A 72,089-nucleotide genomic window follows, 5' to 3' on the forward strand; every position below is an offset into this window, starting at 1 on the left:
TCATCTTTTTCCTAAGGATAATAAAAAGCTATTAAAAGATTTCAAGGATATATGTGTTGAGGAGTGTGGGAAAAGGAGGGGGAAGAAAGTAGAATAATCAGACATGCATGGTGAAAAGATCAATCTGGCTGCAGTGCAGAGAAAGGACTGGAGGGAGGAAAAAAAAGTAGTGGACATAAATAGTTTAGAGGGCTGTTCTTCGAGTCCAGGGGAGAGATGGTGGTAGCTGCATCTGGAGCTGGGGGAAAGGAGGAGGAAGCAGAGAACAGTGGATGGGTTCAAAGGTATTTAGAAAATAAACTCGACAAATTTGTCACTGAACTGGATCTAGGGAATGAGGGGTATCAAGGATAATTCCTAGGTTTCAGGCTTGAATAGAGTGATTGATGAAGGTACCTTTCACTGAGATATGAAACACTACAAGAATGTCATGTTTAGGAGAGAAAATAAAGAATTCCAATGTGAGGTGTTGATTTTGAGGAGTGTTTGAGTCATCTAAGAGGAGATGAGAAGTAGGCAGTTAGTTGGGAGGGAGATCTAAGCTAGAGATATAAATTTGGGGTCCAACAGTATAGAGATGGAAATTGAAGGCTTGGGCTTCTATGAGATTACCAGAGAGAGTAGAAAGTGAGACAGAGAGGGACTAGGGCCAAGCTCTGAGTGACTCCAACATTTACCACCAGGTAGAAGTGGTGAGCCAGCAAACATTACTGATCAGGAATGGGCAAGGAGGGAAGATGTTAGAATCTTAAAGCCCAAAGAAGATTGTATTTTAAGAAAGTGGAACTGGTCACCTGTGCCAAATGCCACTAAGAAGTGGGAGAGTCTGATGCCAGAAAGCTTTCTGATGGATTCAGTAGCACGGAGGTCATAAGTGACCTTAGTGAGAGGTGTCTGATGGCATGATGAGGCCAGAGGCAGATTCAGGAGAGATGGGGGAAGAGGAAGTAGAGAGAGCAGGTACCAAAAATGTAGAGGGGGCTTTGTAGGAATTTGGTGGTGAAAGAGAGTGGAGAGATAGAGCAGAATCTGGAGGAGGGAATGTGTTGTTGCTATTTCTGAAAGGAATAGGTCTGGACATGTTTAAAAACCAACAGAAAGGATCCAGTTGAAAGAGGTTGAATATATCACAAAAGAAGGTATTACTAATAGTAAGAAATTCTGGAGCAAGCAGGAGAGGATGGGCTCAAAGTCTAGGTGGAGGGACTTGCTTTAAATGGGAGGAGGAACTGTTCCTTCTGTTCTAAGATGAGGAAAGGTGCATAGGATGGGCACAGACATGATTAAGTCTATAATCTTGGTACACCTGGCAGCTATTATTCATTTACTTATTTTAGTGGTGGGAGGATTAGACTAGGGAGTGGAAGACCTTGACCCTATCCTAGGGTCTACCCCCAAATACACTCACAACCTTGGGGAAGTTATTTCTCATTCTTAGCCCATTTGTTAAATAAGGGTGCTCTAATATTAGATGATCATTAAGGTTACTTACAGCTTTGCTATTAAGCCAAAGTCAACCAAGAGAAAATAAAGTCAAAAATGGTAGAAAACTAACAACTTAGAGTGTTCACTTTTATTATGTTTTCAAATTCAAGTGCCCAGTTCCAGTTCAAGGTGATGGACCAAGTCAATGTATTTAATCTCATCTTTTTTCCAAAATCCCATTAAAATGCCAAAAGAAATATAAAAATAAGGGAAAAAAATCCAGAGCAGTTCTAGAAAGCCAGAAAAGGCTTTCTGGCAGACCAGAAAAACATAATGGCTAATAATATTTATTCAGGGTTTTTAATGGGCCTGGCACTGTTCTAAACATTTTGCAGGTGTTAAACCATTTAAATAATTCTACAAGGAAGGTACTATTGTTATCCAATTTTTAAAAAATGAGTAAATGAAGGCACAGAGAGGTTACATAGCTTATTCAAGCCAGGCAGGCTGGCTCCAGAGTCTGCACGCTAAGCCACTGTTATATGACCTTTCAGAAACAGTAAGAAATTTTTGAAAATTTTAATGTGGAACCCACACCTGAAACAGGAATAGAAGAAGGATATTGGAGAAATGGTTATCAATCTTCCAAAACAGAGCCCCCAGAAAAAAGCTCAAGTTAGGAGGGAATAGGAGCTAGAGTGAGTCATGAAGCAGAAAGGAGAGAAGTTAGCTGAAGGCCTGCCAGAGCAACTGGGCCACTCTCCAACTCTGCGCACAGTGGCTTGCTGTAGTGCTCACCCCTGGCTATAGTCGGTGAGAACAGCTTTCTAAATAAAACTCTTGTTGTGCCTGGGGAGGGAGCCTGGCATGGATTTGTGGTTGGAGAGAAAAGTGGGGAGTGCCCAGGTAATTCGGGGGCCACCATAAGGACATGAAGACGTAAAAGAGAGAAAAGCATCTTGGCACAGCAGTTAAATCCCCTAAAGCACCATATATCCAGTAAGGCAATTTTTCAACCTCTGAACTACTAGCTACCCAGACTTCAAGCCTGTTTCCTATCTAGGCTTCATCAACAGAACCGTCTTGTTAGCACACACACAGCCGTTCACTTACACAGCTCTGACATATGCAGAGAGGAAGCACTGTCCAACGAATAGTGGCCTTCAGAACTGCTGAGGACCCCACAAACCAGTTACCTAAATGGATCAATCTAATCCTCCACACGAATGGACAATCACCAGACATTTAATGAAAACCAACAGTATAATAGAGAAACACTAAGATGAACAAATGAAACCACTTTTGAGGGAAAAGTTAATGCAGCAAATAGAAGAGAACTTAAAAATTTTTTCTAATTAGTATCTTGAGAGAAATCCAAGAGAACATTGCATCCATAGAACAAGACTAGTCTGCTATGAAAAAGAAATAAAGAACAAGGCAGAGTTCTAAAACATTGAAAAGATAACTACCGAAATAAAATAGCTCAACAAAAGGGGTAAATAGCAAATTGATATAACTTGGAAACTGCCTTAGTGGTTTGGAAGCCCAAGTCATGGACAATCGGTGAAACAGACTATAGAGTACAGATGTACATGGAAATTTAATGTATTGAAATATTATATTGCAAATCAGCAGGGAACAACAGATGGGTTGGTTATTCCATTGCTGGTATTGAGATAATTGGCTATGCATTTGAAAACGAATAAAGTTAGAGCCCTATTCTAAGCCTCAGTTACCCCCTTTCTCTTTTGCTTCAAGTTCCTCCATCTCTTCTGGATCATTGCCCTCAGCATTCAGATACGCCCGTGTATCGCCCATTTCTAACAACCACAATGCCACCTTCATTTCCATTTCTTGGATTCCCTTCTCAGCAAAACTTATTGAATGTATCCATAGTTGGTCACTATCTCTACTTCTGATCTTTCCATTCATTCCTGAACCCACTCCAGTAGGGCTTCCATTTTCACCACTCCAGCATATCTTCATTTGCCAAGGTCACTAGCCACTTCAGTGTTACTAAATCCAATGACACCTGTTTTCATCTTATCCTCTCAGAGGCATTTAACAGGGCTGATCATTCCCTTTTATTCTTCAAACATGCTCTTCTCTTGGCTTTCATGATACTACCCTCTCCTGTTTTACTCTGACTTCATTGCCACTTTCTTCTCAATCTTCTTTGCTTGACTTCTAAATCTTGGATTGCTTTAGGGATTGATTGGTTCTGGGATCTCCCCTCTGATCCCATAATCTCTCCTTTGATTTTTGTTTTTGTTAGTTACCATCGAGTCAATTCCAACTCATGGCGACCCCATGTGTACAGAGTAGAACTGCTCCATAGGGTTTTCAGGGCTTTGACCTTTCTTTCGGAAGCAGATCACCAGGCCTGTCTTTTGAGATGCCTCTGGGTGGGTTCAAACTGCCAACCTTTCAGCTAGTAGTTGAATGCTTAACCATGTGCGCCACTCAGGAGGCATCTCAAACTTAATATATCTAAAACTGAGCTCTGAATTCCCCCCCACTTCAACTTGTTTCTCACACCATATACAAAAGCAAATACCATAAAGGTTAAAGATACAAACATAAAAATTAAACTATTAGAAGAATGTATAGAAAAATGTATATAATGTATGGGAGCTATAATACAATAAATATAACACTGAGGTGAAGAAGGTCTTTCTAAGCATGACATGAAGCTCAGGAGTCATAAGTAGAAAGGTTACCAACTAAAGCCAACAGAAAGTTACCAGATGAAGGACAGACTGAGAGAAACTACTTGCAGCACTTAGAAAAAAAAAATTTAGAATCAACCGTTATTATCCATAGTATCAGAAGAGCTTTTAGAAATCATTAGAAGAAAGAAAACAACACAATAGAAAACGCAGCAAAGGCTATGAACAACCAAAGAGAAAAAAATGCAGTCAGCAAACATTTGAAATGATGCTTAACCTCCCTAATTATCAGGGAAAGACAAATGAAAAAGAGATATCATTTTCAACCATCAGATTGGCAAACATTTAAAAGGTCAATAACATCTAGCAATAACAAAAATATGGGGAAACCAGACACTCTCGTACACTGTTGGTGTGAGCCTAAATTAGTTCAACATTCCTGGAGGGCAATTTGGCAAAATCTATCAAAATTTAATGTATTTTTATAGTATTTCTTCAAAATAGATTTCATTAAAAAAAAAAAAAAACCTGCATCTAACGAAAACAAATTTCTGATTTACAAAGATAACCTCAAGTCAACTGCGACATTTCAACAGGAACACTGTGCATCTATGTAAACCTCCGGAGGTCGATAACACTGTTGGTCTTTGCTGAATTTTAAACTAAAGAATGTCAATCTATAGAGAGCTACAGTAACAGTCCTTCTTCATCTGATGGGTAGAGCCTGAGGTTGGTAAATAAGCAAAATTTTTCTATAAAAAACCCCCAGGGAATATTTATCTGAAATATTTGTTAAAAATCCATTAGATTTGATGGTAGGAAACCAAATACACCCTTGTCCCTCCTCTTTTGCTTTATAAATGGATTAGGACACACAAGATCTAAAATCACAGTATAGAGATAGCCAAACCTCATTCAAATCTTTTCTCGTCATATTTATTTAGTAAAGTTAACACATTCATTAAGATTGCATTACCTCAAATTAGCACTTTCATGCAATGGTCTGCAGCAAAGCAAATGTGTTCATTACAGTTTGTTAAGGATCATTGATTGCCACATGATGAATTTAGCTTAAACTGCTGCCAAAGGAACAAATAAATGTTCTTCCTCTCCTCTCGTTGTTGGCCTGACCAAAACTTGTGCATCTTTGCAATTCACATACCTTTCCTATGAAGATTTCCTGACGTCCCCATTGAGAAGGGCGCAGTCCTTTCTTTGTGCCCCCACTGCTCCCCAGCCACATTTCTATCACATCACCTGTACCAGGAGTCCTCAAAGTGTGGTCTCTGGATTAGCAGCATCAGCCGAACCTGGGAGCTCGTTAGACACGCAGAATCTCAGACCTCACCCCAGAATCAAAATCTCCGGGTGTGGGACCCGCTGTTTTAACTAGCCCTGCAGGTAAGCCTTTTGCATGCTCACGTTTGAGAAGCTCTGACCTACTTGACCCAAGCCTCAGCAGTCTCTGGGTACAAACCAGGTCACATTCACATCGATCCCCGAATCCCACTAGGCCCCTTGCTCACTTACATTTGCAGGACACCCAAGTCCTTTCAAGGGTTGTTCCCTTCCACCTAAAGTATTTCTGGGCATCCCTGGAGCCTGTCATACATGCTCCTGAACTGATTGGGGCTGTGGCTCATCTCTGCTGCTCAACAGACCACTTTTAAGCAGATTGTTGCTCTTAGTTGCCATGGAGTTGGCTCGGACTCCTGGTGACCTTATGTATAACAGAATGAAATGTTACCCAGTCCTGCGCCACCTTCGTGATTGTTAGTTCTGCACAACTTCACTCACAATCTAGTCCAGCCCTCCAGATGAGCAAAAGTACAAAATGCACGATAGCCCGGTGGAGTGGAAAGCAGAGACTGCTGGACACAGGACCTTAGCTGCCCTGCAACTTGCATTGGTCAACTGAATTGCCCAAAAGCAACTTTATTGCATCTCTCCAACTGAAATAGCCTAATCAAGGGTTTCAACCCTGGAGTCATCCTCTCCTCCCCTGAGCATCCGTTACTCCCTTCTATAGTATCCCGTCGTTGTACAACTTGACTTAATATGACCTATTCAAAAAATTCTTTTTCTTAACCTCACATTCCCCTCCAGAATACGCCCCATTCTCTGTTCTCCTTCACAGCAAAACTCCTCAAAACAGGTGCCTGTAGTTCCTGTCTCCACATTCTCACCTGCCATTCTCTTCTCAACCCTCTCCACTTGGGGTGAATCCCCAGCACCTTGATGAAATCCTACAAGGCTGGCTAGCAACCCCCAACTTGCCCTATCCAATGTCCAATCCTGTCCTTGTCTTCCTCCACCTCTCGGCAGCATTTGGCAAAGTTGACCACTCCTTCCTTCTTGAAATTTTTTTTTTTATTTCTGTTTGCTTCCAGAAACTGATAATCTCCTCTCTCCCCTTGTATCATTAACCACTCTTTTGTTCACCATCTCCTTTTCTGGCTCCTCCTTCTCTGACCCACTTCCAATGCCCACGCGCCTGAGGTGTTGGTCTGATCCTGTCCTCTTCGCTTTCCCTACACGCGCTCCAGAGGGCACCTTATCCAACCCCCTGGCTTTCAGTATCATCTATATGCTGATGTCGCCCAAGTTTATATCTCTAGCTCGGACCTCGTCCCTGAGATTTAGACTCAAATCTCCTGTTACTGATTTGACATCTCCCCTTGGATGTCAAATAGATATCTCAAATTTAAAATAGTCGAGATAGATGGAACCCTTCTTCATTTCCTCCCCAGTCTTCCTTACCACAGCTAATAGCACCGTCCATCACTCAGTTGCTCAGGGTGATAACCTAGAAGTTATCCTGATTCTTCTCCTTCACTCAAGCCCCACGTCCAACCCAGAAGCAAATGCTCTTCACCTACCCTTGAAATATATACCCAGAATGAATCCAATCATTTCTCACTCTCTCCTGCTACCACCTTAGCCCGAGTTACTGTTGCCTTTCACCTTGACTACTGCACCAGTCTCTGCGGTTGCCCTTTTCCACCAACCCTCCATTGTTTGTCCCCCTGTCAGCAAAGTGATCTTTCGGAAGCATGATCAGATTACATTGCTCAGCTTAAAAGCTCCAAAGGCTGTCCTTTGTTCAGTTTGTTTTGCTACAGTCTGTTTCTTTGTTGGCAATTACTTAATTAGCAATAGGAGAATAATGTTGCTGTGATAGAAATTGTGTTGGTTCACATGCAATTTTTCTAGCATGTTAATGTTTTGAAGCATTCAGTGGCAAACCTTCTCATGATTAAAAAGAAAACCTTAAGTAAAAAGCAATCTACAGAGGTTGATTTAGTGGTTTCAAGGTCCCTGGGTGGTGAAAAGCGTTTGCTCTTGGCTACTAATCAAAAGGTTGATGGTTCAAATCCACCCGTCGGTGCTGGAGAAGGAAGTCCTGGCAATCTACTTCAGTAAGGTTGTTGTTGTGTGCTGTTGAGTTGATCCCAACTCATAAAAATTCTACAGGGCTGAGTAGAACAGCCCCACAGGGTTTCCAAGGCTGTAATCTCTACAGAAGCAGACTGTCACATCTTCCTCTCATGGAGCGACTGATGGGTTCAAACTGCGAACCTTTCAGTTAGCAGCCAAGCACTTAACCACTGCGCCACCAGGGTTCCTTTCAGTAAGATTACAGCCATCGCAAATCCTACGGAGTTCAGTTCTACTCTGAAACACATGGGGTTGCCACGAGTTGGAATTGACTAGATGGCAATGGGCTTGGGTTTTTTATTCTTTGGTTTTAGTGGTTTCAAAAATTGCTGTGCTTTTTTTCTACAGTAATCTGTCTGGTAAACCTGTGAGTACAGATGAAGGAGCTGCGAAGGCATTTCTCCCATGTTAAAACAAAGATTTAATGAAAAATGCTATGTTGCAGATCATATTTTGATTTTATTTTGATGAAGATGGTCTTTATTGGAGGCGAATGCCCTCCAGGGCCCTCCTCTTGGAGGAGGAAGGAGGCCCAGGGTTTAAGGCTGCAAAGGATTAACTAGCTGGATACTGGACACAAACACCATCAGAGAGACCACTCTACCAGATTAGCATTGGCCTTTGTGCTGCTCTTGTTAACGCCCTGGTGACAAAGTTCCATGGGTTTTGAGTGGTTCATCCTAATCTTACATTTCCCATAAGACCTATAATTTTTAGTGCACACTTTTGCAGAATGTAAAGGTTTTCATAGGCATTGTTATAATCAAAACATTTGCACTTATTATGAAATCCAAACTTCTTAACAACCTTATGCCCCCACTTTATATTTTCCTCAAAATATGCCCTGGATTCAGTCACTTCTCACCACTTCTCCAGTCACACCCTACTCCAAACCGCCAGCTATCCTGGCCTGGACTACTCAAATAGCCACCTTTCTAGTCGCCTCCTTTGAATTCTCTAAAAAAGAAAAGCTGCCATTGAGTGGATTTCAACTCACGGTGACCCCATGTAAGAATAGAACTGTGCTCCGTAGCATTTTCAGTGGCTGATTTTTCAGATGTTGATTGTCAGGCCTTTATTCCAAGACACACTGGATGGACTTGAACCTCCAACCTTTCGGTTGGCAGCCGAGCACATTAACCTTTTACACCATCCAGTGACTCCTCTAATTCATTAGAGCCCTTTGAAACAGAAATCAGGTTGCATCAGTGTTCTGTTTAAAAATCAACTCCTGAAAGGCTTCCCATTACACTCAGAATAAGACCTAATTCCCTTTCCATGGCTCTCAAGCCCTTCTCCTCCCTGGTCTGGCCCCTATGTCCCTCCGGACCTCATCTTCAACCTCTCTCTTCAGTGCTTATTCCTGCCTCAGGGTCTTTTCATTTGCTGTTCCCTCTGCCTGGAAAAATCTTTTGCCCAGCAGGTTTTTTCTTATCATCCAGATATTAGCTTAAATGTCACCTCCTCAGAGATCTTCCCTCTTTGCCACCCTAGCTGAAGAGTTCTCCCCCTCTAGCACATCATTCTGATTTGATTTGTTCCCAGTGCCTACCATCTGAATTTATTTTTAAAAAATATGTTTACTGTCTCTCTCTCTCCCCCAACCCCCATTATTAATTCCTGTATCCCCAGGCCTAAACCAATGCCTGGCCCATAGTCTGTACTCACTGAAAGAATGAGCAGCCTAACTAGTACTTCTGAAAGTTTTATAAGCAAACTCCCAGTTTCACGGGACTCAGCTATAAAAAGTTCTACTACTTGCAGGCCTGTTCTGGTATTTTTCCACACTTCCACTCATTCATCTGAAGAGTTCCATTGACTTCACTACTACCCAGTCATCATTCTTGGTGATTTCCGTGAAGCTCGGTGCCTTGCTATTAAGAAGACAGTGAGTTTGTAACAGAGAGATCAGGAAATATCTAAAAGAAATATAGTCTTAATTGTCAACTGGCCCAAATCCCTACTTCCCTGAAGTAATATTAACTTTTGCTTTTGAGTCTGGCTCTCATTATTCACTGTAATCAAAGAAGGAGATAGTTCTAATGGTTAGAGATAATATGCATAGTCAGGCTGAAAAGGACCCAAACACATTTGTAAAGACACAGAATTGTGGTAAAATTTCTGGTTGGCCACAGAGCAGTCAAATGACAGGGAAGAAGAGGGTAGGAAAGCCACAGACTCAAATTATAAATCAAATCGAGGGGTTTTCCAAAGGAAATTTTACATAGTCCATTTAATAAAGATGTTTTATATCTGGTAAGATTTCCAGAACTGAGAATTCCATAAGCTCCCCTGGTGATGAACTGTCAGAAAGCGTAACATATTTCCACCAAGACCTTTTGCTACAATTCAAATACAGTTCCCTATGAAGAACAAGAACATAACAAAACTATAATAATATAATGTCCTCAAATAGTGACTAACTCCACCTGGGAGCCTTACGTTTTCAAAATTGTCTCAATTGTTTCATATTCCAGTTAACTGTTGTTGCTCCCCGACCCTTGACCTACTCAAAGTTCTTCACATTTCTCTAAAAACATGGAGCTCCTAACAGAACACAACACTTTCCTGATGATTATTCCCAACTCACTGAAAAAATATTTGCTTGTCTGTTGTGGGCCAGTTACTGTTCTGGGCACTTGAAAAAATACAGCAGAGAACAAGACAAAGTCCTGGCTGTTAGGGAGCTTGCCTTCTGCTAGGGGTGGTAGGATAAGAAATGGGGGAAGGCAAGTAAACAAACAAGATAATCTTAGAGGGTAATAGTTGCTCTGCAGAAGGTTAAAGAGTAATAGCATCAAGGGAGTGGTGGGTAGGAGAGGGGTGGATTGTCATGGATAGGATGGTTGGGATTTCTGAGTAAGTGATACTTACACAAGGCCTCAAAGTTGAGAGCCGACTTGGCTGGGGGAAAGAACATCCCAGGCAGAGGCATCCCAGAGCAAGTGCAAAGGTCCTGAGATGGGAATGAGGAAACAAGATAATGCCGTGTGACTAAAGAGTGGTAAGCTAGGGAGAATTCTGAGATGAGATCTGGAGAGGCAGGCAGGGGCATGATCATTCAGGGCCTTGTCAGCAGGCCACAGTAAGAAGTTTGGATTTTATTCAAGTCCTCTTGGAGCATTTTAATAGGAAGCTGTTAGGACATTCTAAGCAGTTTTTTTTTTTTTTAATCGTGTTACTGGGAAGGGCACAAGAGTGTAAGGGTGGGAGGCAACTTGCAAGTTCTTTTGGGTGAGCAGGTGAAAGGTGATGGTGGTTTGCACTGGGGGTGGAAGTGGAAATGGGAAGAAGTATTCAGATTCTGGATATATTTGGAGGTAGAGTCAACAGGGCTTCGATGTGGGGGGTGAAAGAGAGAGAAATAATAGCTGATCCCTAGATCTTTGGCTTAAACAGTCGGCTGCTGAGGTGGGAACATTGAGAAAGGAACAGGATCATTTCCTTGGATACTAGAAGATCAGGAACGGTGACAGGATAGTGGTAAAGTCTACTCTTCAAATGAGTGAGTGGGAATGTGTGAGTATATCCATAAAAAAATAAAAAAAATACATTAATTCACCCAACAAATATTGAGCCCACACAGTTAAGCGCTGGACTGCTAGCCAAAAGATTGGAGGTTCCAATCCACCCAGAGGCACCTTGAAGACAAGGCCTGGGGATCTACTTCAGAAAGGTCACAGCCTTGAAACCCTATGGAGCAACTCTACTCTGCACACAAGGGGTTGCCATCAGTAGGAATTGACATGACTGTAATTAACAACAATGACGTGCCAGCCACTGTTGTAGGCTCTAGAAGTGGTATTGCTGGATCAATGTCACATTTTGCTGTTGTGGCCTCAACATAGGTTACAACTGCCATTTGAGAATGGTCCATGCTTAATACTACCTTTATCCCCACTGCTCCAACTCATATAGAATATTATTGAGCACAGACTAGCCCAATACATACTTGCTAATTGACTGAACCAAGTTATATTGACTAGATGTTACCAAAAACCAAAACCAAACCCATTGTTGTTGAGTTGAATCCAACTCATAGCAACTTGTATAGGACAGAGTAGAACTGGCCTGTAGGGTTTCCAAGGAGCAGCTAGTGGATTCAAGCTGCCGATCTTTCGGTTAGCAGCCAAGCTCTGAACCACTGCACCACCAGGGCTCCAACAAATCAATAGTCTAACATTACTAATATCTCAATGTGGTAATCTGTATATTCCTAGCAAAAGTAAGGTGGTATCAAAGCATGGAAGTGGTAGACATATTTTTACTAACTTCATCTATAATTTCCTAAGAATCACCTAAAAAGCAAATCTTAGGTTATTTTAAAGGTAGTCTAAAAATACTTTTAAGGAAAAAAAAAAGGTCAAGCTATCACATCTTTAAAATTTAAAATACAGTTTAGAAATTTTACATGAAGATGTTTCAGGTTCATCATTATTCAAATCTAATTTCTATGATTTTTAATCTAATTGCTATGAAAAAGCCTGGGAAATGACTAGTCACAAACGGCTTTATTCTTGGAGCTTTCCTTTTTCTAATATTATCGTGACTATTTCAGCAGAAACACTAAGAGGTGGTGCAAAAAGTAGTAAGAATATTGACAGTGAAAAGCCACCTTTGTGCTTCTGCTGTTCTAAGCTGTCTTCTACAGCCTAGCATAACCAGTCCATCTTAACTTCGCAATCTTTAAGTTCCACAGATAACTGAAAGACAAAAATAGGTCAACCTACTTAAGCTTTCTATTTGAGTGTAATGCATCGGACATACCATCACATCAGTATCTTCTTGGTTCCAAATGGAAAGTAAAACACACCTCAGAATTCCTAGAAGAAAACTTTGAAGTACTTTTCTCAAGCATTGTTCTCTGTGGTAACTGGTGTCCAGGAATTTAGGAAATTTGAAACAGCAATTTGTGATTTTAGAAAGGAGTTAACTTTAATATTTTCTATCAGTGAAGGAGTTTACGTGGAGTGATAGAAACAGAGCGGGCCATGTAAGTGAACTGTGGTAAGAGGTCAAAATCATTTGAGCAATTGATTGTCCAAAAAAGAGCATTCAGTTTGTGTCTGAAACTCAATAAGTGAAAAACAGTATCTTGGTGCTAACAATCTAAGTAAATGTTAAATATTCATAAAGGGTAAATTTGATAAGCCACCTTCCACTGTTCTCCATTAGGGCTTTGTTCAAACTGGTTTACTTTTAAAAACTATATTTACATTATTATTTGTGAAAGGTATAATCAGAATATTTACTAATTCCTTCCTTCTCTCCAAGCCCCAGAAATCATCAAATAACTTACACCAGGTGAACAGATTCCACTCTGAAAAGGAAGAGGCCGTGGCTTCCAAATGGACAGGACCTGGTTGCTCACGGCTTCAGGATAAGCCCGGGCTTATCACTTCTTTGTAGGAAGCAGTAACGATTCCAAAGATTTTACCGATGTTGGCAGGACCAGTGATATTTTAATTTTCTAACATGTTTCACGTTTGTTCCAATGCAAGATGCTTGTAGACTTATTGAGAGCAGGTCATTTAAGCATCAAAAGACATCCCAGAAGCCACTTCCAGTTCATGCATTCAGAGCTGAAGACATACTTTCTGCAAATTGTTGAGGCTTAAATTACCTAAATCTTAGAAATTCTGTCAGCTCATTGTTGAGCATGGCTGTGCTTAAAAATCCACCCCTAAACTTTTCTTCGAATAATATGTTGTTGCCTCACAATAAATTCCATTTACAGGACCAATAAAACCTGATAACTTAGCATACGTGTGTGGAGTGCTTCATGACTTCATCAATTCCCATTATTTATCAGTACCACCCCATAAATTATTTACCACCTTACAAATACTTGTGACTTTCACTTCCAGTGAAAAGAGCACGAGTTATTTGATACCCATCAAATTAGTGAGCAGGGGAAAGATGGGGCAGCACCCCTCAGAGCTGAAACTCGCCAGAGCCGCACCCATGGACACTCAGAGAAGCCACGGGCCCGCCTGCCAGTGTCGGCAACACTTCGTTGCTTTAGACAACGGCAGCCTAAAAAATAGGGAAAATTTACTACGTTCTTACAAGCTTCCTATCCCCAAACGATAGTAAGGTAATGGCTTACTAGGCAATGGCTAGTATCTGAAACAATAGACTAAGTTGTATATTGTCTTTTGACAGTTTCTGGATTTTCAAAATTACCCATTTCAATGTAAATAATGCAACTGGTCCCCTTCGGATAGTCCTGGAGCTAATTCGAATCTGTAGCATTGTCTGTCCCAACAGCTGGGTGCAGGAGGTAGGCATTCTTTCCCTTCATTTAGAAAACCAATTCTCTAATAAATGCTGCTGGCTTATCCTTAAAGGGAACATTATTTTGGTTTGCAATCTTTCTGCACGTAACTTTCTTCATCTCCGACACTTAATCATTCCTGGTGGGAATTCTGAAGATTTTCAGAAATCCCAGTGATCAGCCAAAAATTTCTCAGAAAACCTGCTTGAAGCAACAGGAACTCTCTTCTGTCCAAAGAGGGTAATGATTACACTTAGACACTGTAATGAAAAGCAGCAGTGCAGTTTATTTTAACACTTCTAATTTAGGAGACTAACGTCTGAATTCTACATCAGAAGTAAATTCACCAATACTGAATTTGGAAAGCACAGATCAAGACCCCAAATTCTACTGGGACTACACAATTTAGCGCTGTGATTCTAAAACAAAAGCAGAAAACTGAAGTCAGCATTACAAAAGTTCTTAAACTTCAGGGGACCCATGAACCTTAGACTGTACATAGGAAGTTGTGTAATACGTGTGTGTATATACATTTTTTTCTGGGGAAAGGTTCCATAATTAATCAAATACTAAAGGGGCCCCCAAAAGGTTAAGAAACAGTACACAATAGAATTCTAATTTCCCTCTACATCTTGAACAATAATGGAAACTGTGGACCTCCGGAAATTCACTTTTGTGCATCTAAGAGTAAATTTTAACGGAAAGAGGTAGAAAAGAAAAGAAATAAAACTAACTTACAAGTACTGGGTGGGGGAAAAACTCCAAAGTGTTGTTTATGAGTTTAGTAAGGTTCTGGTTTAGAGAAGGGAAGTAAGAGCGTAAGCGGTAACATAAACTGGAAGCAGGGAGATTCTTAAGGGATTTGCAAGTCCTTAGAAACACCAAACTTTAATATGAATAAAGCGAGGGCATGATTTTACAATGCAATGTAACTCAAGTCCAATTTTGTTTCTACATATTATCAACTTTTTATTTCTGAATATCACAAACTTCAGTCAGAATACTTTAAAAAATATTATTCTGCATGCATTTAACAAATCTGACAAAAGGACAAGAATCCAGTTTACCTGCATTATGACTATGAACTTTTAAATGAACCAATTAACACATATTTAAAATCATCAGGTACAGTAACAGTGAAAACATCAACGCGTTAACCTGACGGCATCCTACCACTACGCACACGTTCATGTAACACTACTACTAATTACTCGGAAGCAGAGGCAAATGTAGACTGAGGAATCTCCCGAAAAAGCAAGTTGAAGGGATTAAATGTCATCGTCATCATCATCACTACTGAGGACAAAGCTGCTGCCTGTGGACAGGGGCTCTTCTTCTTGAGGGTTCTCAAAACAACCCACAGGGCCTCTCTCATTAGGCTCGAACAACTTGTCACTGGTATCCTCATCAAACAACTTGTCATCTTCAAACAACTTTTCAACTATATCTCCCTTTCTGTCTGCATCCTCAAACAACTTTTCCTCTGCCTCGTCTTCCTCCTTTTCCTCAGCATCGTCCAGCCCCTTGTCATCCGCATTTTCTTCATCCTCTTTTTCATCTGACTCATCATCAAACACTTTTTCACATGCATCTTCCTCTTCTTCCTTTTCATCTGAATCTTCTTCAAATTCTCTCTCGGAACCTTCCTCATCACACGCTTTCTCAGAGCCGTCGTCTTCACATTCGGACTTTTCAGAGTCTTCTAACTCTTTTTCAAGAATGTTTTCAAACTCTTTTTCAGAGTCGTCCTCATCGATTTCTTTTTCAAGGCCATTTTCTTCAAATTCTTTTTCAGAGCCATCTTCACACTGTTTTTCAGAGCCGTCTTCTCCAGATTCTCCTTCTGAGTCATCTTCAGAATCCTTTTCAAGGCTGTCTTCTTTAGACTCTTTTTCAAGGCCATTCTTTTCAGAATCTTTTTTGAGTGTCTTCTGTTCAGGTTCTCTTTCAGAGCCATTCTCTTCAGACTCTTTTCCAGGACTGTCTTCTTCAGACCCTCTTTCAGGGCAGCCTTCCTCAGACGCCCTTTCAGGGCGGCCTTCTTCAGACCCTCTTTCACGGCAGCCTTCCTCGGACCCTCTTTCAGGGCAGCCTTCTTCGGACCCCCTTTCAGGGCAGCCTTCCTCAGACCCTCTTTCACGGCAGCCTTCCTCAGACCCTCTTTCACGGCAGCCTTCCTCGGACCCTCTTTCAGGGCAGCCTTCCTCGGACCCTCTTTCACGGCAGCCTTCCTCGGACCCTCTTTCACGGCAGCCTTCTTCAGACCCTCTTTCACGGCAGCCTTCCTCAGACCCTCTTTCACGGCAGCCTTCTTCAGACCCTCTTTCACGGCATCCTTCCTCAGACCTTCTTTCAGGATGGCCTTCTTCAGACTCTTCGTCGCGCCCACCTTCATCAGCATCTTTTTCAGAAGCCTCTTCTTCAAATTTTCCCCCATCTTCTGGTTTTTCAAACTTCCTTTTGTCTACAGGTGCTCCAAATATCATTTCAGCTGCGGCTTCTGGAGCATTCATTCGCGATGTACTGGGGTGCTCTGAAAAATGCCTTACTCTCGAAGGCCCTGCTCTTTCTGAAGCACTGGCAAGATTTGAACGCCGAAAGCCTCTGTTGGCCTCGGGCTCATTGAGGAAAGCCTCCCATCCTCTCAGCCTTTCCTCTCTTTCTCTCGTGGTCTCCTCCACCTGTGCATAAATGAACACTGCCATTAAAACCAGTTTCAGGCAAAAAGAAATTAACAACTGTTCCTGAACATTTCTAATATTGAGGATAGTATCCTGATTTTATAATGGATCTCTTCTTAGAAAATCAAAACCATTCTCTATCTTTAGTTTTCAAAACTTTACATCTTGACTTACTGGAGTTGACCTAAGATCACTTAAACACCAATCACCACAGAACTACAAAAACATCTCATTTCTTAAGTCAATAACTGAGCTCTGTTTGTATTTTACAACACAGAAAAGAAGATAAATGTTCTGGTTCGATACATTCTTTTCTTATCACTAATGTGAACAAGCCTCAAAGTTTCAAATATATGAACTGAAAGATTGAAACATTTTTCTTTCTAGCCTCTGAATACCAGGAATTATCTAAGTATTATTACACGGAACAGATTAAACCAAACCAAAAACTGAACTCTGAAGGCCTGTCAGATCAGTATTCACTGGTAACGAAATAACTCGGCTGTCCGTGGCAGTTACAGAATTTACCTGGTAGTCTGTAGTCCCGTCCCATGCTTCGGCAGTGATCTGACGGCCACCAAACCACCTTCCATCAAGGGTGTGAATGCAATAATCAGCCTCCTCTGGATCCCTGAAGGACACAGAGGCCACACCATCTGGATGTCTCTAGAAAGACAAGGGAGAAAAAAAAATATGGGGATAAATGTTAAGATTAAAAATAAAACACACACATTTGAAAAAGCAGATAGTCACGTTCTTTCTAATAATTTGAGCGAAAAGGCTTTAAATATGAAGTCTTTTCTGCCTTTTACCCCAGACACACAGCTAGCTAGCTGCTTCTTTAACTTAATCTTGCCCAGCAAGAACCAAGCAAAATGTCCTTGGAAATGTTTCTGCTGACAACACTGAGAGGCAAAGCAATATAATTGTAAAGAGTGTGGACTCTGAAGTCAGAAAGCCTTGGGATGAAATCCTGGCTCTGCCATTTACCAGCTGAATGATACTGGGCAAGGTGCTCATCTCTGAGGTTTCCGTTTCTTCATCTGTAAAATACGTATAACGGTACCTACCTGCCTCAAAGGTTATGAAGATTAAACAAGATAACATGTAAAATAGCTTACAGCATCCAACCAATAAATGTGGGCTCTTTTCATTAATATGTGCCAATTTCAGAAGTAAAAAAAAGAGTGAGAAGGAGAATATACAGAATATTCTTCCTGATAGTCTCCAAATATGGAGGAGAACAATTCACAAAAGATGGGAAAACGTGGGCAAACAGGGAACTGTAAATCGCCTGTTTTTCTTGTACTTTCTTCTACCTGGTCAAGTACTCTCAAGGGCGGATTATTTAACAGGCAAGGTAAACACCATGTTTACCCTGCGTATCAGATCTGTACTGAAATTGTTCACTACAGATTAGTAAGTAAGCACAAGTAAGCTCGTGTTTACTTTGCTTACTGGGTCATCTGCCCTTGTCAGGGATTGTAAATTTGAAAAGAGGCTGTGATGCTATAGGAAGGTGCTGTGGGGTTGGGAGAGAGACAGATATCAGCCATACCTAGAAGCAGTCTTTTATGTGGTGAAAAAATGCGAAATTATTCACTACAGATGATCTGGTAAGCAAGGTAAGCACCATGCTTACCTTGCCGACTGGCTAATCTGCCCCTGAGTGCTCTACAGTGACAATGAAGGAAAATCATCAAAGCATACCAAGTCCTTCATGATTGTCTAATTATTGCTAACAGGTGATTACCACTAGAGAGCAGACCTACTATATAATAACATCAATTTAAAATTTGGGGACACACTAACGAACGTCTGTCAATAACTTATTAAGCCAAAAGAATGATTGCTTTAGGATTAATCTGTCCAAGTCATGAACTTACATCAAAGAGAATGAGCTTCTTAATTTGGCCAAACTTTGAACACTCTACTCGAAGGTCTTCTCTGATTTCATTTAACACCAATGGATCGTCCTGCAAAAATACACATGATTAAAATGGGCTTGCCCCTCCCTTTCAGTGTAAGTCCCAAAGAATCAATTTTCTTGCTTTGACATACCAACAAACCCAAAAGGTTTCACTTAAAGTTAGTCATGCTTGTCAGCAGTGAACAAGATAAAAGAAAAATTTCAAAATCAAATGGAATTATACTACCCAGGCTGCTGCTTACGACTGCAGGTCTGCCCTGCTTTTAAGACAGAGGAACTAGACAGCTATGACAGGCAGCAGCAGGAGTCTGCAGTGGCAAAGGAGAAGGGAGGGAAGCATGAGTGGAAATCCCAAATAACAGCAGCTGTGAGGGCAGGAAAAGTCCTGGGGCATATCCAAGTCAGAGCCTGCTTAGTCCTGTGATCTCTGCAGGAATCATGACCATGCTGAGGAGAGCCCTTTGCTTTGTGTTTTGGATAGACATTTAAAGAAATGTAACAGGCAGGGTTGTCTCCCTTTCACTGACTGTGTGTTCTAAGATTTTTTTCATGCTTCTAAGATATTATTTAATTCATAGGGTTCTTGTCTCCTACCTCATCACAACAGAACCACACAGATAAGGGGCTGCTAAAGTACTTTTTTTTTAAAGTACACAAGAAAATACGTTCTTAGGTGCTACCTTCTCAAAAGTATGAGCGTATTAAGAGTACTCAAACACTGCTGCTTCTGGTGGTCTTAATTTCAGGTAGGCCCCCAGCCCCTCCCCTCCAACCACAACAAAAGGATTCAAAATTTCCTGTGGGGATTAGCAAGCAAACCTTTCTCCAAGTCCCAGTTTACGAAAGGGGCTCCTAAAAAGTTATATTATCGACTTGAATTTCAACTACATACAAAAAGAAATGAGGTTATCCAATCTCTGGATTTCTACTGAAGTGGACTTAACACTTTCTAGGAGACATTTAAATTTATCTGCCTTTCTCGCAGGCTTTTTTTCCCCTCTCTCACCAACCAAAGGAGAAACTACAACAAAGGAGTTTCCTCCCCTAAAGTTCTTGGCAAAACAGTTACTGAAACCAAAACATAAAAACAAACATATAAAATCTCATCATTTGCATAAATCTGAGGCTTCTAAAACTATAGCTAGCAGGACTCTGGATTTTCCCCACTTAAAATTAAAATCTAATTTTGGAGAAGACGTCAATTTGCTTTGTGCAGAATTATCAGACAAGAGGGGAATGGAGAATGGAGCCTAAAAGTCATTTTTGGGGGGGGTGGGGGGGGTGCTTTCAGAAGGCAGGAACCTTGTTTTACTGAGTTTCATATACCTCCCAGAACATGGCACAGTCTTTCCCACATAGCAAAGAGTCAATAAAAGCTTTTTCAGTTTGATAAACTATTGCTAATACTTCTATTTTAGTCACCAAAGGAAATCATGATTGTATTAAAAACAAAAATTATTTCCAAAAATTTAAGAAATTTCAAATTTAAGCATGAGTCCACTGGGGGACATCTCCCTCATTTCTCTACCAAGGTATCAGAGCTTTTCCTACAAGAATATCAAACCTTAGCCAAAGTCTTCCCAGACCTCCATTTTCATTTATGCCAGCTTGAAAAACGAAGACATCGTCACTGCTGTATAAAGACTTGATGCTCAAAGCTAAGGTAGTAAACCCCTCCTTCCTGGAGACTCTGACCTAGCTCAGCACAGAACTTTTCTAAAGGCACAACTTTGCAAACAGACCTGGGACAAAGAGCAGACGCCCTGAGTGAACATTTGTTTCACCGATGCGCTGAAATCCTCTGCTCGTCATTTTTCCTTCCCAGGGTGGTGCCTTGTTTGTTGTCCCTGAAGGAAAAGAACCCTCTCTCTCATTCTTTTCAATCGAAACCTGCACTGTCCAATACAGTGGCTACTAGCCACCTGTGGCTATTGAGTACTTGGAGTATGGCTAGCCCAAACTGAGGTGTGCTCACAGATTTCAAAGACTTTGCACAAGAAAAAAAAAAAGATAAAACATTTCCTTAGTATTTTTATACTGATGACATGTTGAAATGGTCATGTGGGATATGATGGGTTAAATAAAATTCACTGAAATTAATTTCACCTGTTTCACGTCACACTCGTGACTGTGGCTACCAGAACATTTTAAATTGCACATGTGGCTTACATTATATTACTACCAAACGGCACTGGTACACACAATGAGTCACCTACCTTTTCACCTGAGTTTGGATTCTTCATCCCTTAGTATTCAAATTCACCACATTTGCCATTTAAAAATATGGCCCCAAATTAAACACCAAAGAATCCTCTTGAAACTACATTAAAAACATTAGCCTTCGCTGTTCACCCTGATACCAAAAAGCGTTCTTAGGTATGTTGCTTCTAATGCTAGTCAACTGTTTGGAATAAAAATATACCCTACCCCCCAAAACCTGATTTCTTTCTGATATCCCCAGGTAACCTTACAATTCACTTTTTATTTGTTTTCCACTAATAATCTCTTATGGGGTCTTCAATCAAATTAAACACTCTCCAAAAATGTCCAGTAAAAGTAGATATTCCTGTTGAATACTTCTATGGTACGTTACCTAATGTCTAGTCTGTACCAGCACTGTCCAAAAGAACTTTCTGTGATGATAGAAATGCTGTGTATCTGTATTATCCAATATGGTAGCCACTATAATTAACATAACATTTAAATCACCATACATGGCTGGGGGCTACCATATTGGACAGCACACTTTCAGCATACTGATACACTCTGAGGCTGAAGCCACAAAGACACTGAAAAAATAAGACTGTAGTCCCTCTTGGTAACAGTACTCTCATCAAGCTAACTGGACCACATGAGACCGGGCAGATGGGCAAATGAGGATAGTACCACCGATGATTTCTTTGGCTGTAAATTCTCAAACTCATTACTGCCAAACAGAGCACCCTCCCATCCTTTGTGGCCTCAGTGTATAAAAAATAAAAAAACAATTTTCCTTCTTTTGCAAAGATGCCAAAGAGAAAATGTTTTATCCACTTGGTGGATGAAGTTTGGCTTGTGAGTAGCAGGGCTTTCATTCAACCATTCTGTCACTTTTTCTTAATATTAAATATTGAGGGTCTGTTAATAAATATACATCAAGAGACTACTATGGGCCAGGCACAGTTCTAAGCACTGGGAATACAGCAGTAATCAAGGTAGACAAAGTGCTTGCTCTCATGAAGCTCACGTTCTAATAGTGATAAAATTATTTCCGATAATAATAAACACTATGAAGAAAATAAAACTGGGTAATATAAAGACTCTATAGCCTTGAAATAAAGTTTATATGAAATCAATAAAGGTTTTCTGTTGTTGTTGTTTGTTTTAAACAGCTGGGAATTTGCAAGTGTGAAAATTCTATCCTCAAAAATATTCACTGGAGGGAACTTGTAGGGGTAAATGTAGAATAAATGTGGCTTTTGGGGGGCCAGAATATTTGTTAAACTAGGAGAAGCTAAGCCTGTCCAGGGTAATTACAAAAAAAACCCACTGCTGCTGAGTCACTCATAGTGATCCCACAGGGTTTCCAAGGCTGTGAATTTCTACGGAAGCAGACTGCCACATCTTTCTTCCACAGAGCCACTGGTGGCTCTGAATCACCGACCTTTTGTTTAGCAGTTGATCGCTTTAACCACTGCACCACCAGGGCGCTAGCTAGACTCAAACGAGGTTGCGGTGGTGTATCTAGGGTACTGCACTGTCCCTGGGCACGAGGCACCACTGACCAGTTTCTATTAACCTGATATGGCCCAACATCCTTCCTCAAGCATGGTGATGTGTTAATTCAAAGATTAACAAACTTGACTTGAATTTTTAAGCTGATATTATGGTAAAGGTATCCAGAAGAGGAATGTTAGGTGTTTGGACAAGTGCACAATTTCAGTGCTTGCCACAGGCGCCATTTTCCACAGATATGCTGCTGGCGGCACCGGGTTAATAGAAATTGCTCAGTGGCGCCAGGGCCTACGGCCAGTCCAATACCTACCATACCTGCCATACTCTAGTTACACCTCTAAGTATGTCAATGACAAGTCAGGAGGTAGAAACAAAAATAGCTATAATGACACAGCAGACTTCTATCTGCACAGGTCCAGATGCTTTGAATAAGGTTTGCATTTATATTCATGTTCAAGTGTTAAGAAGAGTATGGAATGCATGAATTAAGGACCTCAAGTCACAGCAGTATGTCACCTGATAAACAAACCACTTATTTACCAAAATGTGATAAATCACAGGAAACCCTGGGGTTGTACCTGATAGACTATATATCACCACCCATCTACACACTCCTATTAAGAGCAAGGACCAAACCTGTTGCCAGTCGAGTTGATTCCAACTCATAGCGACCCTGTAAGACAGAGGAGAACTGCCCCACAGTTTCCAAGGAATGCCTGGTGCATTCAAACTACCAATCTTTTGGTTAGCAGTAGCTTTTAGCCACTATGCCACCAGGGCTTCCAATAGCAAGTACAGTGTTTCAAAAATCAAATAGTGTGCATGTGTATGTGTGTGTCTTAAACATGCTTCATCATCACTGTGAGTCTAAAACAGCTGTTCAAGATTCTTCAGGCTTTCTGGCCAGAAGACACACCAAGCACCTTATAAACAGACCACATCTATCTTCTCGATGACTTCAAAAGATGCCCAGACCCAGAGGTGCACAGTAAACCTTATCGTGTCCCTATTCACCAGGATGGAGCTCAACAGGCCATTCTGGGGCCCTCCCTTGCTGCTGTGAGTTGCCATCGAGTCGGCTTTAACTCATGCAACCTCATGTGTAATAGAATGAAACACTGCTTGGTCCTGTGCCACCTCCACGATCTTCGATGTTTCAGCCCATTGTTGAGGCTACTGTGTCAATCCATCTCAGTGAGAGTTTCCCTCATCTTCGCTGACCCTCTACTTTGCCAAATATGTCTTCTCTAGTGACTGGTCTTTCCTGATGACGTGTCCAAAGTAAGTAAGATGGAGTCGCACCACCCTCGCTTCTAAGGAGCATTCCAATTGTATTTTTTCTAAGACTGACTTGTTCCCTCTCTAAGGGGGCTAAAATAATATTGCCATTTTGACCCCGTTTATGTGCACAAAACGAACAAGAATGGGCTTTGGTTGTAACCAGATCATTTGTAAACCTGGAATTTTACATCATGAATATTTTTTTGGCATTATATAACTTGCTATCATTAAATTTCAAATGCAGGCAGGAAATAAAAAGTTGTTTTCCTACTAATGACTGTATCAGTCTACGTCAGGACAGATAAGAAAGAGAGAGCATAATGCAATTACCTTAATGGAAATTAATATCCCTTAAGCCTCTCTACTAGCAGCTCTTCATTTATTTACTGTTCTTGGGAATTTTTATATGGACATTAAATATTATAAAAATCCTCCTGACAGCCACTAAAGATTGTTATAAAAATTATGTCCTGAAAAACCACCCCCACTATGTAAACATCAGTGGCTGTATTTCATTAAACTAAGGCTTTTAATAGATCAAGCCTTTAGCACAGTTTTCATTTGCAAGTACAAGGTTGATATTCTCCACCAAAATCAGCCCGTACTTGTTGAATTGCACTCATAATCCGCAAGCAACTCCCACGCGTCTTTTAATGATGGCTTTAAAAAAAATGATTTCCCATACCAGGTAGCTGCTGTTTGGGGCCACAGCATGGGTACTGAACAGTTTTACCTGGGATGCAATGAAAAGAGCACTACACTGGGGTACACAAAAGCAAATCCATTTTCCTGCATCGACTACTACAGAGACATGTAGGATGCAACACCAGGAAGATGGGGTGAGGCAAGCTTTGGGCTCCCTTAAAAGAAAGCATCTCTGTGTTTCCACTGGTGAGAATATAGCTTCCTACCTCAAAATCCATAGGATGAAACATATTTTTGATGATGACAACTCGCTCATGGCGCATTCGGGACGGTCCAGCTTTCCTCTCAGGTCTCCAATCCAACTGCCTAGTGCAAGAAAGCAATAACAAGAAATGGTGACTTTCGTTTCCTATTGCAGGTACTTACCGGAAAGAGAAAAAAATGAGCTGTTAATGTAATTCTCTATTAAGTATTTAATATGATAATGGATCCTGTATCTGAAATTCTCAGAACATACTGTTCTCAGAGCAACTGCTGGCTGGTTACAATCATTCCAATGAGACCCCTGAAAGACAGATAATTACGTGGTATTTACAACGATTTAGGGAGATGTACTTTGAGGCTAAAAAAAGGATTTTTAAATTATATTGGGTTTTAGGCATTTTATGTGGTTATAAAGAACAAACCACACTGATATACATGTGAAATCTGAAAACACTCTTTGTTACAATCTTCAATTTTACTGATACTGCTGACAAAATTTGGAGGTATCTATTTTAAGTACCCATGTAAAAACTAAGGGGCATCACGACACTTTACCATCAGTCTAAGCATACCGTTAGATGTGTCATTAGAGCTCATGCTGATACAAGTCCTTACTGTTTTGACTAATTTCTTAAAACTAGCATATTCAAAGCTTATTAGACAAATCTATTCATAACAAAGATGACTACCCTATGCAAATACTATACACAACTACATAGAAACTATAATGTAAAACCTATCATTTCTAATTTCTACTTCCTACTAACAAACTTGTGTACAGAAGTTTAGCTGCTAATGTAGCTGATTTCAGTCTGCAATGAAAACGAACTAATGGATCTCTGTATACAAGACTAAACTTTCTTATTTAATCTGATGTCCGGCATTTTCCCAAGAGATGACTTCTCTGAAGTCCCTGTTATGTTACGAACAGCCTAGAAAATGAAAACCACCACCACTGCCAAGCCGCATGACTTCAGTATACATTACTGCAGGCTCCGGATGATCTAATAAAACTCTTTTAAGATAACCTGTGGGCATATTTGATGGAGTGAAATTCGGTGGCTATTACCAAAAATATACTCCAGGACATTTTTACGAAACCTTTCAAAGAGGACAAAAAACAATACCCACTTTTGCTGCATAGACAGCTTCTTCTTGTAGTCTTTGCACTTCTTCTTCTTTTTTGAGGCATCATATTCCCCCTTCAGCTGAAACTTTGCCACCTCGACATGTAATTTGTAGCCTCTAATTTCATCTTCATCCAAAAGTTTTAATGCAAGCTCCACGGATTCTCTCTTTATAAAGGTAAAACAAAATACAGTCAATAAACCATACACCACAATGAAACTTCAGGAGCTTTTTAGATGAATCATGGCCATACATACAATAAAGATTTAAATACGACTACCTACTTTGGGATAAAGAACTCTCAAATAAGTATCAGGAAACCTGCATCTGAAACACAGCTATCCCTAACCAGCTGTGTGAACTTGGGCAAGTTCCTCACGCTCCCTGAGCCTCAATTTCCTCATTTGTAAAATGGGAAGGGTAAGGCCTTCATTACAGTGTTCTTGAGAGGACTGAATGGAATAATGCAGGCAGATGATAAACCAAACCAAAAAACCAAACCCATTGCTGTCAGGTTGGTTCTGACTCATAGCAACTCTACAGGACAGAGCAGAACTTCCCCATAGGGTTTCCAAGGAGTGGGTGGTGGATTCGGACTGTCGACCTTTTGGTTAGCAGCTGAACTCTTAACCACCACACCACCAGGTAAAGGACTGTGACTGGCATATGATAGGTGCTCAGTAAAATATACTATTATTAGAAAAGTAACTTTGCCTCTTGGAGCCTCAATTTCTCATCTTTAGAATGAGGCAAATGAACTTGCACAAGTTCTAAGGTCCACTCCAGTCTTAAAATCCTATAATACTCATACTTAAAAGACAACATGACTCCAGGAACTGGGAACAGCATAAGCAGCCTTTAATTTTTTTTTTAATTCACCAACTAAATTCTAGTACAGCTCTGTACCATACTGAGAGGTAAGAGGTGATTATTTGATGGCTTGTACGTTAAACACATTTGTGGATTCCGAATCCTATACAAAGGGGGCAGAGCCCAAGCTCTGAGGGCCTGGGGAGCACACAAAAGGACAAATGAACTCAACTGCTCACATTAAATATGGAAGTGCTACGGCTGCTAACCAAAAGGTCGGCAGTTTGAATCCACCAGGCGCTCCTTAGAAACCCTATGGGGCAGTTTTACTCTGTCCTATAGGGTGGCTATGAATTGGAATACGGATGCTGGAAGAATGAAACATTCTTTTGGAAATCAATTCACTGATTTGCTAACCTGGCACTTTCATGAGTCCTAAATTGTACACATGAAATTTTTCAAAATCTCCTTTTCTTTAAAAAAAAGTTTAAAATCCAATCAAATCTCCTAAGAATCTGTTCACAGCTTTTTAAGAATCCTTGAAGAACTTGTAAAAACTCTTCAATCTCCTTACATTTAAACATGCCACAATTATCTTTCTGTGATGGCCATGTCCATGTCTCATTCCCATCATGTTCGAGATCCAGGTCAAAAATCCCTATTTCCCAAAAAGCTGTCAGCTTAATCCTACTCTCTTCTGATCCCACTGGAATTTGGTATACTCCCAGATTCGTAATTGAGTTTCCTTTGTAATGATTTTCAGGTTCTGTGACATATGCATAGGTCGGCATCACGCCCATCTGGTGGTGCAGTGGTTAAGAGCTAAGGCTGCTAACCAAAAGGCTGGCAGTTTGAATTCAACAGGCGCTCCTTGGAAACACTATGGGGCAGTTCTACTCTGTCCTATAGGGTCGCTACGAGTCGGAATTGACTTGACAGCAACGTTTTTGTTTTTTTTTTAAATAATGCGTAACCCATGCTCCTAAGGTGACAGGTGTTCCAGAAATGATGACTGTCTTTGGCACTGAGCTTTCCCTGTATAATTTATGGTACCCTGAATACATGAAGACCTGCAAATTCCTGTTAATACCACTCTTTCTTCTCTCCTACTCTAAAAACAAGGCAAAGCAGTAAGCATAAGGCATTATCTCCCTTAGGGTCTAATTCAGGGGTCAGCATACTTCTTTAATAACAAACCAGTTAGTAAATATTCTAGGTTTTAGGGAGCATGCAGTCCATGTTGCAATGCTCAACTCTGCGGCCGAAGCACAAGAACAGCCACAGACAAATGCATAAATGAATAAGTGTGGTTGTGTTCCAAAAAAACATTTATTTACAAAAACAGGCAGAGGGACAGAGTTCTCCAAACTTGGTCTAAGTCATTCCAACGGGCAAATAAAATGCTACAGGCTTTGTCTGTTTGTTCTGGGACTTTTAAAACGTGTTCTGAATTGATTATATCTCATGTAACTTATATTAAACACTTTGATCTGATGAACAAACCTTACCAGTGTGATACAGATACAAGCTGAAATTTCCATTTTCTTCATACCCTGTTTTGAATAGTTCTCGGTTATCACCTATAAAAGTTTATAGCCCTGGTTCCTGGGTGGTGCAAATGGTTAACATGCTCAACTGCTAACAGAGCAGCTGGAGGTTTGAGTCCATTCAGAGATGCCTCCGAAGAAAGGCCTGGCGATCTACTTCTGAAAAACCAGCCATTGAAAACGCTATGAAGCACAGTTCTACTCTGACACACAGGGTGGCTATGAGTTGCAGCTGATTCAACAGCAACTAGTTTTGGTTCCTGACTTTTAAATGGAGCTATGAGAGACTTATCTGACCATATAACCAACCTTCAAATAACAGCAAAGCCCATCGCCTTTAAGATTTCCTTGATTATCTTTGTAAAGCTTGACCTTAAATTCTTCTGTTTGAGGATCTCTCATAATAATGCCAAATTTAGACATGAGCTGGATAAATTCATCCACTGTAATGTCTGGAGGCAAACCTGTAACATTAAGAACAATAAAAATAAGCTTTTATAATAGCATCTAAAATAAAGGTAAGATAACCAATTAGAAAATATACGACTTAGGTTGAGGGCAATTTTGATTTTCTAAATGCTATGTAAAACTCTCACATCTACAGAACTGAGGAAGTTTCACCATTCTCATGTATTCAAATATATATAAAATTATGCTTTGCTGAGGCCTGGTTTCACTGAACCTGAAGCGGCAAGCTGCCATAAATTATTGAAAGCAAGCAGAAAGGATAGCGTGCAAAGTTACATACCCTTCTCTTAGTACTGTAATAAACAACAATCATATTCCTCACTAATATATACAACTAAACAGGAAGTCATGACGCAATGACAAAAAATGGACGTTAGAGACGCTAAAAACTAAAAATCGCTTTGTGAAAAACCTCAAAATCAAGTATTTTTCTACACCAAATTGGTTCAAAAAGGTATACGTACCAGACACATATACATTTGTATTTCTGTCTTCTTCGACATGAAACCAACCTAAAAAACAAAACGAAATAAGTAAAACACATGCAAGGAAAGACAAGAGTCACATTAGGAAATCTTGACAATATGGTAGTTTCCTGAAACTTCCAGGAACTTTCTCTTACCTTAAAAGAACAAAACTAACTGAACTCACTGCCCAGCTTTCAAAGTATATGAGTCTTTTGACTGATAAACCATTTTAGAGCCATGTCTGAAAAAAAGATGGCTAGTTTATCTTGGTTCTTTATGACTGTGACACTACTTAAAAAAAAAAAAACAACTCATTATCACTTCAAAGCTATTATAATTCTCCAGAACTCTTAGACACGCACACACATTCTCACATATATTTTTTCTTTTAAACTCCTGTTTTACAAGCTAGAACCACTTGCCTGATTCGGCCTTTCTTTTTTCTCCCTTCTTTTTGGGCTCAGTAGGCTCAGGGGGTTTTCTCTGCAGAGGTTCCCCTGAATTACCGGCACTGACATCTTGCACGTTTGCAGTAGAGCTGGACGCTCCATCGTTAGAGAAGCCATAATTGGCCTGATATGTAGCAATGAAATCTTCAGTGATCTAAACAAGAAATGCAGCACACATACAGAAATTCAAGTTTATTTTCTCTCATAGAAGTTTCAACTGTGTTAAATTACAGCATATTCAGTCGCACGAATTAACATAGAAGGCTTTCTGTGGGTAACACTTGTACTAACTAAAGCGTAAATGCGAGATTCCAAAAAACCAAACCCGTTGCAATGAAGTCGATTCCAATTCATGGCAACCATATAGGACAGAGTAGAACTACCCCATAGGGCTTCCAAGGCTATAATCTTTAAGGAAGCAGACTGCCACAGCCTTCTCCTCCCCTACAGTGGCTGGTGGGTGCGAACAGCCGACCTTTCAGGTAGCAGCTGAGCGCTTAACCACTGTGCCACCAGGGATCCTTAATGCAAGATTAGTTACCTTAAATAGTACACTGTGCCTGAAATGATAAAGAATAAAGAAACACGGGTACTTGGATTATTAACACAAAAGTCTGAGATACTATTAAGGCATTGTAAATTGATGTTGACACCTTTTTTAGTTGTTGCATTTATAAATTACTTCTTCTCCACATTCTACTTGAATAAGACCACAGGTACATGTAATGAAGGAGCAGTTAACAGTAAAGCAGATCAAAAACCAACAGTCAACCTGAAATGCTGTAGACAAACATACAAATAACCTAAGACACAGAATCAAATTTTCTTTTACTATATAGACACAAGAGCGTATAAACCAAAAAACCAAACCTAGTGCCATCGAGTCGATTCCGACTCATAGTGGCCCTATAGGACGGAATAGAACTGCCCACTAGAGTTTCCAAGGAGCGCCTGGCAGATTCGAACTGCCAGCCCTTTGGTTAGCAGCCACAGCACTTACCCACTACCCGACCAGGGTTTCTGTCACACAAGTGTATAGGTACACTAACTACTTAAGTATCTGCATGCAGAGAGCATGCAGTAATGGAATCCTGATTTAGCGTACACAGAATGGTAAAACTCAATATTCATTTTAACTCTATCACTAATTGAATCACAAGATCGTTTAGTGTCAAACAAACCCAACTCACATCGATCTACCTGACTTTTAGGGAAAAGCATTACTGCCCGAAGAAAAAAATGTTGTTATATCTTCTTGCCAATCGATTATTAGGCATACATAGCAATTAGGAAACAAAAAAAGTTTGAAGAACTATGGGCGTCCACAGCATAAAAAACAGAGTCACAAATTAATCCATTACCAGACTACCGTTAAAAGTACTCCGAAGGCGGAAGAAACCAAATTTGTACCCCAGCTGGCACTGCCACTAGAGGAGCGAAATAGTAAATCTTAACAATTTGGTAGGATTAGAATATACAGACAAATATGAAACAAGAAAGAAAAAAGTTGGAATGAAGAACATTTTCAATAACAGTCAAGTTACACCACGGAGATACTTTTTTTTATCATTGGCTTCCAAGTCAATTAGTGTGCTATCATATCCTTTTCTTCCCATCCATATGACGCTTAGATTAACAGGGTACTTTTACCACCATGCTTACTGAACCAAGTTTAACACTAGTTATTTTACTTCCGAGCTGACAGAAAATACCTAATATGTTCCAAGTACTTCAAACAAACATACGCAGAACTCTTCCATCCACATTTTGTGCTTTTATGGCTCTACCATACATGCCGAGGTACAAAATTTAGTAGGGAAGAAGAGAGTGGCGCAAAGTTCATTCAGTGAAGATATATAAATGGCTACTTAAAAAAAAACTGATCAAGAAGATGCATTTTGCACATCGTCCATAAACTAAAACTCTGAATTCCCAGGATAAGTGAGGTTGGCTACCGGAGACCAACAGCTACTAAATTTGTTCTTGGTGGTTTTCCTTTTTGCAATAAAAAGCAGTCACTAATGTAATAACCAACTATGACCTTCACAGAGAAAACTAACAAGGCACAGAAAAGACTTAAGGATTACATTTGTGACATCTCCCTAAAGATTTATGCTCCTTTACACATCTATTCATCTATAGGGTCGCTTTGAGATGAACCGGTGTGTAAAGAAACGTAAATCTTTAGGGAGATGTCACAAATGTAATCCTTAAGTCTCTTCTGTGCCTTACTAGTTTTACATATGAAGGTCACAGTTGGTTATTACATTAGTGACTGCTTTTTATTGCAAAAAGGAAAACCACCAAGAACAAATTTAGTAGCTGCTGATCTCAGGTAGCCAACCTCACTTATCCAGGGAATTCAGAGTTTTAGTTTATGGACGATGTGCAAAATACATCTTCTTGATTAATGAAAAAAAAAAAAAGTAGTCCTTTACATATCTCTACTGAATGAACTTTGCGCCACTCTTTCCTTTCCTACTAAATTTTGTACCTAGGCATAGCGTCGCTAAGTCGGAATCTACTAGACGGCAACCGGTTTTACACATCGGTTCTACAACAGACACAACAAAAAGCAATGTCTCTATCCATGGGACTCTAACTCAGGATCTCAGCAGAGAAAATGTAAAAGGAGTGTCCCGCAAGGTTGGCCCGCTCTGCAGTGGCACCCATGTCACTCTTTACCTTCGGGAACCAAGCTTTCTTGTCTAGATCCCACTCGTAGGGGGTGTCAGTCGGCTGTTGCCCCAAAGAATCGGCTTCTCCGCCGGGATCTTCCTGGGGGTCGCCGTCCTTCGGGTCTCCGTACAATTCTTGCATCCGCAACTGCTCATCAAACTCGTCGTTCCCACTCAAGTTGTTGCCGCTCATGTTTCCGACCTAGCCGCGGGGTAGGGTCCCCGTGAGCAAAGAGGCCGCGATGTGCTGGAGGGACACAGAGACGGCGAGGTCCGCGCGGCCGCCGCGCCCCCGGCCCGCCTCCCGCGGCGCCCCAGCAGCCCCCGGGACGCGGAGCCGCCCGCCGCCCGCCGCGCGCGTGCCGCCGCCGTCCGCCGCCGCCGCCCACCTGACTCGCTCTGCCGGCCTCCGTCCAGGGCGCCGCGGGAGCGCACGCGCGCCGCCGCCGCCGCCGCCGCCGCCGCCGCCAAGCGGTTCTGAAGCGACTGCGGCTCCCGCGGCAACGTCAGGAAATGACTTCCAAACGGAACCCCGCTCAAGCTGACGCAGCCGCCATAGTCGGCACGTCGCGACGTCGCGGGTCGCGCCGGCACGCCCCCAATGGCGTCAGCATGCGCCTGCGCGCCGGCGGTGGCACTTGGCCGGGGCGGGGTGTCGGGGGGCGCGTGCTCCCGTGCTTGGACGCTCCGTGGGCCCCCTGCGGGCCGGGGCGAGGGGCGACAGCACCCTGCCGTTCCACCGCTCTTAGGGGACCTCGGGCTGGGAGGGCGGTCCCCCGAAGGCGTGGGAATCGTCCTTCTCGGCGAGCGACATCGTGGGGAATGGGTGGGACCGCCGGACAGGTTTCCCTAGCCCAGGGAAAGAGACGCGGCTCCTGCAACCGAAGGCTTCTCCCGCACACGAACTGTGTCTTTTGGTTATTTGTTTCTGGTGTCGTTAGTATAGAAGCTTAAAAAAATAGCTCTTGTTTATTTCGGTAGTCTACACGCCTAGCACTGGGGTTGGTACTTAGGGCGTTGAACAAGTGAGTGAGTGCATGAATGAACGAGTGATGGGTAGAAGGACCAGCCTTCTTTTCCAGGTCTTCCCCCCCGCCCCCCAGCCCTCGTTCGCTTTCCTTCCTTGGGCTGGAGATCGACTCTGGGGAGTGAGGCGGGGCGGCAGTTGCCTGCCTTATGTACTCCAGGGTTCCCCCCCACAAAAAAAAAACCCACTGCCGTGGAGTCGATTCCGACTCAGCGACTCCAGGGTTCAGGGATGTTCAAATCCCAAACCTGAAACTTAAAGGAACTTCCGAGTGTAAACATCGGCTTTACTAGCCAAGCGACTGAATCCGTTCTTTTGGGTTTCTTCTAGAAAGACACAACATGCTTTTCCTCTAAACAGAACTTTATTCAGAAATTAGATACACTGTTGAAAATCAGGAGCCCTGGTGGCGCAGTAGTTAAGAGCTCGGCTGCTAACCAAAAGGTTGGCCGTTCAAATCCACCAGCCACTCCTTGGAAACCATGGGGCAGTTTCACTCTGTCCTATAAGGTCGCGATGAGTCGGAAACGACTTGTCAGCAATGGGTTTGATTTTTTGGGGGGGGGGGGGTTGAAAAGAGCCATTTTCAGAATTCTCTTTTTTAATTGGACAAATAGCTGTTGAGCGCCTACTAGGTGTCAGGCATTGTGCTAGGCTCTGGCGACCCAGCAGTTAACAAGACAGACACAACTAAGAGGAGACAGACTCAAGATGGTATGATATTAATATTGAATGCTAGAGAACAGTGGTTCTCAAACTTTTTGGTCCCAGGACCCCTTTACCCAAAAATTAACAAAGGCCCCAAATAACTTGTTTATATGAATTTTTTTATTGATGTTTGCTGTATTAAAATTAAAACCCATTTTAGAAAGACTTATTAACTCATTTAAAAATAATAATAAGCTCATGTGTACACATAAATATAACTCAGACTTGATGTTCCCAGTGACCTTGGCTTCTAAACATAGCAGTTGAGTCTGGGTTCTACAGAATCCTGGCTCCCCACATAGATTTACAATCTAGTTTCCACCATAGCAACAGTTTTTAAATAGAAGTTTGTCTTTTTTTTAAGTTGCATATCTTTTTCATGAAGCTCTCGTTCTTGGGAGGGGAGGACTATTTGGAGAACCGAAGTTGCATGCGTTTTTATAATATAGACAACACAGGTTTTATTAGATTCATTTTAAACATTGCTAAAGATTTCTTATCCAAAAATAGTATACAGCTGTTTCCAGCAATGTGTAACTGGGTTCCCATTTCATTCCTGAGTGAGTTCACAGCATAGGTGATGATATGCTACACAGTCCTACAGCACTACAGCCTTTAGGACTACAGTCCTGCAGACTCTGAGTCCCTGCTGTCCCCACAGTCCTCTTCTAAGCAGGTAGCCAAAAAAGTTCCTTATGCCTAGGTCCCATGTGACCCAGCTAGCCTGGCCCAAAGGCTGGCCAGAACATTGTGAAGTGACCTGGCAGGGTAGCTATGCATTCTGGACTGAGTTTGACTAACTGAGTCCATCAGAGCCTCTCCCAGGGAGTATGATTATGGAACAGACAGTGGGATGTGGTCAGAGCAGCAGAGAAGCAGGAAGACCCACACAGGGAAGGCAATAAGCAGAACAGATGAGTGCTGTGAAGACATTCCCCCGGAGTAAGAGGAGAAGCTAAAGCAGCATCAGAGGGTCAGAGTTACCATAATGGCGGAGCAAGGGATTTGGGAGCTAAGCACCCTTGCGCCTGCAATGACATTCTACCTGACCATGAGACCTGACAGTTGTTTTTTTTTTTTTTCAAGAGAGCCTATTTTATTTATTTTCCTCTTTTTTTAAATTGTACTTTAGATGAGGGTTTACAGAGCAAACTAATTTCTCATTAAACAATTAGTACACATATTGTTTTGTGACATTGGTTTCCGACCCCGTGACATGTCAACACTCTACTCTTCTCAACCTTGGGTTCCCCGTTACCAGCTTTCCTGTCACCTCCTGCCTTCTTGTCCTTGCCCCTGGGCTGGTGTGTCCATTTAGTCTCCTTTTGTTTTATGGGCTTGTCTAATCCTTGCCCAAAGGGTGAGCTTCAGGAGTGACTACTCAGCTAAAAAGGTATCCAGGTGCCATACTCTCAGGATTTCTCTAGTCTGTGTCAAACCAGAAGCATTGGTCTTTTTTGTGAGACCTCTCAGAGCAGTTGGTGGTGGTAGTTGGGCACCATCGAGTTGTGCTGGACTCTGACATTTATATTTCTAACAATGTTATTGTCTCTGGGAAGCTGGGTTCTTGTTCTTATTTTTCTGGGTATTTGTAGAATAAAAGCAGTTGCTGTTAACCCGATTCTGACTGATGGCAACCCCATGTGTTTCGTAGTACAACTGTGCTCCATAGGGTTTTCGATGGCTGATTTTTCAGGAGTAGATCGCCAGGCCTTTCTTCTGAGGTACCTTTTCGTGGGTTTGAACCTCCTACCTTTCAGTTATCAGCCAAGCATGTTAACTGTTTGCACTACCTGTGGACTCCATTTATAGAATAACTCCCTAGTAATTGAGATACTCTGGTAGCATCCAAAGGTCCCTGCGTGGCACAGACGGCTTGTACTCAATTGCTAACCTCAAGATTGGTGGTTAGGTTGAACCCACCCAGCAGCACCACAGAAGAAAGGACTGGTAATCTGTTTCCATAAAGATTACAACCAAGAAAACTCAATGGGGCAGTTCTACTCTGTAACACATGGGGTTGCCATGAGCCAGGATAGACTCAATGGCAACAGGTTTTTTTGCTTTGCTACCATCCCTGTCTTCTCAACCTTTTTCAAGATTTTTTGCAAGTCACAGGAGCACTCAAGGTAACAAGTTGTTTTTGGGTGTCATCAAGTCAATTACAACTCATAGCAATCCTGTAGGACAGAGTAGAATTGCCCCATAGGGTTTCCAAGGCTATCATCTTTTTTAAATTTTTTATTGTGCTTTAAGTGAAAGTTTACAAATCAAGTCAGTGTCTCATACAAAAATTTATGTACACCTGGCTATATACTCCTAGTTGCTCTCCCCCTAATGAGACAGCACACTCCTTCCCTCCATTCTATTTTCATGTCCATTCGGCCAGCATCTGACCCCCTCTGCCCTCTCATCTCCCCTCCAGACAGGAGCTGCCTACATAGTCTCATGTGTCTACTTGATCCGAAAAGCTCACTTCTCACTAGTATCATTTTCTACCCCATAGTCCAGTCCAGTCCCTGTGTGAAGAGTTGGCTTCAGGAATGGTTCCTGTCTTGGGCTAACAGAAGGTCTGGGGGCCATGACCACTGGGGTCCTTCCAGTCTCAGTCAGACCATTAAGTCTGGTCTTTTTACGAGAATTTGGGGTCTGCATCCCACTGCTCTCCCGCTCCCTCAGGGGTTCTCCGTTGTGTTCCCTGTCAGGGCAATCATCGGTTGTAGCCAGGCACCATCTAGTTCTTCTGGCCTGAGGCTGATGTAGTCTCTGATTTATGTGGCACTTTCTGTCTCTTGGGCTCGGAATTACCTTGTGTCTTTGGTGTTCTTCATTCTCCTTTGATCCAGGTGGGTTGAGACTAATAGATGCATCTTAGATGGCTGCTTGCTAACATTTAGGACCCCAAATACCACTCTCCAAAGTTGGATGCAGAATGTTTTCTTAATAGATTTTATTATGCCAATTGACTTAGATGTCCCCTGAAACCGTGGTCCCCAAACCCTCGCCCCTGGTACTCTGGCCTTCGAAGCATTCTGTTTATTCAGGGAACTTCTTTGCTTTTGGTTTAGTCCAGTTGTGTTGACCTCTCCTGTATTGTGTGTTTTCTTTTCCTTCACATAAAATAGTTTTTATCTACTATCTAATTACTGAAAACTCCTCTCCCTCCCTCCTTCCCCTCTCTCATAACCATCAAAGAATATTTTCTTCTCTGTTTAAACTATTTTTTGAGTTCTTATAATAGTGGTCTTGCAACTGACTAATTTCACTCAGCATAATGCCTTCCAGATACCTCCATGTTATGAAATGTTTCACGGATTCATCATTGTTCTTTATTGATGCGTAGTATTCCATTGTGTGAATATACCATAATTTATTTAACCATTCATCCATTGATGGACACCTTGGCTGCTTCCATCTTTTTGCTATTGCAAACAGTGCTGCGATGAACATGGGTGTGCATATATATCTGTTCGTGTAAAGGCTCTTATTTCTCTAGGATATATTCCAAGGAGTGGGATTGCTGGATTGTATGGTAGTTCTATTTCTAGCTTTTTTGGGGTTTTTGTTTTTATTACTATAGAGGGGGTAGCTGCTGAAACTCCAGCACTGGAGTGCAGATGGGCCTCATGAGGAGGTACTGTACCTAGGAGGAGGAGCCAGTTGGAACCCAGACATCCTGCTTCTCTCTGGATAGCTGCTTCATTCTTCTCTCTCTGATCTTGGTAAGGGATGATCCATGCCATATTCCTGGCCTAGTAGGCTGCAGCCTTCTTGGTGGATTAAAAACACATTAATCTACAAAAGCAAAGAGCACTTGGCTGAAGAAGTCACCTATCTGGCCTAGGAATTCTTTCTGGAAAATTACTGAATTATACCAAACTCGATTTTTAAAAATAGACTCATTCAAATTCCCACTGTTCAGGAATTTTCCTGTCCCCACTTCCTGTGATATCAAGACATTAGGGGAAATAAAAGTAACTCCTTTTGTCAAAACGCTTGGAGGATCCTGACTTAAAATGGCTCAGACTATAGAACTTGGGTCAGGACAAACCCTGAGCAAAATTGAGAAGGATGCAAGATTTGTTTCCCATGGGTCCTACCTCTTCCCCATTTAGGATCCTCTCCAAAGAAATGAAACCTTGCATAGAAACATCTTTGGCCCCACAGTAGGGAGTGTGAAAGCAATGTTGGATATCAGAGCCTATTTGTACAGGGATAATCTGATTAAAAAAGAAAAAAACAGACCACCCCCTCCAAAAAAATTTAAACAAAGGCATGAATTTTAATCCCCATTCCCTAACTATGGATGGGAGACTGATGCCCTAGAAAAACATTTAGGAAGTTATTTGATATCGGATCCATAAGTCACCTAAGGACCACTGAGAATGAAGGAAAGGAAACTTCTTGGCTTTCCATTTTTCTCAGCTACCGAAAGTCTTTCGTAACCTGGTGCTTTTTTCAAGTTATTTATAAGATGTTATACTGAAGAGAGCAAAGATGTAAATTCTTACTATGGGTGAAGAAAGCGATGAAAATATTTTGGGTTTTTGTGACTTGAAAATGACTTACAATATGGAGTTAAAAGGGGTTCTCAGTTACATTCTTCCAGAAATGTTGTTTTTAGAATATAACGTTACAGCAAGTCATTTCAAACTTTATTTCATATTTATTTGTTTTCCCCTCTTCTTACAATGTCTAGTTAAAACAATACTAATACAATATAGGCACTCCTACTTTAAGTAAACCAGTTTTACAAAAATTTGAAGTCTGGTGGCAATGTATATCACCCTTGGTAAGCCACATCATTAGCAAAAGTTCACAAGTACACAAGTCATTTAAAGCTCAAAACTACCAAAAGCACACCCAGCGATTAAGGTTTTTTTTTTTTTAAATACAAGTTTAACTATGTGCAGTACCAAGCGTAGGCTTAATTTGCCCTAATAAAGCATTTTCTGAAACCAACACAAATCTAAACCTGACACATCTATTGACAAGAGTTGTTTGAAATCACAGTTACTGAGAAGCTCATAGTGCTAGCAATAGGAGCAGAAGACAGAAAATCCGAAGCTCCCATCTGATCTCCCAGGGCAGATTAGGTCATGCTCTTAAAGGGTTTAGGCACACATCAGGTTTGATAAAGCCAAGCAGGAAGAGGATCTGGTAACAACTGCACACCCAAGCATTAGGAGTTTCATGTGGTATTTCTGCATTTTTTAAGAAAGAGGGCACTGCTTACCAGAAAGAAATGAATTTCCTCAAAGGAAGAATTTCACACACTGGCAGACTCCCAGATTTCTCAACAGGGGTCCTTCTCTGGGGCCTTCAAATTACACCATGGCCGAAGCCACTTATTCTGCCCACGAATAAGGCAAGTTCTTCACAATATTTGTGAAAAAATAACTTTGCCCAATTATTAATCAATGGCGATTGTGAGTAGAACTACAGCAATACGTGTTGACCCAGTAAGGCAGACACTTCGCCTAAGTACTTTCTGCTTGCTTACCCCAAAACATTCCCATTTCAATTGCACAGATTTACAAATAGCGGACTAGAGATTAATGTCAAAGGGAAGTCATTCTGTGAGGGCCTTTTTTTTTAAAGGACTTTGTTTTTAAGAAAATGACATAAGAGATGTTTTATCTCTCTTTTTGATCCCTCTTTCATATGCAAAGTATAAACACTAGATTAACACCACGTAATAAACACAAACACAGTTTTATGCAAATCACATAAGTATGCGAGATATTAGAAGCATCACAGATGTGATGGAAACAAATTCCAGTTTGAAGTTTCATCTTGTTTATTTCATTCACCTCCCCTCCTATTTGACCTCCCTCACAACCTACTGGCACATAGGACCTCATCCTTCTATACCTCGTGTGTCTTCATCTTATCTAGAAAGCCCCATAGCATTAATATTTGCCCTATGGAGAAAAATCATGGCTTATATCTTACTCATAGGGACCCTTGGCTCTTCAGATTTCCACACAACTCACAAACCACAAAAATTCTGACACCATACACCTACACACACAGCTCTGAGTTGGATACACACTCTGGGAGGAAATATACCATTTTTAATTGAAAAGCTAGACTCTGTCATCTTCCATCTTCGCAGTACCCTCAGCGAGCAAGGTCACACTAATTTCAGACACCTGCGAGCTGCCAGCGCCCGAGACCCTGCCCATCACAGCCAGGCTGCTAAGAGGGGTACCAGCAGCGGGAGGAGGCTCAGGAACCTCCGCCTTGCAGCAGAATAGCTGGGCTTTAAAATGCTGCTGAAAGGTTTTGCTCAGCCAGTAAAGAGCAAAGGGGTTTACGCAGGAATTGCTGAAAGCCATGACCCGGGAGAAAATGGTGGCCATAAAATGAATGGCAGAGGGGTCGACGTAGGTTTCGTAAGTGAATGAGTGGTAGAGATACAGCAGGTGATTCGGCAACCAGCAGAGAGCAAACAGAGCCACCAGCACCAATACCGTCTTGGCAATTCTCTTCCGAGATTCAATCTGTAGAGGAAAGAAAAATGGCCAAAAAAAAAAAAATTAGCTGGCAGGGATTTTTCTGGACATTGTAGTAAGTGGGGGGAAGAAGTCATTCTCTGATTTATGTAGAAATTGACAATGAACGAAAGGGTCTCCCTTTGAACATGTGTTTGTGAGGTTACTGACTGGAACATGTGAGAAGACAGCCTGCGGCTACAGAATACGGCAAGTTCATTGGCATGTTCACCCATGAACTTGGTCTCATTAGCTCCAATTCAGACACTCCCACCCCTGCTTTTGAGATGCTCCAGGAATAGCTCAGCTGCTAACCTAAAGGTCGGCAGTTTGAATCTGCCAGGCGCTCCTTGGAAACTGTATGGGGCAGTTCTACCCTGTCCTATAGGGTCGCTAGGAGTCGGAATCGACTCGTCAGAAACGGGTTTGGTTTGGGTTCAGAACGTCTCCAGGTAAGTCAAGGAGGGTAGTGAAATTCTCCAGCATTTCACTCAATTTAAAAAAATTAAAGAGCTGCTATACAATACTACTTTCATGGAATCAGCAGAGGCTGATTAGGTTAGGATGTTTGCCTGGAGTTTCTGAAAGTTGCCAAGTTGGTATAGAAAATTGCTGTTAATCTATAGAGATTCTAGCCATCTCGTTAAAGGAATACAAACCAAATGTGCTGTCCTTCATATGGGAAAACAATCCTACCTACACCTATTAATGAGAGAAATGAACCCGATTAAGTAAAGATGTAGCCTGTGGCCACAGAGCAAAGATCATGGGCAGTAACTGGGCTTTAAACGGGCAACTTTAGCCTCACGAGCACCACCCTTGAACCACCTGAATGGAGTCGCTCCCCCAAAAGGCACTTAGCTCTGTGTGTGCTGATGGAGAGATAAATGGAATCATCTAACCTCACCCCACCCCCTGCAAGAAAGATGGAAATCCTTTTTAAAAAACCAATGGGAGCGGGTTTTGTCAACGTTAATTGAATTCTGCCTGTGTTTATGTGGGGAAAGCACACCTGGCTCTTGCAATGGTCTTAATCAAGCTTCTGTGAGTCACTGTGCTTTCTTGCCATTTGCACGTCCTCCCCCTGGGCCTCAGTTTGCTCATCTGTGTGGTTTGCATTGAATAATTTTATGGGTTCTTGCCAGCTCGCTCATCCTGTGTGTTTCTATAATTCTGTTATATTTTCTAAAATAAAAGGTGCTTTACCTTTTTTTACCTTAGAGTCTCACCTTGTGCAATATTCCTCACTATTCCCATGGGGTTTATCTTTTTAACTGCTCCCAAACTTCAGCTATCCTTTCTCTAATGATAGTATTACCATTTATTGAAGGCTTACTATGTGCCAGGAACTATGCTAAGTATTTCATATCTATCATCTAGTCCTCATCTCCATTTCACAGATGAAGAAATGGGATCAGAGAGGTTAACTACCTTGCTCATGATTGCTCAGCTAGTCTGTAATAGACAAGGATTGAAAACCGGGTCTCACAGACTCCAGAGCCCATAATCATAACAAAAATAATATGCTGCTATTATACTCATTACTCAGAGGTGTAAAAGTGGGAATTTGACTTCGACCTTCAAGCCATATTTGCATGAGTCCTGATTAACACATACCTGCTTGCGGGCATGGCTTTGCTGCTCAGTAGGGATGTTCAGGGTGCTTTTGTAAAGAGTCCTAGCAATCAAAGAATAATAGACAGAGATAATAGAGAGCGGAATAATGTAAAACACTAAGAAGCACAGCAGAGAATGTATCTCTTGCAGGAGCCTCTCAGACTCAGGGTAAGAGGCACAGGATTCAATTGTCGTATTTTTCTTGCGATCTTGGAAAGTATACACGTTTGAAAATACAGCCTCTGGTACAGCAATGATCATAGACACGATCCAGATGCAGCCAGCTTTTGCACAGGTCTTCAGGATGGCATTGGAGGGCTGTCGCTCCAGGGGTCTCACAACTGCCTTGTATCTAGAAGAATCAAAATAAATATAAAAATGACAGAATCTTAGGGTTAGACCTTAGTGGTCATCTAGTTCAATATCCTACCTGTATGCATATAGTAAAGGCAACAATCACCAAGTAGAAGTGGTTATGGTTTCAAATATACATAATACATCTCAGTATCTTTTATATACACTAATCACCTTTCCCTTATTCACTCACATCCCGTATTCCAGATTTACAATTTTATAATTTTATGTGTAGATCCTCCAGGACAAAGAAATATTTTTAGGAGTGATTTCATGTGTGACTGGGAATAATCAATACCTGTGTATTACCTTAAATGTTCTAAAACACTTCTTTTTTGTTTAAGTGACCACAGTTAAACTGAGTTTTTCTTTCTTCATGAGTGAGCAGCCCTAAACCTTGCTAGAAAAGAAATCCATGGGTTTATGCAGCAAAGAGGCAAAGGGTTAATTTCTTCCCCGTTCATAAGTGGCCAATTTGATGCTCAACCAAATTGCGGACAGATTTAGGGCAAGGTAAGGGTGAAATAGGAAGCCCTGTGCCAGTACAAAGATGCCTCCACATTCCAACAAATCCACCTTAAAATCTACAGCCTTTCAATGAATCTGCCCTTCAATAGAATATAAGACCGGCCAAAGCAAAAACTCGAAAAACAAGCAGAGAAAGGCTTTCCTCTCCAAAATCTAAAGAATCTATTCCTCCCGGTCCTGCCAGGCATTGATTACTAAGAGACTTCTTACAGGCTTTTTTTCAGCATCACTTTTAACATTTGGAGACTTAATTTTTTTTTTCATGCTTTCACAGTTATCATTCTACAATAGGAACACAGAAAAAGACAGTAGTTAGACTGAACATATCCTAACACGGACCCTGAACACCCTGGCTGTGAACAGTTCTCCCATGCTCTATCTATAGGAGCTCTAAAGGTCAAGCAGCTTTCATTTATTTCTCCGGGAAGGAAAATGGCATTGAATGCCTATAGAGAAAACAAAAACAATTAAGTGATGACATTACACTGAGTTACCAGGAACCTGGAAACCTCACCATTTTTCTGCCTTTAACTCGTTTGATGAATTTCAAATCAACCGGACGCATGTATCTTTTTACCGTTCTCCCGGTAGGCTGCAATACATATGTGGTCAATTTCACATCTATGCTAAGGTTTTAATGTTGACTATATTGCACCACTAGGCTGCACTAATGTATAAAGCATGAATGTTCTTTTTCTTTTACACCTGAAACAATTTGCTTTACTTGGTAAACTGACGAGAAAAAAACCATCATTCATTATTCTTTCACGCAAACAATTATACTTCCGAGAGAGTAAATTATCCCTAAAACATACAATTTCAACCTCTCCTCAGATGCTAACACAGGAATTTTAACATTCTTATAACCAACTTTTATTTAGAATGCCACCCAATTCTCCGATCCGACATCCAGGTTACAGAATGTGAGAAAAGCAGAACGGTAGTCAGAGAATACTAAGCTCAAGCTCTCCTTTCTTTTTTACCTAATTTCACTCCCTGGCAAATATAACAGAAAAGAAACTCACCTGTCAGCACTGAGAATTGTCAGTGTGAACACTGACACACCAACAGAAGTGTGCTGGATAAAAGACAGTACCTTACAACCAATCCTTCCGAACAGCCATCCATCTGAAAGGTAGTGGGCTGCATCCACCGGCACACAAGTTAGCAGAAGTAAAAGATCTCCAAAAGCCAGGCTGGTGATGAAAATATTTGGCACTGTTTGCATGGACTTGGTCTTGAAAAAGACTTTGATGAGAATAACATTTCCAAGGATGCCCACGGAAATGATCACAGCATAAGTGATATAGATGGCACACAATACTTCTATTCCTGGAGAATTGTCTTCAGTCCAGCCTTTATTTGTGGTATCGTTAGAAATGAGAGAGCTTGATGATTCTGTGTCATTTGTTGTAGAAATCAAAGTCTGATTAGGTGCCTGAGGCTTTTCTTGAGACATTTCTTCTGAACACTTCAATCTTTAATGTGCCTTCTGCTCAGTTCAAATGTAGTTGATTGCTACGTCTAATGCCAATGTCTAGTAACGAGGTGGCATCAGAGCAGAACAGAGTGGAATGAGAATTCAAGACATCCGGATACTCCTTGCCTTCAGATGTACTGTATCTCCCAGCATGCTTGGCTAAATGCTTACCGAGCTGGCACTGCAGAGTGGGAGGTGGAGGAGTCTTATTGGTGTTTGAGTGACAGGTGTGACATGAGGGTAGGGAGGGGGGTATTAGGAAATGCTCTGCAGTTGCTTATTCTTCCCCCTTGGGGAAGCCTATGAGTAACCATACATTATAAAATAATAGCTATTGTTTAGTAGAATCCCCCTGCCTTCATATCTAGCCAGCAAAATTTATACAAATCCTGTCAAATTTCTCCTAGAAAAGAACAAATTTGTGTCTCTGCAATCTAAGAGCCTCTACTGCATTTTCTTATATGTGAGAAATAAGTGCGTGCGTTCCCTGAAGCACAAACTTGAATCCGCTCCTCTAGATTTAATATCAGCGAGGCACCGAAGCAACAAATCACTTCCACTTTGACAGGGCTGATGTCACCTCCAAGGAGTAGTAATTCAGGTGATCTGGCCTTAATACTTAGCTCTGACACATGGTAATTCCTGATTGTGCATATTACTAGTGCTGTGTGACATAATATCAGAGCAGCCTCTAAGGGAAGAAAAATCATTCAAACTACCAGTTGCTTTGTCTCTACAATGTTCTAATAAAACAGTTCTACTGATTGATTGTTTTAATGCCATATATATATATATATAAATGCTGTTTAGGGTTTCTCTCCTTCTAAACCAAATCCATTGCTGTTGAGTTGATTCCAACTCATAGCAACCCTACAGGACAGAGTAGAACGGCCCCATAGGGCTTTTCTTATGGAAACACACTGCCACATCTTTCTCCTGCGGAGCGGCTGGTGGGTTCAAACCATCGACCTTTCGATTAGTAGCTGAGCGCTTTTAACCACTGTGCCACCAGGGCTCCTTAGAAATGGTTAAAATGAGCCTGACTTATTCCCAAACAAAACAATACAACACACCACACTTGGTCCTGACACAAAAGAACTTGTAAGAATGAAAATCATTATTTCCTGATGAGGAAATGCCATAGGTTACTCCAGGAGTGATGAGCACGGAGATGATGTGTACATCAGCTGAAAGAGGTAGAAAATTAAGGCAATTACCTTAACACCAGCAAGAAAAGCCCCTTATTACAGAAAATGAGAGTGTGCATTTTACGTGGGTGTGTGTGTGTCAGGGGGTGTTTGGGGACAGGAAGCCAACAGTTTGAAGGCATTTAATAACATAACCTGCTAAGAAATAGTCTATGAAATGATCCAGTTCAATGGATAACGTTTCAGCTAGGAGGAACTTTGGGTAGTAAACTGTTTACAAATATACACATATTAGAAATTAGCTTGTGAAGTGAAATTTTAAAAACAGCGAAATATTTGTCTTGTCGATGAACAGGAGGAAAAAACCCCAAGATTTCTCTATATACTGACGGAGTAGGTGCAATAAATTCTACAGAGAAAGGGAATCAAAATAATTGAATCAGTGAGCTGGTTGAGTCTCCTAAACCACACTCGGAAACCCTGGTGGCGTAGTGGTTAAGTGCTACGGCTGCTAACCAAAGGGTCGGCAGTTCGAATCCACCAGGTGCTCCTTGGAAACTCTGTGGGGCAGTTCTACCCTGTCCTGTAGGGTCGCTATGAGTCGGAATCGACTGGGTTGGGTTTAAACCACACTCTTCATGAAATGATCTCCATAGCTTCAATTAGTCAGATCAAGGGCTGTTTTTGACAGGAATGCAAAGGGGAAGTGTTTGGACAAACCCAAATTTCTAAGCTTTTAAGGATATGCACTTAAATAAGTCATTTCATACACTGGGTTGGCTCTTTAAGATCTTCCCTACGAAAAGGACTCTATATGGCTCACTTCTTGTTCTCACCAAGCTAAGGAAAAACCTCTCTGGGATTCCTGCGTGGCATTCAGCAAAGAGCAAACAGTATCTCCCAATTCCCCCCTCACCTAATCTACGCACCACGCTGTTTTCTAAGCAACAAACCCTTGCATATGACTTCTGAAGTGATCTGAATTCCAAGACTTCGGTCATGCTTTCTTATAGACCGCAGTCACCAATATGCCTTCCTTCTCTTTTTCCCTTCTCGGTTTTTTCAGGAGAGGTCAGAAGAGAGCAGTGGTAATCTTGGATCTGTAGAATTCCAGAATCCCAGCATATCAGAGATGGAAGTGACTGGAGAGATTATGGAATCGAATCCTCTCATTTCTCAGAGGCACGCATGAAGTCCAGTGGGAAAAAGTATCCCATCCAAGATCACACAAGTACTCGGTAGCAGCGCTAAGATGAAAAGCAGGTTCTGCTTGGATTATGAAAGGTTAAAAAATCAGTGACAAGAGCTGAAAAACACTCAGTTCCTGACAATGAGCCGTATTTGCTCATTTGGCGTCATGGGCTTAGGTTTTCTGGGTGTTCTATTAACCAAAGAACAAGGGATTTCCAGGCTAACCAGCAATTCATGATATTCTTCACCAACACCACAATTCAAAGGTGTCAATTCTTCTTCGGTCTTCCTTATTCAGTGTCCAGCTTTTGCATGCATATGAGGCGATTTAAAACACCATGGCTTCGGTCAGGCGCCCCTTAGTCCTCAGGGTGACATCTTTGCTCAACACTTTAAAGAGGTCTTTTGCAGCAGATTTGCCTGATACAATGTGTCTTTTGATGTCTTGAATGCTGCTTCCACAGGTGTTGATTGTGGATCTGAGTAAAACTAAATCCTTTACTTCAATCTTTTCTCCGTTTATCATGATGTTGCTCATTGGTCCAGTTGTAAGGATTTTTGTTTTCTTTATGTTGAGGTGCAATCCATACTGAAGGCTGTGGTCTTTGATCTTCATCAGTAAGTACTTCAAGTTCTCTTCACTTTCAGCAAGCAAGGTTGTGTCATCTGCATAACGTAGGTTGTTAATGAGTCTTCCTCCAATCCTGATGCCCCGTTCTTCTTCATAGAGTCCAGCTTCTCAGATTATTTGCTCAGCATACAGATTGAACAGGTATGGTGAAAGAATACAACCCTGATGCACACCTTTCCTGACTTTAAATCAATCAGTATCCCCTTGTTCTGTCCAAACAACTGCCTCTTGATCTATGTAAAGATTCCTCATGAGCACAATTAAGTGTTCTGGAATTCCCAGTCTTCACAATGTTATCTGTAATTTGTTATGATCTACACAGTTGAATGCTTTTGCATAGTCAGTAAAACACAAGTAAACATCTTTCTGGTATTCTCTGCTTTCAGCCAGGATCCATCTGACAGCTGCAACGATATCCCTGGTTCCATATCCACTTCTAAATCCAGCTGGAATTTCTGGCAGTTCCCTGTTGATATACTGATGGAGCCACTTTTGAATGATCTTCAGCAAAATTTTGCATGCATGTGATATTAATGATATCGTTCAAGAATTTCCACGTTTGGTTAGATCACCTTCCTTGGGAGTAGGCATAAATATGGATCTCCTCCAGTCAGTTAGCCAGATAGCTGTCTTTCAAATTTCTTGGCATAGGCCAGTGAGCATCTCCAGCACTGCATCTGTTTGTTGAAACATCTCAATTGATATTCCGTTAATTCCTGGAGCCTTGTTTTTTGCCAAACCCTTCAGAGCAGCTTGGACTTCTTCCTTCAGTACCATAGGTTCCTGATCATATGCCACCTCTTGAAATGATTGAATATTGACTAATTCTTTTTGGTATAATGACTCTGTGTATTCCTTCCATCTTCTTTTGATGCTTCCTGAGTTGTTTAATCGTTTCCCCATAGAATTCTTCAATATTGCAACTCGAGGTTTGAATTTTTTCTTCAGTTCTTTCAGTTTGAGAATTGTTGAGCATGTCCTTCCTTTTGTTTTTCTATCTCCAGGTCTTTGCACATGTCATCATAATACTTTACTTTGTCTTCTCGAGATGGACTTTGAAATCTTCTGTTCAACTCTTTTACTTCTTCATTTTTTCCTTTTACTTTAGCTTCTCGATGTTCTAGAGTAGGTTTCAGAGTCTCTTCTGACATCCATTTAGGTCTTTTCTTTCTCTCCCTTCTTTTTAATGATCTCTTGTTTTCTTCATGTATGATGTCCTTGATGTCATTCCACAACTCGTCTGATCTTCAGTCATTAGTGTTCAACACGTCAGATCTGTTCTTGAGATGGTCTCTAATTTCAGGTGGGATATATTAAGGTTGTACTTTGCCTCTCATCGACTTGTTCGATTTCCTTCAGTATCAGCTTGAACTTGCATATGAGTAATTGATGGTCTGATCTGCAGTTGGCCCCTGGCCTTGTTCTGGCTGATGATATTGAGCTTTTCCATCATCTCTCTCCACAGATGTAGTCAATTTGATTTCTGTGTATTCCATCCAGTGAGGTCCATGTGTATAGTCGCTATTTATGTTGGTGAAAAAAGATATTTGCAATGAAGAAGTCGTTGGTCTTGCAAAAGTCTATCATGGGATCTCTGGTATCAATTTTATCACCAAGGCCATATTTTCCAACTACAGATCCTTCTTCTTTGTTTCCAACTTTTGCATTCCAATCACCAGTAATTAGCCGTGCATCCTGATTGCATGTTTGATCAATTTCAGACTGTAGAAGTTGGTAAAAATCTTCAATTTCTTCTTCTTTGGCCTTAGTGGTTGGTGAGTAAATTTGAATAATAGTCATATTAACTGGTCTTCTTTGTAGGTGTGTGAATATTATCCTATCACTGACAGCATTGTATTTCAGGATAGATCTTGAAACTTTCTTTTTGATGATGAATGCAATGCCGTTCCTCTTGAAATTGTCATTACCGGCATAGTAGACCATATGATTGTCTGATTCAAAATGGCCAATACCAGGCCATTTCAGCTCACTAATGCCTAGGATATCGATGTTTATGCATTCCATTTCATTTTTGATGATTTCCAATTTTCCTAGATTCATACTTGGTACATTCCAGGTTCTGATTATTAATGGATGTTTGCAGCTGTTTCTTCTCATTTTGAGTCGTGCCACTTCAGCAAATGAAGGTCCCGGAAGCTTGACTCCATCCACGTCATTAAGGCCAACTCTACCTTGAAGAGGCAGCTCTTCCCCAGTCATTTTTTCATGCCTTTCAACCTGGGGGGCTCATCTTTGGGCTCTATGTCAGACAATGTTCTGCTGCGATTCATAAGGTTTTCACTGGCTAATGTTTTTCAGAAGTAGACCGCCGGGTCCTTCTTCTTAGTCTGTCAGCCTGAAAGCTTGACTGAAACCTGTCCTCCATGGGTGACCCTGCAGGTATTTGAATACGGGGGTGGCATATCTTCCAGTATCTCAGCAACACACAAGCCCCCACAGTACAACACACTGACCCATGCATGGGGAGAATTCTTGAGTACCTATGCTAATATTTCCCAGGGTGCTTAGGGTGGTCTTTCCAATGTGAGAAATATGAAGTGGATTAAATTTTTGCCTATGACTCAAGCACAAGTTCTGTTTGTACATTTGAGAACTCAAAAAAGAATAACTAGAATTCGCAGACTGTAAGTCCCTAATTACAGAGGTTCTTTCCTTTACACTCTGGTGTCCGAAAGCCGGACAGAGTTCTTTTTTATAAATTAACTAGATTAGATCAATTTTGTGTATTTGGATTTATGTAATAGTAATTCCTCTTGTGACATAATTCTCTGTTTTCCCTCATGTTTCTTCCCCAAATACCTTATTGCTACAGATTCATATTCGAAAGGGAGGCTACCATTCAGGACAGCCTCTGTGGACATCAGGTAGAATGAATACAAATTATGCAATGGTAGACTCTTCAAGAGTAGAAATTCCAACTGAGCCTTGTAAGTGGGAATATTTTGTTAAAGGTAAATTCTTGTCATGATTAAACTTAATGGCTCCCTAAAGTGGAAAGCCGTGTAGACTGTTACCAAACTTAACTGCCTTTATAGGTGCTCAGATCGTTGTACTTGTTCACCCACACATTCCTAATATCACATGTTGTGATTAATGTAAAGTTCTACAATTATAATAGATTGAGACAGTTTCACATTAGATAAGATGTTTAGGCTTCCTGAATGTGGCAGTAGAGATTATGGGTGGATGAAGTTATCCCTTAAAGCATTTCTGCTTCTCCTCTCCATTTTCTTGGAACTCTCCCTCCTGCTCCCCATCATGTGTCTATTCCCACAAGGCTTACTTTCAGGCTACTGCTAATTAATCCCTGTTAAGGTGCTTCAAATCAATGAAGACCATACACTTACCATATGCCCCCACAATTCCACTCCTAGGTTTCTACCCAAAATAATTTGAAACATCCACAAAAACTTGTACACAAATGCTCAGGGAAACATCATTCATAAAAGCCCCAAATTGGAAACAACTCAAATGTCCAGCAATTAGCAGATAGATAAACAAAACAATACTTATTCATACACTGGAATAATACTCAGCAATAAAAAGAACAAACTATTAATACATGTTACCAAACCAGTTGCTGACAAATTGATTCCAACTCATGGCGACCGATGTGTTACAGGGTAGAACTGCTCCATAGCGTTTTCTTGGCTGTAATTTCTATGGAAGCAGATCACCAGGCCTTTCTTCTGTGGTGCTGCTGGGTGGGTTCAAACTGCCAGCCTTTAGGTTAGTAGTTGAGAGCAAACCATTTACACCATCCAGGAGCCTTGATACATGCTACAACATGGGTGAATCTCAAATATATCATGCAATGAAAGACACCAGATACTCTGTATGATTCTTTATCATGAAATTTCTAGAAAAGGGAAAACTGTAGCAATGGAAAACACATCAGTGGTTGTCTGGGTCTGGAGGTTGGGGCAAGGATGATTGCTAAGGGGTACAAGAGAAATTTGGGAAATGATGGGAGTGTGCTGAAACGATGTGGTGTAATGATGGTTGCATGATTGTACAGGCGTACCTCAGAGATATTGTAGGTTCAGTTCCAGACCACTGCAATAAAATGAATATCGCAATAAAGTGAGTCACACAATTTTTTTGGTTTCTCGCTGCATATAAAAGTTATGTTTACACTATATGCTAGTCTATTCAGTGTGCCCAGAGGAAGGCGAGATCACATGCTAGGGGGAAGGTTGGGGGATCAGGAAAGAATTCATGGAAGAGTCCATTTTTCCCGAAGAACCATGAAAGATTTCAGAAATAGAGATGGGAGACAGGGGCGGAGTTATAAATATGAGGAAACAGCACAGACCGAGAGGTGGGAGTGTATGAGGCATGGTCAGGCAATAAACTGTCCATTTTGGCTAAAGTGTGGGTGTGAGTAGAGAAGCAAGGTAAAATAAGCTTGGAAAGGTAGGTTGAGGTTAAAGTGTGGCAATCATTTGAAGGCTGTGGGTTGAGACTGTACTTAATTCAACAGGCAATAATAAGTTATTTCAAAACCTTGAACCAAAACTAACCCATGAGGTCACCTCATAGCTAAATAACAAATTGGCTCACAAAGTAATGAACATCACCCGTAAGTATTGTGCTCCTTTTAAAAAAATCACCTATATGAGACCAACAGTCACCAATTAAAACAAAGATGAGAATGTAACAGGGCAGGGAAACTAGGTTAATGGAAACTGAACAACCAGAACGGAAATAATGAAAATGTTCACGCATCGTGAAGAATGTAACCAACATTACTGAACAACTTCTGTAGGAATTGTTGAATGGGAACCTAAACTGCTGCGTATACCTTTACTGAAAACACAATAAAATATTTTTAAAAGGAACTTATTTCAAGTTTTTGAGCAGAAGAGCAATATGTTTGGGCCTCCTCTCTGCAACCTCAGACCAAATACCCAATTGCACTTCCTTTGCTCTCCTCAAGATCAGGGAGCATTGTAGAAATTGTTGAGATGGCGTACGTTTATCTTCACCACAGTAATAATAATAAAAAACGATCAGGAGACATTCTCATGTATTTTGGTTGACAATTTAGAGACAACAGCAGCCACACGACACTGATGACTGGGCTGGAGAGTTTAGTGAATTAAAGTGGGTGTCTAGATTAGTGTGACCCATTGAAAAAAATACAAGGCACACCTTGTCTCTCAAGATGTGCATTGAACCCTGTTTAAGGAATCATTCTGCCAGACTGGCTATGTTCCTGGAATTATTTCTGAACATCCCTTTGACCTATCTGTACCTTTGACCACATGATCTCCAAGTCTTGCTTTATTTTAGGATCTGACCCTGTTTTACTTTTCTAGTTCCCAGTTTCTGGGTCAGCCCAGTACAAGCTTGTTAGAGTAGAGTGAGAGACTGGAAATGAGGAAAGGCTCCAAGAGGGAGTTCCTGGGGCCAAGCCAATTTTTTTAAAAGCCTGTGGTTGTTAGTTGCCATTGAGTTGGCTCATGGCGACCTCATGTACAACAGAATAAAATGTTGCCCAGTCCTGCATCACCTTCATGATCATCAGTATGTTTGAGTCCATTGCTGAGATTATGGTATCAATCCATCTTCTGGAGGGTTTCCCTCTTTTTCTCTGACCCTCTACTTTAGCAAACAGGATGTCCTTCTCTAGAGATTGGTCTTTCCTGATGACATGTCCAAAGTAATCAAGATGAAGTCTTGCCATCCTTGGTTATCTCCTTTTTTGGGATAAAACAGCTGTGTTCCTACCTTTCCAGAGGAAGGTACCTGGCATTCCTAACAGCACTTCTGTCATCCTTGAGCTTCATTTATGTGGAAAGGATAAGTATGGATGGTGATTGTGGTGGGAAAAATTGCATCAACAGTGATCCTTGCCTTGTTTGGTGGGCTGGAAGGCAGCTTTGAGGCTGATTTAACGAAAAGACCCAAATGGGGACTTCTGAAACTATTTCATAGAATGAGAGGGACAGTAATGGAAAAGTTGTTGCCCTGTCCCCACTAGCACCTCCTTTCTGGGCCTTTTTGATTGTGCCAATAGGCCCACTCACTCTACACCTGTTTGCCTTTCTCCATTAGAGGCAGGGGCCTGGGATACCTAATGCCTTTTTTACTTTTCTGCTTTATCTGTGTCTGAGGGAAAGGTGTGTTCATAAGGGAAATGGGTTAGTTAGTAGATGACTTCTTTTAGGGCTTTATAAAGGGTCCAACCAAACCAAACCAAAACAAACCATTTGCCATGCAGTCAATTCCTAATCATGGTGACCCCATGTGTTACCGAGTAGAACTGCACTCCGAAGAGTTTTCAAGGCTGTGGACTTTCGAAAGCAGATCACCAGGCCTTTTCTCTGAGGTGCCTGTGGGTGGGTTAAAACTGCCAATCCTTCTGTTGGCATCAGAGTTTTAACCATTTCTGCCACCCAAAAACCAAACCAAACCCATTACCTTCGAATCAATTCCGACTCAGAGCGACCTTATAGCTAGGGGCTCCTAAAAAGGGGCCAAACCCAAACCAAACCCAACCCATTGCCGTCGAGTCAATTCTGACTCATAGTGATCCTACAGAACAGAGTAGAACTGCCCCATAGGATTTCCAAGGAGCACCTGGTGGATTCGAACTGCCGACCTTTTGGTTAGCAGCCGTAGCTCTTAACCACTAGCCACCAGGGTTTCCAAAAAGGGCCCCGGGGAGGAAAAATCCCAGGGGTAATTATGTGCTTACTTCTGGACTGAATTGCTCATGTTGGAATTCAAGGCAGATGGAAAAAGAGTTCAATTCACGGTGAACGGAAGTCTTTTCAAAGTGCACCTCAAATCAGACAACACAGGCTACAACCATTTCTGATGCTAGCCACATTTAAGGATAACTGTGCCATTCCTTATCCATCCTATTTCCCTTAGCTTCCCCCTGCCCTATTTTATAAGGCATTCTCTAAAACCAAAACCAATGAGCCCATGCTCAGAAGGAATGTTTCCTCTTATTGTTGGGGAACGTCTTTGGCCTGGCCTCCGTCTCCCCTCACTTCTGCCTTGGGTCTTTGCTGTTAACTACCTAGTCCTACTCTGAGGGAAAGGAGACCTGGTGGCACGTGGTTAAGTGCTTGGCTGCTACCTGAGAGACTGGAGGTTGGAACCCACTCAATGGCTCCATAGGTGAAAGGCGTGGTGATCTGCTCCAGTAAAGATTACAGCCTAGGAAACCCTATGGGGCAGTTCTACTCTGTCACATGGGGTTACTACGAGTCAGAAATCTACTCAAAGGCACCCAACAACAACAACAAAAACTCTGGGGAGGTGCAGTTAGAGCAGAGCCTGGGGGCCCAGAGTAAGGCCCCCCCTTCCCTAAAAAAAGTCTTTGAAGACAAAAGCTCTCAGACTAAGACAACAGCCTTTTCTCTCTGCTCCCCTTTTCTATGCTAAGTATGAAAGGGGAGCATGTGCCCAGGGCACCACAGAGCAGGCCCCGGACTAGCCTCCAGGTCCCTTCCCACCCCCAGGTTTGCTTTTTGGCCCCAAGGTCTGTGAGAGACGACTCTCTAGGAGTGTCATTCAACCTCTTCTTCCTCTGCCTGATGCTAAAGCCCCATCCCTTCCCAGCAGCTCCTTCTGAAAATTTCTAGGCTTTTCTGGCTGCAGCACTGGCTTCATGGGCATGTGACCTGTACAGTCAGCCATACCAGGATCAGAGCTTAGATGGGTCCTATGCTTGGTTTATGCTGCTGCCATCATCTTTAAATTCTTAATAATTTTGAACAAGGGACCCCACGTTTTCATTTTGCCCTGGGCCTTGCAAATTACGTAAACTGTCCTGTGTGACCGCTATGGCCTGAGGGCAGGGACGGAACTGCAGTGGGCAGCACACTTCTTCCCTCCTCACCAAACTGGGTTCCACTTGGGGTGCCAGGCCCATTGGGGACTTTGATTTAGCAGGTCTACCAGCTGTTCCCTCATACCAGCTGGTTTGCGAGGCCCATTTTCCAGTAGTGCCCCTTGCCACCTCCTCACTACGCCAGCCTCCCTATCCAGGACCCATGCTCTGGGGCTCTTCTGGTGTGGACCTCGTCCTCAACCCTTACAGACTTCTCTGGACACAGTAGATCACCAGGTGGTTTTCCCTGATGGATGAGATGGGTGTGCCTTATCTCTAACCTTGGAGTCATGGTCTCCATTGAATGACTGCCTCTCTCAGGAGAACGAGCAGGTATCAGGGAAGAAATACATATATGAGGACTTGTGGTGAACACGGGGTGCTTGCGCCCTGACTCCTAAGATTTCGTGGGGGCAGCTTAGCAGTGTGTGTCCCCAGCCGTGTCTCTGTGTAGCCAGACAAGGCTGACTTGAACCCACCCCTTCCTGGGGTAAAAGGGACTTACTGCTTAAAAGGTGCTGAACCCATTGGTTTACTGCAGGTCCCAGAATGCAGAACTTTTTAAATCTCCCAAGGTGATTCCTAATGTGCAGCAAGGGTGGAGAACCAAAGTTAGGACCTGGAGATGTGGCTAAATCTTCAGCTAGGGGTCAAATTATCATTGCTTGATAAGAAGGGAGGCCTGTAGCCCCTGGGAAATGAGTCAGGGCCTTCAAAAGTAAGTGACCAGATGGATTGAACTACCAAGTGGGTGGCTGTTCTCCTTTCCTTTTCACTTTGCTCGTGAAAGCATAGCGTTATGTCAATAGAACTATAACAACTGTGTTCTTACTCACTTTTTTCCCAATGGAAATGCCACATCATAAGGTACTTTAGGAACTCACTGGTCAGTGAAGTGAATAATTTAATCTTCAGGAAATTACAAGCAGCACAAAAACATCCTTCTTTTCATTTGTTTCTTTGAGCTCAAGATGTTGCTTGGTAAACACATTTGAGAGCGTGTCTATATTGTTTATTTCTGGGCCCACAACATCCATTTCAGTGGCTCATACAGAGTAGGGTCTCAGCAATTATTGAACAAATGAATGAATAAATAAATAAAATGAACATGGCTCCCCACACTGACCAATGAAACTGACCCCAGCTTCCAAGGCATATTCTAGTTTAGGAATGTGTGCATGTGAGTCAGGTATCTTGTCTTTATAGTAATGAGTTAATGTTAATTTCAAAATAAAGTATTATAACTAGGAATTCTGACGTGTGTTGCCGCTCTCAGAAGACTCAAGTGAGTGAAGAGGTGGCAGGATTATGACTCTGAGCTCGTCTGTCAATTGTTCTGGTAAATACTCCTTGAATATATGCCACTAAACCTGTGCAAGCTTGCATCTTTTTTTTTTTATTGTAGAAACACTTGCCATTTCAATATTTTTTACATGTACAATTCGGTGACAATTATGTTCATCATCTTGTGCAACTATCACCACTATACATTTCCAAATTTTTCCATTACCCTTGACAAAAGCTCAGTACTCCCTAAGCAATGACTCTCTTTTCCCTCTGCACCTTGATTACTGAAAAAATAGTTGTGTCAGAGTGTTTACTATCATCAGGGTGTGATAAGGCAATTATCCTGTGACCTGAGAAGGAGATTGGGTGCTGGTAGTCTAGGCACTTGCCTAGCCTGCTAGGTTGGGGCTATCTAACTGTTTTTCACTTTTTTGTTCACTTTTGTTCCTCTAGTTATCATTTGGAAAGAGCTTTAAAAGCATCAGTGAAAATGTTCCCTTAATGGACCCATTGAGATAAGCAAATAAGGTGGACCAAACCCATTGCCATTGAGTTGATTCCAGCTCATAGCAACCCTATAGGACAGAGAAGAACTGCCCCATAGGGTTTACAAGGCTGTAAATCTTTATAGAAGCAGACTGCTACATCTTTCTCCTGCGGAGCAGCTGGTGGGTTCGAACCGCTGACCTATCAGTTAGCAGCAAAACACTTAACCACTGCACCACCAGGGCACCTTAAATAAGGTAGAACCTGTTTACAATTCCTCATCCAAAACCCTCAGGGACCAGTCACATTTCAGAATTCAGAAACCTTTAGATTTCATAAAGATAATATGGTACCAAAAATAAAAACCCAGTGCCGTCGACAGATACTATATATTTCTTAACATCCTTAGTGATGTCTGGGGCAATACCCTATAAGAAAACACATTAATATTTCTGCAGTGAAATGTATGAATATTTGCATTAAGTAAGATAAACAAGGACTATAAATATCCCAATGCCATTTCAGGACAGATATTGCCACCGAATGAGTTTGTAAAAATTAAGTTTTCAAAGTTCTTTGGAATTGTGGGTAAGAGATTGTAGACCTGTAATAGGTATTCTTTAAATGAGCTAATACATAGAACATAAAGAGTGAGCGCTTCCAGCGCTGCATCCGTTTGTTGAAACATCTCAATTGATATTCCGTCAATTCCTGGAAGCTTGTTTTTCGCCAATGCCTTCAGTGCAGCTTGGACTTATTCCTTCAGCACAATCGGTTCCTGAGCATATGCTGCCTCTCGAAATGGTTGAACGTCGACTAATTCTTTTTGGTATAGTGACTCTGTATATTTCTTCTATCTTCTTTTGATGCTTCTTGTGTCGTCTAATATTTTCCCCATAGAATCCTCCACTATTTCAACTCAAGGCTTGAATTTTTTCTTCAGTTCTTTCAGCTTGAGAAACGCTGAGCATGTTCTTCAAAAGATGTGTTGCATTGGACAAATCTGCTGCAAAGGACCTCTTTAAAGCGTTGAAAAGCAAAGATGTCACCTTGAAGACTAAGATGTGCCTGACCCAAGCCATAGTGTTTTCAATCACCTTATGAGTATGTGAAAGCTGGACAATGAATAAGGAAGACTGAAGAAAAGTTGATGCCTTTGAACTGTGGTGTTGGAGAAGAATATTGAATATACCATGGACTGCCAAAAGAATAAACAAATCTGTCTTGGAAGAAGTACAGCCAGAACGCTCCTCAAAAGCAAGGATGGTGAGACTGAGTCTTACATTCTTTGGACATGCTTTCAGGAGGGATCAGTACCTGGAGAAGGACATCATGCTTGGTAAAGTATAGGGTCAGTGGAAAAGAGAAAGCCCCTCAACAAGGTGGATTGACACAGTGACTGCAACAGTGGGCTCAATCATAACAACGATTATAAGGATGGCACAGGACCTATCAGTGTTTCTTTCTGTGGTACATAGAGTCGCTGTGAGTTGGAACAGACTTGATGGCACCTAACAGCAACAATACATAGAACATGCTTAGAATAGTGCCTGGCACTTACTAAGTATTCAGTAACAATTAGGTTTTTTTGTCATCATTATTACCCACAGCAACGTATCCACACTGCCACACTTAAAGAAAATGCTTAAAGTAAACCAGGGGCAAAGACATCACTCCCTCCACCCAATTACAATATATACTTTCATATTTAGGAGCATAAAAAAGTAGTCTTAAAAGAAAGCCTGACTTCTGCTCCTGAAAATCAAACACCTATGCTCATCTAAAGACTTCACCAAAAGAGTAAAAAGACCACCTACAGACTGGGAAAGAATTTTCAGCTATGACATCTCCGACCAGCGCCTGATCTCTAAAATCTATATGATTCTGTCAAAACTCAACCACAAAAAGACAAACAACCCAATCAAGAAGTGGGCAAAGGAGATGAACACGCACTTCACTAAAGAAGATATTCAGGCAGCTAACAGATACATGAGAAAATGTTCTCGATCATCAGCCATTAGGGAAATGCAAATTAAAACTACGATGAGATTCCATCTCACTCCAACAAGGCTGGCATTAATCCAAAAAACACAAAATAATAAATGTTGGAGAGGCTGCGGAGAGATTGGAACTCTCATACACTGCTGGTGGGATTGTAAAATGGTACAACCACTTTGGAAATCTATCTGGCATTATCTTAAACATTTAGAACTAGAACTACCATACAACCCAGAAATCCCACTCCTCGGAATATACCCTAGAGATACAAGAGCCTTCACACAAACAGATATATGCACACCCATGTTTATTGCAGCTCTGTTTACAATAGCAAAAAGCTGGAAGCAACCAAGGTGTCCATCAACGGATGAATGGATAAATAGTGGTATATTCACACAATGGAATACTACGCATCGATAAAGAACAGTGAAGAATCTGTGAAACATTTCATAACATGAAGGAACCTGGAAGGCATTATGCTGAGCAAAATTAGTCAGTTGCAAAAGGACAAATATTGTATAAGACCACTATTATAAGATCTTGAGAAATAGTATAAACTGAGAAGAACACATACTTTTGTGGTTGGGGGGGGTAGGAGGGAGGGTGGGAGAGGGTTATTTACTGATTAGTTAGTAGATAAGAACTGCTTTAGGTGAAGGGAAGGACAATATTCAATACATGGAAGGTCAGCTCAACTGGACTGGACCAAAAGAAAAGAAGTTTCCGGGATAAACTGAATGCTTCAAAGGTCAGCGGAGCAAGGGTGGGGGTTTGGGGACCATGGTTTAAGGGGACTTCTAAGTCATTTGGCAAAATAATTCTATTTTGAAAACATCCTGCATCCCACTTTGAAATGTGGCATCTGGGGTCTTAAATGCTAACAAGCAGCCATCTAAGATGTATCAATTGGTCTCAACCCACCTGGATCAAAGGAGAATGAAGAACACCAAGGTCACACAATAACTATGAGCCCAAGAGACAGAAAGGGCCACATGAACCAGTGACTTACATCATCCTGAGACCAGAAGAACTAGTTGTTGCCCGGCCACAACCGATGACTGCCCTGACAGGGAGCACAACAGAGAACCCCTGAGGGAGCAGGAGATCAGTGGGATGCAGACCCCAAATTCTCACAAAAAGACCATACTTAATGGTCTGACTGAGACTAGAGGAATCCTGGCGGTCATGGTCCCCAAAACTTCTGTTGGCCCAGGACGGGAACCATCCCCGAAGACAACTCATCAGACATGAAAAGGACTGGTCAGCGGGGAGGAGAGAGATGCTGATGAAGAGTGAGCCAATTAAATTAGGTGGACACTGGAGAGTGTGTTGGCAACTCTTGACTGGAGGGGGGATGGGAAGATAGAAAGAGAGGGAAGCTGGCAAAATTGTCACGAAAGGAGAGACTGGAAGGGCTGACTCATTAGGGGGAGAGCAAGTGGGAGTATGAAGTAAGGTGTATATAAACTTATATGTGACAGCCTGACTTAATTTGTAAACGTTCACTTGAAGCTCAATAAAAGTTAAAAAAAAAAGAAAGCCTGACTTCTAATTCTAACCAAGATGGAGTAGCCCATTTCTCCCAAGTTCTCCGCCTTACAACTAAAAATTACTGGATAAAACACAGCAAGCATAGGAAGATTCTGAAAGCTATAAAGAAGGCAGATTACCTTGGGAGCTTAGGACTTGACGTACTCATGGCAGTGAATCTCCAGTTTTCCTCACTGCCTCCCATATATCCTGGACAAGGCACTAGAGAAGGCTCCCACCCAGAAATGCCAACAGGCACAGACGAAAGGAGTTCTAAGAAAAACCTACTCCCACTAACCAAAAGACCAAGAAAAGGGTGGCCAAACAGAACTGAAAAAAATTTTTTGAGAGTATCTTCTCTACTCTAGCCAAACACTAATTGAAAAATGACGACTCCTCCTCCCGCACGGTTTCATGGGGGCTGAGTAAGGAACTCATCTTTCACCCTTTACCCGGTAGAAGCAGAAGGAGCTCTGATCCTCCATGCAGAGGTAGTGTCAGAAGAACCCAAGAGGGAGTTGAGCTCCAACCCCCATATAGTATCAATGAGACTGAACAAGGCAGGGAACAGTGGGACTAGTCTGCATTCTGACTTGCTAGGGTCAGCGAGGCCCAGTGGGGAGATTAGCCTCCTCTCCCAGCCAGCATCAACAAAGCAGAACGAGGCAGTGTGAGACGGAGCTCTGCTTTTGCTGGGAAGGTGTCAGTAGAATAAAGGGGGGAGCTCAAATTCTACTCCACCCATCTGCAATGAAGCAATGTGAGTCATCACTCCACTTTTGCTGGATTGGTGTCAGTGAGGACCTGAACATCCACCCTCATATGGACCTATATACTACACCTAAACAGGGTGGTTGCCTGCTAACAAAGAAGAATGAATAGTACCCAGAGCATCCTAAAATATTACCCTAAATGCCCAAGATACAATTAAAAAATCACTCATCATGCCAAGAACCAGGAGAATCACACTTGTATGGGAAAAGACAATCAACTGGTGCCAACACTGAGATGACTCAGATGTTGACATTATCTGACAAGGAATTATAAAAATGCTTCAATAAGCAACTATGAATTCTCTTGAAACAAATGGAAAAAGAGAAAAATTCAGCAATGAAATAGGAGTTACAAAAATAACCAAAGGGAAATTTTAAAACCGAAGGAAGAAAAAACAACAAAAATGCACTGGACAAGCTCAGTTGGAGATTGGAAATGATAGAAAAAAGAATCAGTGAAACTGAAGAGAGATCAATAGAAATTACCCAATCTGAACAAAAGAGAAAAAATTAATAATAACAGTGCCTCAGGGACCTGTGGGACAATAACAAAAGATCTAACATTTGTATCATTGGAATTTCAGAAGGAAAGAAGAAAGAGTACGGTACTGAAAAAATAGGGGAAGAAATAGTGGCTGAAAATCTCCCAAATTTATAGAAAGACATAAACCTACAAATTCAAGAAGTTGAGTGAATCCCAAATAGGATACCAAAAAAACCAAACCCAGTGCCGGCGAGTCGATTCTGACTCATATCGACCCTATAGGATGGAGTAGAACTGCCCCATAGAGTTTCCAAGGAGAGCCTGGCGGATTCGAACTGCCGACCCTTTGGTTAGCAGCCATAGCACTTAGCCACTACGCCACCAGGGTTTCCCCCAAATAGGATAGACCCAAAGAAATACACAAAAAGAAACAGTCCTGAAAACTAAAGACAAAGAAAAAAATCTGGAAAGCAGCCAGAGAGAAATGAGACATTATTCACGAAGCTATTTTTTTTCAAAAGATAATAAAATTTATAAACCTCTAGGAAGATTGACAAAGATAAAAAGAGAGAAGACACATCACCAATATCAGGAATAAAATAAAGGGTATTACTACAGATCCTGTAGCCATTAAAATGATAATAAGGGACTACTACAAACAACTCTACACACATAAATTTGACAACTTAGATGAAATAGATAAATTCTTTGACAAACACGGCTACCAAAACTCATCAATATGAAAAATATAATTTGCATTGTTCAAGAACTATTAAAAAATTGAGTCCATAATGTAATAACTTCCAAAAAAGAAATCTCCATGCCTAGATTATTTCACTGCAGAATTCTACCAAATATTTAAAGAAGAATTAACACTGACTCTACACCGTCTCTTCCAGAAAATAAAAGAGGGTACACTTCCCAAGTCATTTTATAAAGCCACTATTACCCTAATAAAAAAAAAATAGGAACCCAGAAAAAGATGGTATAAAAAGCAAAAACAAAACTAGAGATCAATATCTCTATTCACCTGGATGCAAACATCCCTGACTTATGAAATCCAGCAATATATAAAAAAAAAAATATACATCATGACCAAGCGGAGTCTCTTCCAGGAATACAAGGCTGGTTCGATATTTGAAAATCATTCAATGTAATCCACCATATCAATAGGCTAAAGAAGAAAAATCACATGATTACATCAAGTTGTACACAAGAAGCATCAGACAAAAATGAAACATGCACTCAGGATTTAAAAATCACAGAAAATTAGATAAGGGGGAACTTCTTCAACTTGCTTAAGACATCCACTAAAAAACCTACAGCTTAAAGAGACCAAAGTTTATTAGTGGTTACCGGGGGGCGCGGGGGGAAGGGAGTTATTGCTTAAGGAGCACTGAGTTCTGTTAAGGGTGATAAAAATGATGATGGTTGCACAACATGATGAACATAATTGTCATTGAATTGTACACTTAAAATATGTTGAAATGGCAAATGTTTTGTCATATATTTTTAACAATAAAAAAGGACAGATACTGTAAGGTTCCACTCACACAAAATATCTAGAGCAGACAAATGCATAGAGAGTAATGTTTATCAGTGCTTACCAGGGCATGGAGAGAGGAAAGAATCGGAAGTTATTGCTGTAGGAATACTGGGTTTCTGTTTGGAGTGATGAAAACCTTTTGGAAATGGGTACTGCTAATGGCTGCACGTGATGAATATGATAATGTCACTGAACTGTACACTAAGAGTGGTTTAAAGAACTTTTTTTTGGTAATACATATTTTACAGCAATTAAAAAAAAAAGCAAAACCCTACAACTAACATCTTACATAATGGTAAAAGACTGAGTACTTGCCCTCTAAGACAGGGAACAAATCAAGAATGTCCACTCTCACAAACATAGTACTGGAAGATCTAGCCACTGCAATAAGGCAAGAAAAATAAATAAAAGGCATGCAGATTGGAAAGGAAGAACTAAAATGTCACTATTAAAGAAGACATGAGACTCTTATATAGAAAATTGCAAGAAATCTACAAAAAAAAACTTGTGAAATTAATAAGTGAGTTCAGTAAGGTTGCAGAACACAAAATCAACACACAAAAAGCCAATCCCATTCCTATATACTAACAACAAACAGGTAGAAACAGAAATTAGGAGCACAATGTCAATTTCACTCACTCCGAAGAAAATTCAAGTACTTAAGTATAATCTAACAAAACATTTCCAGGGTCTGTATGCTGAACATTATAAAATGCTGATGAAAGAAATCAAATATCTAAATAAATGCTCATGTATTGAAAGATGCCACGTAGTAAAAATCTCAATTCTCCCCAAATTTATTTATGGATGTAATGCATTTCCTATCAAAATCCCAGCAAGATTTTTTGAAAACAAACATAATGTTGTTCTTCTTAGGTGCCGTCGAGCAGGTTCCGACTCATGGTGACCCCATGCACAAAAGAATGAAACACTGCCTGGTCCTGTGCCATCCTTACAATCGCTGTTATGCTTGAGCTCATTGTTGCAGCCACTGTGTCAATCCACCTCGTTGAGGGTCTTCCTCTTTTCCACTGACCCTGTACTCTGCCAAGCACGATGTCCTTCTCCAGGGACTGATCCCTCCTGACAACATGTCCAAAGTATGTAAGACGCAGTCTTGCCATCCTTGCCTCTAAGGAGCATTCTGGGCGCACTTCTTCCAAGACAGATCTGCTCGTCCTTTTGGCAGTCCATGGTATATTCAATATTCTTCGCCAACACCACAATTCAAAGGCGTCAATTCTTCTTCGGTCTTCCTTATTCATTGTCCACCTTTCACATGCATATGATGTGATTGAAAATACCATGGCTTGGGTCAGGCGCACCTTAGTCTTCAGGGTGACATCTTTGCTCTTCAACACTTCGAAGAGGTCCTTTGCAGCAGATTTACCCAATGCAAGGCGTCTTTTAATTTCTTGACTGCTGCTTCCATGGCTGTTGATTGTGGATTCAAGTAAAATGAAATCCTTGACAGCTTCAATCTTTTCTCAGTTTATCACGATGTTGCTCATTGGTCCAGTTATGAGGATTTTTGTTTTCTTTATGTTGAGGTGTAATCCATACTGAAGGCTGTGGTCTTTGATCTTCATTAGTAAGTGCTTCAAGTCCTCTTCACTTTCAGCAAGCAAGGTTGTGTCATCTGCATAATGCAGGTTGTTAATGAGTCTTCCTCCAATCCTGATGGCCCGTTCTTCTTCATATAGTCCAGGTTCTCGGATTATTTGTTCAGCATACAGATTAAATAGGTATGGTGAAAGACTACAACCCTGATGCACACCATTCCTGACTTTGAACCAATCAGTATCCCCTTGTTCTGTCCGAACAACTGCCTCTTGATCTATGTAAAAGTTCCTCATGAGCACCATTAAGTGTTCTGGAATTCCCATTCTTCTCACTGTTATCCATAGTTTGTTATGATCCAGTCAAATGCCTTTGCATAGTCAATAAAACACAGGTAAACATCCTGTGGTATTCTCTGCTTTCAGCCAGGATCCATCTGACATCAGCAATGATATCCCTAGTTCCATGTCCTCTTCTGAAACCAGCCTGAATTTCTGGCAGTTCCCTGTCAATATACTGCTGCAGCCGTTTTTGAGTGATCTTCAGCAAAATTTTGCTTGTGTGTGATATTAATGATATTGTTCTATAATTTCCACATTCGGTTGGATCACCTTTCTTGGGAATAGGCATAAATATGGATCTCTTCCAGTCAGTCGGCCAGGAAGCTGTCCTCCATATTTCTTGGCATAGAAGAATGAGCATCTCCAGCACTGCATCTGTTTATTGAAACATCTCAATTGATATTCCATCAATTCCTGGAGCCTTGTTTTTCGCCAGTGCCTTCAGAGCAGCTTGGACTTCTTCCTTCAGTACCATTGGTTCCTGATCATAGGCCACCTCTTGCAATGGTTGCATATCGACTAATTCTTTTTGGTATAATGACTCTGTGTATTCCTTCTATCTTCTTTTGATGCTTCCTGTGTCGTTTAATATTTTCCCCATAGAATCCTTCACTATTGCAACTCAAGGTTTGAATTTTTTTCTTCAGTTCTTTCAGCTTGAGAAATGCCAAGTGTTTTCTTCCCTTTTGGTTTTCCATCTCCAGCTCTTTGCACATGTCATTATAATACTTTACTTTGTCTTCTTGAGAGGCCCTTTGAAATCTTCTGTTCAGTTCTTTTACTTCATCAGTTCTTCCTTTTGCTTTAGCTGCTCGACGCTCAAGAGCAAGTTTCAGAGTCTCCTCTGACATCCATCTTGGTCTTTTCTTTCTTTCCTGGCTTTTCAGTGACCTCTTGCTTTCTTCATGGATGATGTCCTTGATGCCATTTCACAATTCATCTGGTCTTCGATCACTAGTGTTCAATGCGTCAAATCTATTTTTGAGATGGTCTCTAAATTCAGGTGGGATATACTCAAGGTCATATTTTGGCTCTTGTGGACTTGTTCTGATTTTCTTCAGTTTCAGCTTGAACTTGCATATGAGCAATTGTTAGTCTGTTCCACAGTCGGCCCCTGGCCTTGTTCTGACTGATGATATCGAGCTTTTCCATTGTCTCTTTCCACAGATGAATTCAATTTGATTTCCGTTGTTCCATCTGGCGAGGTCCATGTGTATAGTCACCGTTTATGTTGATGAAAGAAGGTATTTGCAAAATTCTATCATTTGATCTCTGGCTTTGTTTCTATCACCAAGGCCATATTTTCCAACTACTGATCCTTCTTTGTCTCCAACTTTCGCATTCCAATCGCCAGTAATTATCAAGGCATCTTGATTGCATGCTCGATCAATTTCAGACTGCAGCAGCTGATAAAAATCTTCTATTTCTTCATCTTTGGCCCTAGTGGTTGGCGCGTAAATTTGAATAATAGTCGTATTAACTGGTCTTCCTTGTAGGCATATGGATATTATCCTATCACTGACAGCGTTGTACTTCAGGATAGATCTTGGAACGTTCTTTTTGATGATGAATGCAACAGCATTCCTCTTCGAGTTGTCATTCCCAGCATAGTAGACTATATGATTGTCCGATTCAAAATGGCCAATACCAGTCCATTTCAGCTCACTAATGCCTAGGATATCGATGTTTATGCCTTCCATTTCATTTTTGACGATTTCCAATTTTCCTAGATTCATACGTCGTACATTCCAGGTTCCGATTATTAATGGATGTTTGCAGCTGTTTCTTCTCATTTTGAGTTGTGCCACATCAGCAAATGAAGGTCCCGAAAGCTTGACTCCATCCACGTCATTAAGATTGACTCTACTTTGGGGAGGCAGCTTTTTCCCAGTCATCTTTTGAGTGCCTTCCAACCTGGGGGGCTCATCTTCGGGCACTATATCAGACAATGTTCCACTGCTATTCATAAGGTTTTCACTGGCTGATGCCAGGTCCTTCTTCCTAGTCTGTCTTAGTCTGGAAGCTCAGCTGAAACCTGTCCTCCATGGGTGACCCTGCTGGTATCTGAATACTGGTGGCATAGCTTCCAGCATCACAGCAACACACAAACCCCCACAGTACAGCAAACTGACAGACACATGGGGGACATAGATAATAGTACTTGAAAATTTATATGGAAAGGCAAAGGATTTATAATAGCTAAATCAGTTCTGAAAAAAAATAATACATGGAAGGAATCACTCTACCTGATGTTGAGATTACTATATCGCTACAGTAATCAAAGCAGTGTATGGTATTGGCAAAGAAACATACATAGATCAATGGAATAGAATAAGGATCCCAGAATACAATAAAACAAATAAGTTCAACTGATTTTTTACAAAGCTGCAAAAGCAATTCAATGGAGGAAGAACAGTGTTTTCAACAAAGGGTACTAGAAGAATTGGACATTCATACACACACACACACACACACACACAAATGAACCTCAGTGTAAACCTCATGTCATACATAAAAATTAATTCAAAATGGATCATAAAAGTATAAGAACTTTTTAAAAAAGAAAACAGACAAAAATCTTTGGGACCTAGGGCTAGGCAGAGGTCTTAGACATGGTGCCAAAAGCATGATGCATAAAAGAAAAAAATTAGTAAATTGTACTTAATCAAAACTAGAACTTTTCTCTGGAAAGATCCTGTTAAGACAACAAAAAGGCCAGCTATAGACTGAGTGAAAATATTTGCAAGTCAGATATTCAACAAAGGCCTTATATCCAGCTATAAAATGGGCAGAAGACATCAATAGATATTTCACCAAAGAGGAGACATAGTTGGTAAATTGTTGTTGTTCTGTGTCATCAAGTCAGTTTCAACTCATAGCAACACTATGTACCACAAAACGAAACACTGTCCAGTCCTGCACCATGTTCACAATGGTTATTATGCTTCAGCCCATTCTTGTAGCCACTGTGTCAATCCACCTCATTGAGGGTCTTCCTCTTTTCCACTGACCCTGTACTCTGCCAAGTATGATGTCCTTCTGCAGGGACTGATCCCTCCCAACAACATGTCCAAAGTATGTAAGACGCAGTCTCGCCATCCTTGCCTCTAAGGAGCATTCTGGTTGTACTTCTTCCAAGACAGAACTGTTCTTTCTTTTGGCAGTCCATGGTATATTCAATATTCTTCACCAACACCACAATTCAAAGGCATCAATTCTTCTTTGGTCTTTCCTATTCATTGTCCAGCTTTCGCATGCATATGATGAGATTGAAAATACCATCGCCTTGGTCAGGCACACCTTAGTCTTCAAGATGACATTTTTGCTTTTCAACACTTCAAAGAGGTCCTTTGCAGCAGAATTGCCCAATGCAATGCGTTTGTTGATTTCTTGACTGCTGCTTCCATGGCTGTTGATTGTGGATCCAAGTACAATGAAATCCTTGACAATGTCAATGTTTTCTCTGGTTGTCATGATGTTGCTTATTGGTCCAGTTGTGAGGATTTTTGTTTTCTTTATGTTGAGGTGTAATCCATACTGAAGGCTGCGGTCTTTGATCTTCATCAGTTAGTGCTTCAAGTCTTCTTTACTTTCAGCAAGCAAGGTTGTGTCTTCTGCATATCACAGGCTATTAATGAGTCTTCCTCCGGTCTTGATGCCCTATTCTTCTTCATATAGTCTAGTCTCAGATTATTTGCTCAGCATACAGATTGAACAGGTATGGTGAATCAAAACAACCCTGATGCACAACTTTCCTGACTTTAAACCACACTGTATCCCATTGTTCTGTTCGAACAACTGCCTCTTGATCTATGTACAGGTTCCTCCTGAGCACAATTAAGTGTCTGGAATTCCCGTTCTTCATAATGTTATCCATAATTTGTTATGATCCACATGGTCAAATGCCTTTCCATAGTCAATAAAACACAGGTAAACATCCCTCTGGTATTCTTTGCTTTCAGGAAAGGATCCATCTGACATCAGCAACGATATCCCTGGTTCCACATCCTCTTCTGAATCTGGCCTGAATCTCTGGTAGTTTCCTGTTGATACACTGCTGCAGCTGCTTTTGAATGATGTTCAACAAAATTTTGCTTGCATGTGATATTAATGATATTGTTCGATGATTTCCGTATTTGGTTGGATCATCTTTCTTGGGAATAGGCATAAATATGGATCTCTTCCAGTCAGTCGGCCAGGTAGGTGTCTTCCAAATTTCTTGGCATAGATGAGTGAGCACTTCCAGCCCTGCATTCATTTGTTGAAACATCTCAATTGGTATTCTGTCAGTTCCCAGAGGCTTGTTTTTCACCAATGCCTTCAGTGCAGCTTGGACTTCTTCCTTCAGTACCATCAGTTCCTGATCATATGCCACCTCTTGAAATTGTTGAATGTCACTATTTCTTTTTGGTATAGTGACTCTGTGTATTCCATCCATCCTCTTTTGATGCTTTCTGCATTGTTTAATATTTCCCCATGAAATCCTTCACTATTGCAACTTGAGGCTTGAATTTTTTCTTCAGTTCTTTCAGCTTGAGAAATGCTGAGCGTGTTCTTTGTTTTTGGTTTTCCATCTCCAGCTCTTTGCACATGTCATTATAACACTTTGTCTTCTCGAGCTGCCCTTCGAAATCTTCTGCTCAGCTCTTTTACTTCATCATTTCTTCTGTTTGCTTTAGCTGCTCAATGTTCAAAAGTGCATTTCAGAGTGTCTTCTGACATCCATTTAGGTCCTCTCTTTCTTTCCTGTCTTTCGAATGATCTCTTGTTTTCTTCATGGATGATGTCCTTGATGTCGTTCCACAACTTGTCTAGTCTTCAGTCATCAGTGTTCAACACATCAAATCTATTCTTGAGTGTTCTCTAAATTCAGGTGGGATATGCTCAAGGTCATTCTTTGGCTCTGGTCGACTTGTAATGATTTTCTTCAGTTTCAACTTGAACTTGCATATGAGCAATTGATGGTCTGTTCCTCATTCAGCCCCAGCCTTGTTCTGACTGATATTATTGAGCTTTTCCATTGTCTCTTTCCACAGATGTAGTCGATTTGATTCCTGTGTGTTCCATCTGGGGAGGTCCATGTGTATAGTCGCCATTTATGTTGGTGAAAAAAGGTATTTGCAATGAAGAAGTCGTTGGTCTTGCAAAATTCTATTATGTGATCTTCGGCATCATTTCTATCGCACAGGCCTTATTTTCCAACTACTCCTTCCTCTTTGTTTCCAACTTTCGCATTCCAATCACCAGTAATTATCAAGGCATCCTGATTTTATGTTCGATCAATTTCAGACTGCAGAAGCTCGTAAAAATTTTCAATTTCTTCATCTTTGGCCTTAGTGGTTGGTGAGTAAATTTGAATAATAGTTATATTAACTGGTCTTCTTTGTAGGCGTGTGGATATTATCCTATCACTGACAGCATTGTACTTCAGGATAGATCTTAAGATGTTCTTTTTGACGACGAATGCAACTCCATTCCTCTTCAAGTTGTCATTCCCGGCTTAGTGTACCATGATTTTCTGATTCAAAATGACCAGTACCAGTCCATTTCAGCTCGCTAACGCCTATGATATCAATGTTTATGTGTTCCATTTCATTTTTGACGACTTCTACTTGTCCTAGATTCATACTTCGTACATTCCACATTCTGATTATTAATGGATGTTTGCAGCTGTTTCTTCTCATTTTGAGTCATGCCACATCAGCAAATGAAGATCCTGAAAGCTTGACTCCATCTACCTCACTAAGGTCGACTCTACTTAGAGGAGGCAGCTCTTCCCCAGTGGTCTTTTGAATGCCTTCCCACCAGGGGGCTCATCTTCTGGCACTGTATCAGACAATGTACCACTGCTATTCATAAGGTTCTCACTGGCTAATTCTTTTCAGAAGTAGACTACCGGGTCCTTCTTCGTAGTCTGTCTTAGTCTGGAAGCTCAGCTGAAACCTGTCCTCCATGGGTGACCCTGCTGGTATCTGAATATCGGTGGCATAGCTTCCAGCATCACAGGAACAAGCAAGTCCCCAAAGTACGACAAACTAACAGACACGTGGGGGTATATACCTATTAGAACAACTGAAATAAAGAATAATGATAATACTACATGCTGGCAAGGATGTGGAGAAATTGAATCATTCATCCATTCCTGAAAGAAATGTAAGATCATACAGTTACTCTGGAAAACAACTTGGCAATTTCTCATAAATTTAAACATGCCCTTATCACAAAACCCGTTGCCGTCGAGTCAATTCCAACTCATAGCGACCCTATAGGACAGAGTAGAACTGCCCCATATGGTTTCCAAGGAGTGCCTGGTGGATTCGAACTGCCAACCTTCTGGTTAGCAGCCGTAGCTCTTAACCACTAAGCCATCAGGGTTTCCAAGTAATCACGCCTTGGGTATAAGGAAATGGAAACTTAGATCCACACACAAAAAATCGTACCCTATTATTCGTAACAGCTTTATTTGTGGTAGCAAAACACTGGAAATAGTCCAAATGCCCTTCGATGTGTAAAGCGGTGCTCAAATCAATAAAAGGAATAAAAAGGAATGCACTATTGATACATGCAACAACTTGGATGGATCTCAATGGCATTATGCTTAGTGAAAAACATCAATCTCAAAAGGTTAGTACTGTATGATTCAATTTATATAACATTCTTGAAATGACGAAACTACAGAGATAAAAAACAGATTAGCGGTTGCCATGAGACAGGGACAGCGGGGGAGCGGGTAGATGCAAATCTAAAGAGACAGAGCAAGGGCATTATTTTGTGGTAGTGGAAACAGTTCTGTATCTTGATAGAGGTGGTGGTCATGTAAATCTATACTTGGGATAAAATTGCATAGAACCACACACACACACACACACACACACACATGAATGCAGGCTAAAAACTGGTGAAAACTGAATAAGGTCTGTAATCAAGTCAATGGTTTTGTACCAATGTTAATTTTGTGGTTCTGATACTCTACTACAGCTATATGTCACCTTTGGGGGAAGCTGGGTGCAGGGTACATAGAGCTCTGTACTATTTTTCCTTTCAGTCTATAATTATTTAAAAATAAAAAGTTTTTTTATTTAAAAAAAAGTCTGAATGACAAGTGTTTGTGGATTCTATTAAATTATTATAATTTTCTTTTCAAGGTTAGCAAACTATTATA

At 41.2% G+C, this 72,089-nt stretch overlaps 2 protein-coding genes across 4 annotated transcripts; both read right to left on the reverse strand.

Annotated features, from left to right (window-relative positions):
- Nucleotides 1–14,075: 14,075 nt before the first annotated feature.
- On the reverse strand, nt 14,076–32,431 carry HTATSF1 (HIV-1 Tat specific factor 1). Of its 3 annotated transcripts, none has more exons than XM_049872933.1 (10): nt 32,261–32,431; nt 31,879–32,073; nt 29,167–29,347; nt 28,742–28,789; nt 28,119–28,273; nt 25,456–25,619; nt 24,327–24,426; nt 18,377–18,466; nt 17,019–17,156; nt 14,076–16,490 (listed from the first exon to the last, which is right to left on the reverse strand). In XM_049872933.1, the coding sequence occupies exons 2-10, from the start codon at nt 32,062–32,064 to the stop codon at nt 15,078–15,080; spliced, it is 2,475 nt and encodes an 824-aa protein (XP_049728890.1). In that variant the 5' UTR covers nt 32,065–32,073; nt 32,261–32,431; the 3' UTR covers nt 14,076–15,077. The 3 variants fall into 3 exon arrangements, with proteins under 3 accessions (XP_049728890.1, XP_049728888.1, XP_049728889.1); XM_049872931.1 differs by having other exon boundaries at nt 31,879–32,118; nt 32,261–32,430; XM_049872932.1 differs by lacking the exon at nt 32,261–32,431 and having other exon boundaries at nt 31,879–32,172.
- A 7,264-nt stretch (nt 32,432–39,695) lies between these two features.
- On the reverse strand, nt 39,696–44,061 carry BRS3 (bombesin receptor subtype 3). The gene is made up of 3 exons (XM_049872942.1): nt 43,628–44,061; nt 41,721–42,072; nt 39,696–40,112 (listed from the first exon to the last, which is right to left on the reverse strand). Exons 1-3 carry the CDS (start codon nt 44,059–44,061, stop codon nt 39,696–39,698), a joined length of 1,203 nt encoding a protein of 400 aa, XP_049728899.1.
- Nucleotides 44,062–72,089: the final 28,028 nt, after the last annotated feature.

The sequence above is a fragment of the Elephas maximus genome, chromosome X, assembly GCF_024166365.1.
Source record: "Elephas maximus indicus isolate mEleMax1 chromosome X, mEleMax1 primary haplotype, whole genome shotgun sequence".
NCBI classification, from domain to species: domain Eukaryota; kingdom Metazoa; phylum Chordata; class Mammalia; order Proboscidea; family Elephantidae; genus Elephas; species Elephas maximus.

Bases quoted from the DNA above. Each gene is read 5' to 3' on its own strand.
- HTATSF1 (XM_049872933.1), bottom strand. From the start codon at position 32,064: ATGAGCGGCAACAACTTGAGTGGGAACGACGAGTTTGATGAGCAGTTG. The intron at 29,348-31,878 runs GTAAAGAGTGAC...TTTCTTGTTTAG, and splicing joins AGAAAGCTTGGTTCCCGAAG to ATCACTGAAGATTTCATTGC. The intron at 28,274-28,741 runs GTACGTATACCT...TTAATGTTACAG, and splicing joins TACAAATGTATATGTGTCTG to GTTTGCCTCCAGACATTACA.
- BRS3 (XM_049872942.1), bottom strand. From the start codon at position 44,061: ATGTCTCAAGAAAAGCCTCAGGCACCTAATCAGACTTTGATTTCTACA. The intron at 42,073-43,627 runs GTGAGTTTCTTT...TGATTCTTCTAG, and splicing joins ACAATTCTCAGTGCTGACAG to ATACAAGGCAGTTGTGAGAC. The intron at 40,113-41,720 runs GTATGTGTTAAT...TTTCCTCTACAG, and splicing joins AAAGCCATGCCCGCAAGCAG to ATTGAATCTCGGAAGAGAAT.